Source organism: Arachis hypogaea, chromosome 14 (genome assembly GCF_003086295.3).
Source record: "Arachis hypogaea cultivar Tifrunner chromosome 14, arahy.Tifrunner.gnm2.J5K5, whole genome shotgun sequence".
NCBI classification, from domain to species: Eukaryota; Viridiplantae; Streptophyta; class Magnoliopsida; order Fabales; family Fabaceae; genus Arachis; species Arachis hypogaea.
This window is the reverse complement of record NC_092049.1, coordinates 79,780,800-79,852,888: the sequence shown is the minus strand read 5'-3', so window position 1 is coordinate 79,852,888 and position 72,089 is coordinate 79,780,800. Positions and strand designations below refer to the sequence as shown.

General features: G+C 36.1%; 2 protein-coding genes and 2 non-coding genes across 11 annotated transcripts; 3 read left to right on the top strand and 1 right to left on the bottom strand.

Annotated features, from left to right (window-relative positions):
• The first annotated feature begins 1,794 nt into the window (after positions 1 to 1,794).
• LOC112745574 (small nucleolar RNA R71) lies at positions 1,795 to 1,902 on the top strand. Its single transcript, XR_003173494.1, has one exon. It is a non-coding gene; the product is annotated as a small nucleolar RNA R71 (small nucleolar RNA).
• Positions 1,903 to 5,505: 3,603 nt separating this feature from the next.
• Positions 5,506 to 9,722, top strand: LOC112742553 (uncharacterized). 8 transcript variants are annotated; one of them, XR_011871812.1, is made up of 5 exons: positions 5,506 to 6,223; positions 6,921 to 7,021; positions 7,515 to 7,680; positions 8,517 to 9,152; positions 9,279 to 9,722. XR_011871812.1 is itself a non-coding variant. In XM_072216096.1 (5 exons), the coding sequence occupies exons 2-5, from the start codon at positions 6,960 to 6,962 to the stop codon at positions 9,331 to 9,333; spliced, it is 321 nt and encodes a 106-aa protein (XP_072072197.1). In that variant the 5' UTR covers positions 5,510 to 6,223; positions 6,921 to 6,959; the 3' UTR covers positions 9,334 to 9,722. The 8 variants fall into 8 exon arrangements, 1 of the variants encoding a protein (XP_072072197.1); XR_011871814.1 differs by having other exon boundaries at positions 5,510 to 6,223; positions 8,573 to 8,610; positions 8,956 to 9,722; XM_072216096.1 differs by having other exon boundaries at positions 5,510 to 6,223; positions 8,573 to 8,610.
• A 27,535-nt stretch (positions 9,723 to 37,257) lies between these two features.
• On the top strand, positions 37,258 to 37,361 carry LOC112746682 (small nucleolar RNA R71). The gene has a single exon (XR_003174552.1). It is a non-coding gene; the product is annotated as a small nucleolar RNA R71 (small nucleolar RNA).
• Positions 37,362 to 43,020: 5,659 nt separating this feature from the next.
• Positions 43,021 to 48,490, bottom strand: LOC112742552 (beta-amyrin 24-hydroxylase). The gene is made up of 2 exons (XM_025791792.2): positions 47,447 to 48,490; positions 43,021 to 43,726 (listed from the first exon to the last, which is right to left on the bottom strand). The coding sequence occupies exons 1-2, from the start codon at positions 48,338 to 48,340 to the stop codon at positions 43,088 to 43,090; spliced, it is 1,533 nt and encodes a 510-aa protein (XP_025647577.1). The 5' UTR covers positions 48,341 to 48,490; the 3' UTR covers positions 43,021 to 43,087.
• Between the last annotated feature and the right edge of the window lie 23,599 nt (positions 48,491 to 72,089).

Genomic DNA, 72,089 nt, shown 5'->3' with positions numbered 1-72,089 from the left:
AGGGTGTGTTGTTTTTTATGTTGTTTTTTATTCCACTTTAATTCTGCAGCTATTTTTATGACTCCACATGATCATCAACCTAAAGAAAACATAACATAGCAATGGAAAAAAATAGATATAATTAAATAACATTGGGTTGCCTCCCAATAAGCGCTTCTTTAATGTCAATAGCTTGACAGTGAGCTCTTAGAGAGCTTCACAGAGACTCAGAGCTTAATGATGGCCTCCCAACACCAAACTTAGAATTTGAGTGTGGGGGTTCTGTTTGACTCTGTATTAAGAGAAGCTTCCTTGAGCCTTAAACACAAGGTAGTCTTCATTCAATTGAAGGACTAACTCTCATCTTTCAACATCAATCACAGCTTTTGCTATGGCTAGGAAGGGTCTTCCAAGGATAATGGATTCATCCTCATCCTTCCCAGTGTCTAGGATTATGAAATTAGCAGGGATGTAAAGGCCTTCAACCTTCACTAAGACATCCTCTACAAGTCCATAAGCCTGTTTCCTAGATTTGTCTGCTAATTCTAGTGAAAATCTTGCAGCTTGTACCTCAAAGATCCCTAGTTTCTCCATTACAGAGTGTGGCATGAGGTTTATTCCTGACCCTAGGTCACACAAAACCTTCTCAAAGGTCATGGTGCCTATGGTAAAAGGTATTAAGAACTTTCCGGGATCCGGTTTCTTCTGAGGTAATTTCAGTTGAGCCCAAGCATTCAGTTCATTGATGAGCAATGGAGGTTCATCCTCCCAAGTCTCATTACCAAATAGCTTGGCATTTAGCTTCATGATTGCTCCTAGATACTGAGCAACTTGCTCTTCAACAACATCTTCAACCTCATCAGAGGAAGAATCTTCATTGGAGCTCATGAACTGCAGCATTAAATTCCATGGAATCTCTATGGTCTCTAAATGAGCCTCAGATTCCTTTGGTTCCTCACTAGAGAACTCCTTAGTGGTCAGTGGACGTCTATTGAGGTCTTCCTCACTGGAAATCACTTCCTTTTTACTCTCTCCAGGTTCAGCCACTTTGGATATAGTTATGGCCTTGCATTCTCTTTTGGGATTCTCTTTTGTATTGCTTGGAAGAGTATTAGGAGGAGTTTCAGTAACTCTTTTGCTCAAATGACCCACTTGTGCCTCCAGATTTCTAATGGAGGACCTTGTTTCAATCATGAAACTTTGAGTGGTCTTAGTTAGATCAGAGACTATGGTTGCTAAGTCAGAGAGGCTCTGCTTAGAATTCTCTATCTGTTACTGAGAAGATGATGGAAAAGACTTGCTATTGCTAAACTTATTTCTCCCACCATTATTATTATTAAAGCCTTGATTAGGCTTCTGCTGATCCCTCCATGAGAAATTAGGATGATTCCTCCATGAAGGATTGTAAGTATTTCCATAGGATTCTCCCATGTAATTCACTTCTTCCATTCCAGGATTCTCAGGGTCATAAGCTTCTCCTTCAGAGGAGGCTTCTTTAGTACTGCCGGATGCAGCTTGCAATCCAGTCAGATTCTGAGAAATCATATTGACTTGCTGAGTCAATATTTTATTCTGAGCCAATATGGCATTCAGAGTATCAATCTCAAAAACTCCTTTCTTCTGAGTCATCCCATTATTCACAGAATTTCTTTCAGAACTGTACATGAACTGATTATTTGTAACCATTTCAATGAGTTCCTGGGCTTCTGCAGGCGTTTTCTTCAGATGAAGAGATCCACCAGTAGAGTGGTCTAATGACATCTTGGACAATTCAAACAGACCATCATAGAATATACATAAGATGCTCCATTCTGAAAGCATGTCAGAAGGACACCTTCTGATCAATTGCTTGTATCTTTCCCAAGCTTCATAGAGGGATTCACTTTCCTTTTGTCTAAAGGTTTAGACTTCCACTCTAAGCTTACTCAACTTTTGAGGTGGAAAAAATTTGGCCAAGAAGGCATTGACCAACTTTTTCCAAGAGTTCAGGCTTTCTTTAGGTTGTGAGTCCAACCATGTCCTAGCTCTGTCTCTTACAGCAAAGGGGAAAAGCATAAGTCTGTAGACCTCAGGATTAACCCCATTGATCTTGACAATGTCACAGATTTGCAAGAATTCAGCTAAGAACTGATGAGGATCTTCCAATGGAAGTCCATGAAACTTGTAATTCTGCTGCATTAGACTCAAAGTTTTTTGCTCTAATTGCAGGAATTGAGATGCTTCTTCCATATAAGTCGGAGGTTGGTGCAGTAAAGTGACCAAGCATCTTCCTTGCATCTTCACCATTGTTGTTGGGTTCGGCTGCCATGTCTGCTTCTTTTTCAAAAATTTCTGTAAGGTCCTCTCCAGAGTGTTGTGCTTTAGCTTTTCTTAGCTTCCTCTTCAGAGTCCTTTCAGGTTCAGGATCAGCTTCAACAAGGATGTCTTTATCCCTGTTCCTGCTCATATGAAAAAGAAGAGAACAGAAAAGAGGAGAAATCCTCTATGTCACAGTATAGAGATTCCTTTATGTGAGTATAAGAATAGGAGAATAGAAGAATGAGGTAGAGAGAGAATAAGAAGAATTCAAACACAGAGAGAGGGAGAGGGTTCGAATTATGAGTAGAAGAGAAGTATTAGTAAATAAATAAATAAATAGAAAGAGATGAGAGAGAGAGTATTCAAATTTTAAGAAGATGGAGAAGAAAAATATTTTTATTTATATTTAATTAATTAAGTTAGAATTCGAAATTTAAGAAAAGAATTAAAAGCAAATTGAAAACTAAATAAATTAATTAATTAAAAAGATTTTTGAAAACTTTGTTAGTTAGTATTTGAAAAAGATAAGAAATAGTAAACTTTTTTTTTTAAATTAAAACAAACAAATCAAGTGGTTAATTGAAAAAGATTTGAAAATAAATTTTGAGAAGATAAGAGGTTAGAAAAAGATTTTGAAATTAAAATTTTAAAAAGATATGATTGACATTTATTTTAAAAAAGATTTTAAAAAATATTTGATTTTTAAAATTAAAGTTGATGACTTGACTAACAAGAAACTAAAAGATATGATTCTAGAATTTAAAGATTGAACTTTTCTTAACAGGAAAGTAACAAACTTGAAATTTTTGAATCAAAACATTAAATGTTAGCAATAATTTCGAAAATATGAAGTAAAAATAAGAAAAAGATTTTGAAAATTTGTTAAAGATTTTCGAAAACATTAAAAAAAAATGAAAAAGATTTTGAAAAATTTTAAGAAAGAATTCGAAAATATTAAAGAAAAATGAAAAAGATTTGATTTTGAAAAAATTTGAAAAGATAGAATTTTTAAATTAAAATTTTGACTTGACTAACAAGAAACAATTAAATTTAAAAAAATTTTGACTAAGTCAACCCAAAATTTCGAAATTTATGAGTAAAATAAGGGAAAGATATTACTTTTGATTTTTTGAATTAATGAAGAAAGAGAAAAACAACAAAATGACACATGACATAAAAATTTAAGATCAAAACAAATAATGCATGCAAGAACACTTTGAATGTCAAGATGAACACCAAGAATACTTTGAAGATCATGATGAACATCAAGAACATATTTTTGAAAATTTTTAAGAAAATAAAGACATGCAAGACACCAAACTTAGAAATTTTTAATGTTTAGACACTATGAATTCGAAAATGCATATAAAAAATAAGAAAGAACACAAAAACAAGAAAATTTAAAGATCAAACAAGGAAAATCATCAAGAACAACTTGAAGATCAATGAAGAACACAATGCATATATTTTCGAAAATTTAAGAACAATTTAAAACATGCAATTGACACCAAACTTAAAATTTGACACAAGACTTAAACAAGAAACATAAAATTTTTTTTTTGGTTTTTATGATTTTATTAAAAAAAATTTTGTGATTTTTTTTAAATTATTTTGGAAAAAGAAAATAAATAAATTCAAAATTTTTAATAAGAATTCCAGGATTCATGCAATGTTAGTCTAAAGCTTCCGTCCAAAGGATTAGACAGGGCCAATGGCCAGCCAAGCTTTAGCACAAAATTATAAATGATAATCCAAAGGCTGATGCAATGTTATTCTAAAGTTTCGGTCCAAAAGAATTAGACATGGCCAAATGGCCAGCCAAGCTTTAGCATAACAAATACATACAACAATCCAATGAATAAGAATTCAAAGGCTCCTTCAATAGCTGCAATGATAAGTTAAAGCTTCGGTCCAAAAGATTAGACATGGCTTAATAGCCAGCCAAGCTTTAACATATCATCATGAAGCTCGAAGGTGGAATTCATTCTTAAAAATTTTAAATCAAATTTTCAAAAACTTTTTTTTTTGAATGATTTTTCGAAAATAAAAATAAAAAGCTTAAACATAAAATAAAATTACCTAATCTAAGCAAAAAGATGAACCGTCAGTTGTTCAAACTTGAACAATCCCCGACAACGGCACCAAAAACTTGGTGCACGGAATTATGATCACACTTTTCACAACTCCGCACAACTAACCAGCAAGTGCACTGGGTCGTCCAAGTAATACCTTACGTGAGTAAGGATCGATCCGACGGAGATTGTCAGCTTGAAGCAAGCTATGGTCATCCTGTAAATCTTAGTCAGGTGGATTCAAATGGTTATGAGGTTTTGACAATTAAAAGATAAAGAAAACATAAAATAAGATAAAGATACTTATGTAATTCATTGGTGGGAATTTCAGATAATCGTTTGGAGATGCTTTGTTGCTTCTGAACCTCTGCTTTCCTATTGTCTTCTTCCAATCATGCGTGCTCCCTTCCATGGCAAGCTGTATGATCCTCTCGGATGAAAAATACCAGGTACAATCTCTGCACGGCTAATCAACTGTCGGATTTCTCGTCTCAGATCAAAAATACCAGGCACAGCTACCGCACGGCTAATTATCTGTCAGTTCTCACTAGCGTGGGAATAGGATCTCTCTATCCTTTTGCACACTGTCACTGCGCCCAACATTCGCAAATTTGAAGCTCGACATAGTCATCCCTTCCCAGATCCTACTCGGAATACCACAGACAAGGTTTAGACTTTCCGGATTTCAGGAATGCTCACTACAAGAAAAAAGGCCTGTCGGCACCCTTTTTTCTTGCCACGCTTTAAAAGCGTGCCCAAAAGTGGTCTATGGGCACGCTTTTGCGAGGGTGGCCACTTATTTGTGATTTGGCCACGCTTTTTTTTTGCCACGCTTTAAAAGCGTGGCCATAGAGGGAAATCGGCACGCTTTTACGAGGGTGCCCACTTACTTGAAATTTGGCCACACTTTTTTACTGCCACGCTTGAAAAGCGTGGCGATAGAGGGAAATTGCCACGCTTTTACGAGGGTGGCCACTTATTAAAAATTTGGCCACCCTTTTTTTGGCACGCTTGAAAAGCGTGCCCATAAAGAGAAACCGGCACGCTTAAAAAGCGTGCCCATATTCTATTTATTTTGGCACCCCCAAAAAAATGTACCCATAGTTTAGTTTCCCTCCCAACAAATTTAGTTTCCCTCCCACCCAATTTTTTTCAACACTTAACCTTTTTCCCCTTAGTTTTCAATTTTAATTAACCCTCAAACAACAGAACACTAGTTTTAGACCCAGCCACCAAAGAAAACCCTAAGTTGCCCGCGCCTCCATCTTCATTGTTCATCGTTCTTCGCAGCCATGCCTTTCCTCATGCCTTCATCGTCCGAGACCGTTCATCGCCTTCATCTAACCCTGATACCCATGAACGCAACCCTCTTCCCTCTTCTCGTCCACTACTACCACCGCAAACCCTAGCTCCGCTGCTTCTTCTCGTCCATTCTCTTTTTCATTCGCTTCTTCATCCTCCACCGCAGGAGGAAGCGGCGGCGCCACTACTACCTTCCTCCTCCGCAGCCTGTGCGCCGTCATTTGTCCTTTGGTTTTGGGTCCGCAACATCTGCTTGGCTCCTGCTCCAGCTCCATCTCTGTTCGGATCTGCTTCTTTGGCTTCCACTGCGGCAGCTTCGAGTTCGGGTTCTTCCATTTTCGGTGCCGCGAGTTCAGGCTCCTCCTTGTTCTCCACACCGTCTTTTGGTGGAACTTCATCTGCCACGACGCCGTTTGGGGCAAAACCCTCTGCTGCGATGACACCGTTTGGCAGAGCATCTTCTGCTTCACCCTCGCTATTTCGTGGAGCATCCTCTGCTTCACTCTATCTAACCCTCGTTGGCCCTCCTACTCCCTCAGCGCAGCGCGCGCTCTTTCTCGCAAACCCTCATTGTAAGTCTTTCTTCCCTCTGATTTTCTGTTTCTCTGTTCCTCTATTTTGGACCGCTGAGAATTTCAGGTTTATTACCTTATTAACGTTTTTCACTGCTTTGTGTTTGAAATTGTATTTTGTTTTATGGTATCAGAGTAACTTTGTTTCAATAGCCTGAATGACAATAGTGGATTGCCATAACTATTTGAACTGGTTGCAGTAGAACTTAAAGTATTCCATTTAATGTAAACTGAGCTCCTCCAATTCTGTTAGCAACCCTGCCAATGGTAACTCCAAAATATGTTATATTGTTCTACAAATTAAACATATAGTGTAGCAAATTAAACATAAAGTGCAAATTCCGTTAAAATTTAAACATAGGATTTTATTAAAAAGAGTGTTACAACTTGTAACTGATTTGTGTAGCGCACACACTTGATGGCAGGGATAAAAAGTAGTTTCTCTTTGAACTTCAGGTATTGATAGTGGCTACATATATGACTAAAAAGTATATGAACAAAGTTGAATCTGAGTTATTTCATATCCGCACTATATGATGACTATTATCGATGAACACCTTATTCCATCTTATTCTGGTGTTGAGCCTAGTGTCCTCTTTTATAAGATGTGAGGGGATTTTGTTCTCTCTTTTCAACCTCTCTGATGTTTTCTGGTTGAGGAATTTGAATTTCATTGTTTTTGCTTTGTTATTTGCAGAAAGGGTGACCGTAGCTGAAGAGGTCCTCAAGCTCTGCAATGGCAGCGTCATTTCTCCCATTGCCTGCATTGCTTGCCCTAACCTATATGCTTATCTCAAGGTAATTCATTATTCCTCTTGTTATCCTTTTTTTATTTTGAATTTTGGAATTTCAGTTAATTTTTTTTTCTCAATGTTCAATTGGGTTCAAATGTTACTGATTTGTGATAAAAGTGCAAGGCTAATGTTTTTAATCAAATGTTTAATACTTTTGGTGAATATAGATGTTTATTATTATTAGTTACTTTCATTGGGAAATAGTTTGGAAATATGCGATGTGTTAAGCTTCAAGTTCTGCATTGTTTTATCTTCAATATTAATATTAGTGTAAGTGTAGTGTAGAGGATTGATTCTCTTGGTGAAGAATTGAAGATGATAGTTACAACTTTAAACCCCTTTTGAGTGAAGAAATTAATGAGCAATGCCTCAGTTGTAATAATGATAAAATGTATGTTGATGTGGTTTGTTGAGTTGTTTTAATTTGTTTGATGCCATTTCTGAGTTCCTATTTTTGCTTTGTAAGATATTTAAATTTTCCTTTCTTGAATCTTCAGAACATGGATTCTAATGTTCCTGCACAACTTTTTGAGTATGACAAACGTTTTGAGCAGTACGGATGTGATTACACATTTTATAACAACAATCACCCTGAGGCCTGAGGAGTTGTCGCTGGAGTTGAAGCATTCCTTCAAAATAGTAGTGGCAGATCCTCCTTACTTGGTGAGAGTTAAATAGATTGCTGAAATTTTATTTGCTGAAAAATGAATGAGGATCCATTGTACTATATATATATATATATATATATAGTACAAGTTATTTCAGTTTTGAAAACCTTGAGCTGGTTGATGATCTTATTGAGCACATGGGGTTGATTTAATCTTTCTAACAAGTCACAATAGGTAAAATAAAGTTAGAATGCAAGGTTAGAGTGAGTGAAAAGCTAGGAATCAATTTTTGACCTCTCAAAACCCAAAGTTACATGTTGCAGAATTGTGCAGTTTCGGGCAGCACTTTGTGAACAAAACTGGGAACAATCTAGCCACTCAAAATGAGTAAAATTATTTTTCTATGAAACCTTGAGATGTCTAGATTGTTCTCCTAAAATTTCAGAATTTTCCGATGTGTGGTTTGGGAGATATGATTTTTAGAAAATGGTCATTTTCTGCAGAAAGAATGCTGTCTGAATTTTGGAACAGCAACTTCAAAACCACATATCTCAATACTCTAAAACTCTTTGGAGGTGAAACCAAAAAGAGGTGAAATATTAGGATGTCTAGTATTTTATGTCCAAATTTTAGGACAATTCAAATTTTGTAGAGAAAGTTGTGCCTTCTGGAAGCAGGGCTGTTCACTGCTGTGACAGCTCCCTTTTCTTAAAACAAAACCATATTTCGAGAGGCATAACTTTTTCTAGAGAAGTGAAAATGCTCTGGGATTTGAACTGGGTGAAATATGTGTAAGTCTAGTTCAACCACACCAAAATTTAGGAGAATCCAACCAAAGATGAATTTTATATGATTTTTCTAAATTTGTTACTGCTTGCTGTTTTTCTAAAGTGTACTAAATCAGTAGCCGAATGAAGAGAAGGCTGAATGGATTATATATGTCACAGATGTTGGGCAGCAGCAACACTTTGATATGGTATTCAAGGTATGTCACAATTAATGACGTTCATTGTATCTTGTAGTTACTTGATCTTATTGTTATTACCAGAACCCTTTCTACTTGATCTTATTGTTATTCAAGGGGAAAACTCTTAAATATATTGATATTTTTTTCCCACCTGCACGTTGGATATTCCATAAAGATTGTTGAACATTCCTGTGATTTCCTCTTAAATATATTGATTCTTGTGAATCTGCTACGTGTAATTAAGATTGTACTTTTGTTCTTCTGCTGAAGTATTGATTAATATAGAATAAGATTTGCTTTTGCTATTACTTTGTGTTGTGCATCTTATGTCGTTCGATTTATGCATTTATCTATATATTAAAGTGCTGATCAACTCTTGCCATTGCTGCTGAGAAAAGAAGGCCGCCAAGTCCAGAGACGCCAACTTCAAGGTGAAAGTTGCTTTCTAACCTGTCCTTTAGAAACATGATGGTAGGTGTTAATTTTCATGTCTTGGTGCCCTGGTGTTGTGTTTTTGTGCTGATATTCTTGCTGTTGCCGCTAGAGATTTTGTTGTTGCTGTAAGTATATATAACTTCAATTGATTTTTGCATTTATCTATATGTTGAAGTGCTGATCAACGTGCATTAAGTCACTGGTTACTTTGGCTTTCAATTCAGTTCACATACTTGCTTTTCTCTCTTCAGATTCTTGCCAAGTGCGAAGTTCCTTAGCCCTGGTGTCAGCGTCAAAGATTGCTGAAAAGGCTGGATGTTGTTTAGGAGTTAGATTAGATTTTTTTTTAGTATAAAGTTGTTAATTCTTTTAAATGTTTATTTTGAAAGTTGAATATATTTTTTCTTAATTGTTTCATTCATATCTTATTATGTACATAATTCATATAAATCAATGGAAGATTAATTTTTAGTATTTTATTTTATTTTAAAGATTAACTTATTAATATTTTTATTTTATTTTCTATTTTTTCTTTTTTTTTATTTGAATAGGATTAGGCCACGCTTTGAAAGTGTAACGATAAGTTTTCATATTTTGGCACGCTTTAAAAGCGTGGCTGTATATCTATTTTTTGGCACATTTTAAAAGCGTGCCTGTATGTCTACTTTTAGGCACGCTTTAAAAACGTGGTTGTATGTTTACTTTTAGGCACGCTTTAAAAGCGTGGCTACAGTGTTATACATATTGCCACGCTTTTAAGCGTGCCAATAGATCAAAGCGTGGCAAAAAACAAAGCGTGCCAGTAGATCGAAAAAAGCGTGGCGATAGAGCTATCGGCACGCTCGCAGATGTGACCCTTTTAAAAGCGTGCCGATAGCTCAAAAAGCGTGGCGAAAAGCTATCGGTACATTTTTTTGCCCTTTTCGGCACGTTTTAAAAGCGTGGCAAAAAGCTTATTTTCTTGTAGTGGCTGCCAATTGGTTCTAGCCTATACCACGAAGGTTCTAATCTCACGGATTCGGATGCTCTGTTGTTAGGAGAGGCGATGCAAATTGTGGATTAGAGACCCAAGAGAATATACTCCGGCAGTCATCCAATGACTACGTTGAACATCATGTAGACCGCTTGTGGTTGTCAGGCACGCGGATTATGGCTAAGCGAGTAACGAAGATAGTGGGTGATTGTCACGGGTCACCCCTTCATTCTGACTTAACTGAATTAAGTACAAGAGTATATCTTGGAGAATAAGTAGGCGTGAATTGAAAGAAAAATAATAGTACTTGCATTAATTCATGAAGAACAGCAGAGCTCCACAACATAATCTATGAGGTGTAGAAACTCCACCGTAGAAAATACATAAGAGAAAAGAGGTCTAGGCATGGCCAAATGGCCAGCCTCCAAACGTGAATGATGGCATAAGCTTGATCCAAAATATCGATAAAAAAATGCTAATACAATAGTAAAAAGTGCTATTTATACTAAACTAGTTACTAGGGTTTACAGAAATTAAGTAACTAAGTGCAGATAGTGCAGAAATCCACTTCCGGGGTCCACTTGGTGTGTGCTTGGACTGAGCATTGAGCTTTTCATGTGCATAGGCCATTTCTAGAGTTAAACGCCAGCTTGGATGCCAGTTTGGGTGTTTAACTCCAGTTTTGGTGCCAGTAAACGCCAGAAAAAGGGTTTCTGGCTGGCGTTTTACGCCAGTTTGGGCCATCAAATCTCGGTCAAAGTATGAACTATTACATATTGCTAGAAAGCCCAAGATGTCTACTTTCCAACGAAATTGAGAGCGCGCCAATTGAGCTTTTGTAGCTCCAAAAAATCCATTTCGAGTGCAGCAGGGTCAGAGTCCAACAGCATCTGCAGTCCTTTCTCAGCCTCTGAATCAGATTTTTGCTCAGGTCCCTCAATTTCAGCCAGAAAATACCTAAAATTATAGAAAAACACACAAACTCATAGTAAAGTCCATAAATATGATTTTTGCATAAAAACTAATAAAAATATAATAAAAAGTAACTAAAACATATTAAAAACTATATAAAAACAATGCCAAAAATGATATAAATTATCCGCCCATCATTTATCATAACTCGGAACAAGTGGGGTGAAACCACAACCCTTGCATCTACCTGGGGGGCCTCTATATACTAACCAATCTAGAGCAAGTGGGGCGAAACCACAACCCTTGCGTCTACCCAAGAGTTACGTTCTCATATGCCCAGGAAGAACAAAGGAGGGGATCCTAACCTCCCACTATCTCACTGGGGGAGATTTTACAATACCAGGAGGAGCAAGGAAGGGGATCCTCACCTTCCACCATCTCCTGGGGTCGCACTTTCAAGAAAGAGTGCTCAGATGCAACATTTTTTCCTTTCTTTAGCTAGTTTCATAATTTAAGAAATATGTATACATATATTTATGCCACTTATCTTCTCATACCTAATTTATCACTTTTCCAACCTTACTTCTTCCCCAAGATACTTCCTTTCCGCTAGTTTCCTCTCATTACTAAACCTATCACTAAGATCTAGGGTTAAAAGAGTGGAAATAGAGGTTTAGAGGCTTAAAATCATGTTAAAACACTAAAATTCCATTTGTTGAAAATAGGGGTCACACGTACGCAAGATTCTAAACCCGGAGAGTTTGGTTGCGTCCCATGCAGTGGTCGCGTATGCAAGCTATGCAGAACAGCAAAAATGTTGAATGCTACAGAATTTTCAGTTTTGCCCTCCAAACTTCCGATGAGTATAACCTTTACATTTTAAAATATTTTTCATCTGTTCTTTGAATGGTGTAAACTTCACGGACCCAATTTCCAAAAGAAATAGATTTGAAACAATTTGGGGGTCCAGAAGCTGAGTTATGGCTCACCGAAGTTCAACCAAAAATCAGATTTACACGAAAACCTCAAACCTCAATTTTCATCAAAAATCAAACTCAATCCACATTTTATGCTTAAAACTACCCATCAACACATAATATCACAGCAACACAGCCTTCACATCCTACCATAATCAACCATACCTCAATTTTACATAATTCTCATACATGGACTTCACAATTTTACCAACAAATCATCATCAATCTATCATCTATTCATATTCATCATTATCAACATGTTAAGCATCATTAATCCATCATTCATCTCCCTACTCTCATCATGAATAATAATCATCAACAAATATTCAATCCATATCAACAATCATCATCAAAGATGCTAGGCAATCATCATACTCATGTATTCACACTTATCCTATGGTCATCTAGCCTAAGTTTTCACAAGACATTATATATTAAATACCAAAAACCTAAACCATACCTTGGTCAATTTTCACGTATAACCTTAGACAACTCCACAAGGCAAGCTCACAAGCCTTCAACACCACAATTCAGCCTCCCAAGCTCCCAACCAAGCCTCTAATGTTTTTAATTTTGCTTTTTACCACATATATACATACACCTAACACAATTATCACATATACATACCCAAATTTAATTCCAACACACTAAATCAAATAATTGACTAGGGTTAATGATCCTTACGGTACCCAAGTGCTAAATAAGCAAGAGTGAATGTTTTTCTCAAGCTAATCGGATCCTATAACATAAAGGACCAAAATCTCAACACCCACTATATCCAACTTTTGAAATATTGGCAAAGGAATAACTGAAATCAAAATTGAAACTTCCTTACCAAATTAATCACCGGGCTTTGTAGAGCTCGACGCTACGGACGCGTGGCCGCAAACGGTGCGGCGATCGGAGCTTAGAGCGAGAAGTTATGGCAACTTGAATAGAGGACAAGGATTTTGCTTTTGTTTTCCCCTCTCCTTGACTTTGTTTCAGTCCGTTCCTACTGAATGAGGAGGAAGAAGGGGTCTTCCTTAAGTGTGGGTGATTTTGTGGGTTGGGCTATGGAGCGAATACGGGCCCGGTTCGACCGGTTTGGCCCGTTCGGCCCAATCTTGGGACAAATTCTTTAAAATTAGTGCCAAAATTATTATTTTAATTAGCTCTATCCCATTAAACTATAAAATTTGCATTTTTAATTTTTTTATTAAAAATTAATTTATTGATTAATTATTCGCTAATTTTGCGGGGTTTACAGTAAGAGGCCTTCCTTTGATAAATTTGACAAAGATATCACTTGTGATGAATATCAAATGGGAAAACAAATAAAAAGTTCATTTAAATAAAAGGAAGACATCTCTACTAAAAGACCACTTGAAATGCTACATATTGATCTATGTGGTCCAACAAGAACTCAAAGCTTAGGTGGTAAACATTATGATTTGGTGATTGTGGATGACTACACAAGATTTTGTTGGATTTTATTTTTTACTCATAAAAATGATTCATTTGTGGCTTTGGAAGTTTCCAGCAAAATAATTCAAAATGAAAAAGATTTAAAGATTGTTTCTATTAGAAGTTATCATGGCAAATAATTTGAAAATTAATCTTTTGAATCTTTTTGTGAAGAATTTGAAATATCACAAAATTTCTCTTCCCCAAGATCATCACCACAACAAATGGTGTTGTGGAAAGAAGAAATAGAAGCATACAAAAAATGGCAAGAGCTATGCTATGTGAAAGTGATGTTCCAAAATTCCTTTGGGCTGAAGCTATTAATACTGCTTGTTACATTTTAAATAGAACAATCATTAGAAAACTCCTTATGAACTTTGGAAAGGTCACCCACCAATTTTGAATTATCTACATATCTTTGGATGTAAATGTTTTATTTTGAATAACAAAGAAAATTTAGGAAAATTTGATCCAAAGGCTTATGAGTGCTTGTTTGTAGGATATTCCACAACTAGCAAAGTTTATAGAGTTTACCATCAAGATGCTAGAATCATTGAGGAGTCCATACACATTACTTTTTGTGACACTAACATGGTTCAAAGTGTCTTGGAAGATTGTGATGCAGGAACTCAAGTTGAAGGCAACAAAGAAGAAGCCCAAAATCAAGAAAAAGAAAATTCTGGGCTACTTGAATTTGAATTTGTTGCTGCAGGAGATCCTGTAGAAGACAATTCTGTTTTGTCTCCTGAAACAGGAAAAATCCCTGAAAATACCTGTTCCATGGATCCCACCTTAACCGAATCTATTCCTAAGTCCACCAGACCACGTGAATGGAGATTTTTGAAGAACTATCCTCAAGAATTTGTCATTGGGGATGTCTCTCAATGTGTCAAAATTCGATCCTCCACTAGAAAAGCAAATGAAGAATCAAACCTAACTTTTCTATCCTAAATTGAGCTAAAAAAAATTAAGAAAGTACTTGGTGACCCATCTTGGGTAAAGGTTATGGAGGAAGAGCTTCATGAATTTAAAAAGAATCAAGTTTGGACACTTGTTCTAAAGCCAAGTAGAAAGAAAGTGACTAGCACCAAGTGGATCTTCAGGAACAAGTTAGGTGAAGATGGAAGCATAACCAGAAACAAAGCAAGATTGGTGGCATAAGGATACGATCAAGAGGAAGGAATAGACCTTGATGAATTATTTGCCCCTGTTGCTCAAATGGAAGTCATAAGACTTCTTCTTGCTTATGCTGCTTATTGTGGTTTTAAATATTTCAAATAGATGTAAAATGTGCATTTTTCAATGGAGTAATTGTAAAATGTGCATTTTTCAATGGAGTAATTCATGTTTTCAAACTTTCAAAAGCTCTTTATGGTCTAAGACAAGCTCCTAGAGCGTGGTATGAAAGACTTAGTTCATTCCTTTTGAAAAATGGATTTCAATGAGGCACCATAGACACTACTCTATTTATTAAAAATTCTAATGATTCCTTCATCTTGGTCCAAATTTATGTTAATTGCATAATTTTTGGATTAGCTAATGAAACCCTTTGTGCTGAATTTGAAAAACTCATGACAAGTGAATTTGACATGAGTATGATGGGTGAACTTAATTTCTTCCTTGGGCTTCAAATAAAACAAACTGAAAATAGAATTTTTATTCATCAAGAGAAGTATGCTAAGGAATTAGTTAAAAAATTCGGGATGGAAAATGTCAAATCCATGGGAACACCCATACACCCTAACTCTAAGTTAGAAAAGGGTCAAACTGAGAAAGATGTAGATGAAACTAGGTATAGAGGAATGATTGGTTCTCTCATGTTCTTAACATCCTCTAGACCCAATATTGTACAAAGTGTTAGAATTTGCTCTAGATTCCAGACACAACCGAAAGAATCATATCTTTCTGCAGTTAAAAGGATCATTAGATATGTTTATGGCACATCTAATTTTTGTTTATGGTACCCCAAGACTAATGAGTTTTTTGCAACTGGTTATTACAATGCAGACTTTGCTGGAGACAGAGTAGATTGAAGAAGTACATCAGTCATATGCTATTTTCTTGGAAGGTCTTTGAATGTTTGGTCTAGTAAGAAGCAGTTTATAGTGGCATTATCCACTGTTGAGACTAAGTATATTTCAACCTCCTCGTGTTGTTCTCAACTTCTTTGGTTGAAAACTCTACTTGCTGATTACAAATTAAATGCTGAAAACATTCCCTTGTTGTGTGACAACACGAGTGATATAAATATTTCCAAAAATCTAGTTTTACACTCAAGAACTAAACATATTGAAGTGAGATTTCACTCAATAAGGGAACATATTCAAAAAAAAAATATTAGCATTCAATTTGTTAAATCAGATGATCAATTAGCTAATATCTTTACCAAACCTCTGGCTGAGGACAGATTTTGTAAGCTAAGAACTAATCTAGGCATTCTGAGTTATGATTCTTTATTTGAGCCTAGCTAATGTGTTTGTTAAAGTTTTGTCTCTCAGGTTGGAAGGAGATAATTCTGGACAAATGAAGAACCATGTTCCTAAATCTTAGTCTGTGGGTTCAATGATGAGCTCTGAATCATCTGGGCCAACCTTTTAGTTCTAAGTTTGTCTGGTCCATTTTGTTTCCTTAAACATTATCATCCATGGGCCTAATGGGTGTTACATCATACATATGTGTTTTTATGTTTTATCTTCTTGTGTGAAAAGTTTTGTTTTTTTAAATTTGCTTTATTTTATCTATTATGTTATTTTTAAATAAGTTTACTTTTTATTTTATTTTTTCCTTTTTAAATAAAAATAAAAATAAAAACTTTTCAATGTGATGTCAAGTCTTTTCAAGGTATAGTCATAGGTGTAGCAGTTGCATGTTTTCAAGAAACCTCTTTCTTGTAGCAATTACCAAACTTCTCTCTTCATAACTACCTCCAACATCTCTTCGGTTTCTTCCCCACTATCATCATTGTTTGCTTTTGCAAAACCCTTGATTCGCAAAAATGAGGAAGAAAACCGTACTTCAAAAGGGTCCTCCTGACAAAATCTACAAACTCCCAGATAAACCAAGGACTTCACCTCGTTCCAAAAGTCCAACCTTTACACCTTTTCCTTCTCTGCCAGTCTCTCCTCCTCGCACCAATCCAATGGCTCGTACCAAAACTACTCTAAGGTATCCTTCATCTTCCAAGCCAATGGTTTCACCCGGTGGTCAGTCTCGGCCAGGTACATCGAAGGGGAAGCGTTCTGCTACAGAGGAACCCACACCTAAACAGTCAAGACCTAAGCCTAGGTCAGTTCTTCAACGTCTTCAAAGAGGTAACCCTCGTATCCCTCTTAAATCTGTTAGGGAACTTTCCATTGATCCTTTTGAACACAAATCACAGTTTATCACCTCTCACTCTAACTATAACCCTCACCACTTTTGTTCGTCCATGAACCATGATTTTTATGAGGGTGTTGTCATTCATTGTCCTATTTGTCCAACTTTTCTGGCTGATTTTCCAACCATGAAAAAGAAAGGTTTTTTGTTTTTGCTGATAATCTTGAGTTTTTGGACTGGCACCATATTTTCAAAATCAAAAAGCCTATTTATCCTGTCTTAGTTTGAGAGTTCTATGCAAATATGACCTACCATGAGGGCAGCATTCATTCATACGTCAAAGGGCATGATCTTGTTTTGAATAATGAATTCATTAGTGACTCTCTTAAATATACTGATGTTGGTGCTTGTGCTTATACCTCTGGTAAGTGGGATGAGGGGTTGGGTGTTTCCTATAAGGATGTTCTGGTTCATGTATGTGAAAATATCTCTATGATTGATGGCCTCAAACCAACTCACAAAGCCCTTGGTCATCTTCGTGCTCAGTTGAATCGTATAGTGAACCACATTATTCTTTCTCAAAACGGTTCGTATCAAAGGGTGTCTTTTTGTGATACTTTGGTTTTATATGCTATCCTCACAAAATTTGAAATTTCTTTTGCATACTTAATGCTGAGGCATTGATGAAGAGATTTTTGATGGTATAGAATTTCACTAATGAAATCTCGTTGCAAGTATAGTTTCTAACCAACAAAGAATCTTCTCATGCAAAAAATATTTGTCACAAGTAACAAACCCCAATAAAAATAACCGAGTATTCAAACCTCGGGTCGTCTCTTGATGAATCCATATTTTACGATATATTTTGATTTGATTTGAGTAGATTCCATCACATAAACCCACATTTATTCGCCTAAATATGCATGCTTTTGGGATTTCTTCCTAAATTGTGTTTGAAAGTGAAAACATGCTCTTTTGTGCTTAATTTAGTCAATTTTATTCACTTTAATCCCATTTGGTGCCTTGATATATTTGTTAAGTGATTTTCAGGTTTCCAAGGCAAGTATGGGTTGAAGAAGTGAGGAAAAGAGCATGCAAAAGGGAAGAATTCAAGAAATGAAGGATTTGGAAAGCTGCCAGCCCTGACCTCTCTGTACTAAATTGGTCATAACTTAAGCTACAGAGGTCCAAATGAGGCGGTTTTAGTGGCATTGGAAAGCTAACATCCAGGGCTTCAAAATGATATGCAATTTGCTATAGTGGACATAAGTCTAAGTGTGCGTACGCATGGGTACTTGTACGTACGCACAAGTCAAGCTTCAACATGTGTGCGGACGCACACATCTGTGCGTCCGCACAGGTCCCTACACGTGACCTCATTAATTGCAACTCGCTGGCAGCAATTTCTGGGCCCCTAAAACCCAATCCAACTCATTTTTTGAAGTTATTTAAGGCCAAATTGAAGAAGGATGAAGGGGAGGCAATTAGGTTTAGTTTTTGTTATGTTTTCTCTTAGTTTCTAGAGAGAGAAGCTCCCCCCTCTCTCTAGAATTAGGGTTCTTTAGTTTAATTTCTTGTAATTTCTACTTTTAATTCTTGTTTTCATTTACGTTTCCTTGCCATTTCTTGTTATTGCATCTTTATCTTCTTTATTTCTCTTGTATTTCCCTTATTTTGCCATTTTTATGTTATGAGCACTCTTTGTTAATTTTAATTTCAATTAATGCAATTTATGTTTTCATGTCATTTATTGCTTTCTCTAGTTGTTATTGTTACTTTCTTGCTTTGGTAGCTTTAGAAGTTATTTTAATGTAGTTTAATATTATTTTATTCTCATACACACCGAGTGTTTGATAAAATGCTTGGCTTAGTTTTTTCATAGCTTTTCTTCACTCTTGGCTTGGAATTGTTGACTTTGGTGATCCTTGAGTTTTTGATGTCCATTCTTGCTTGATATATTAGAGTAGTTAGTTAATTTGGTTTCCCTTGACTCTATGTGACCCCCAGTGTTGACATAGGACTTAGGGATTGAAATTAACTATGCATATTTGACTTATCTTCGATGTAAGGTTGACTAAGTAGGATTAACTCTTTATAATCATCATATGTTTGTGGTCAATGGCTAGGATAGGTAGCCTTAGCTCTCAATTACTTGCCAAGATGTTTTCTTGCATTTGAAGTTTCCTTTCCTTGCATTTTAATTGCTTTTAACTTTTATTGCTTTGATGTTTAATTTCTTGCATGTTTAGTTTTCACACTCCTGGTTGAGAAATTGGATGTTTGGGTGGAATTGAGTTGTGGATGTCCATTCCGCATTGTGTGGGAATAGTTAATTGATTTGGTTTCCATTGACGCTAGTCTTTCACTAAGTAATTAGTGAGTTGACTAGGACTTATGGATTGAGATCAATTACACACTTTGACTAATTCTCAAGGAGGATTGATTGATTTAGATTGATTCCACACAATTTCCATGTTTGTGGTCCATAACTAGGATAGGAATCCCAGATTCTCCAATTCTTGCCAAGAGTTACCATTTACATTCCTTGCATGTTCATTTAATTCCTTGCTATTTACATTTTTTGCTCTCTTGCTTTCCCGATTCCCCATGCTCTCTCATAGCCAATAATTGTCTATTTCATTGCAACTCCTAGGGAAAATGACCCGAAGTTTAATTACTCTTGGTTATTTTGTATTGAGTTTATTATTTGATTGATGCTCAATTGTTGGGTTTGGACTATACTTACAACGGACAAATTTTACTTTTAGTGTGAAAATCCAAACCCGTGCATTTGGGCATCGTCAAATTTGGCGCCGTTGCCAGGGAGTTGCAATGGTATATATTTTTGGCTATTGTAAATATGTTAATATGTAAATAGCTTGCTTTTTGATTGTCTTTGTTGATGGTAGGGATTGGGATCCCGGAGGACATTGCAAATTCTAGCATTGGTGGGGAAGTCAAGCACAAGCCACCTTAGCAAAGGCTCTCCCAATTGTCTAACTTAAAGACATTAAATAAAAGTGCTTGGTGACATTGTTCTAACTCTCCTCTTTTTGTATATATTTTGGTTTATTGCATGTTTGTTTGGTTGGTTAGCTTAGAATTAGTTTAATTTTGAGATTTGTAAGTTAATTTTGGTTTGGATCAATGAATTTATGAGTTCTTGCATGTTTTGGTGTTTGGTTTTGTTTGAACTAAGGCTTGGTACCTTAGAATTTTGAAAAACAAATTTGGGAAAAACAGGGCATGTGCATGCGCACACCCTTGTGCGCATGCACACAACAACGAAAATTCACCTTCTGTGTGGACGCACCCAGCTGTGCGTACGCACAGAAGGCTTTATACCCCCTGTTTGTAGCGCCAGCACGTCTTGCGCGCGCGCATTCCCCTATTTTTTGCCACCTGTGCGTGCGCACCTTCTCGTGCGTACACACACATGCCCTTTTTCGAACCCTCTGTGCGGCCGCATAGACGTGTGCGTCCGCACGCCAACTTGCAATCACTCTGGTGGGAGCGTTGGCATAGCCTGTGTGTGTCAACCCCTGCCCCTTATGCTATTGAGCGCACGCGCGCACGAACCTGTGTGCGCACGCACACATGATCCCTCCTGAAAAAAAAAGTGTTCTGTGCATACGCACACGTCTTGATTCCTCTTCTGCCAGGAGCGCTCACATAGAGTGTGCGCTTGCACACCATCCCTTTTCCGCCTAGTGTGCATACACACACGTATCTGTGCGCACGCACGCCCCTGTTTTCTCACCACTACACTTCTTTTCTCCTATTCTCTCTACTTCTTCTCTTCTTCTTCCTTCTACCACTCTCTTCTCTTACTTTTACCCTCTTTTCTACTTGCTTTGCTTTGTTTTGTTTGCATTTCATTTTTTATTTTGGTAATTATATTAGTTTTTGTTTAGTTGTTTGTTGATTCAATAAGTTGCAAGTGTTTGATTTATGTTGATTGGGTTGCTTCTTGATTGAATTTCATCAATGCACTTGTACTTTACCTTCAATTACTATTACCTAATTAGATTTACACATTTACATTTTTGTTGCATATTAGGTGAAACTTTTATAAGTGCATATGAAATTTGGTGAATTGAATTGAATTGCGTATTCATCATGGTTTTTAAGTCAATATAATCACATCACGAGGTCCTTGTTTCTTGTTAATGCTTTGCATTTGTTTGAGTTGACTTGTCTTGATTCTATCAAGACTTGTCACTTTTTGTAACAAACACCTTAACCATGTGATTATTTGATTTTTCCTAAGGATGAATAAGTTTTTTTTCATTATTGTATCGGTTATTGTTTGTTGTGCTAATTTACATCACTTTTGCTATTTCACTTGCACACCTTCAATATTCAATATTTTCTACATTCAATTCACTCTTGTTGCAATTGCTTAAGCTTGCTTATGTTTAATCGATGCTCATTTATTGCTTGCATCTTAGGCCATTTAGTTGAGGAATTCATGCTTATCTTTTTCAGTGTGTGGATACCACGTTAGCCGGCCGTTGTGTGTATTCCATACCACTATGCAAACTTCCTCAATTAGATGCTTATTTACTCTCCCCTTTACCCTTTTGCGCTACTTGCCCTATGATGCCTAATAATACTTTATTCACTCTTTTGAGGATGAGACATGAAGGCAAGGAGCCGGGAGAGGAGGAGGACACCGAGGAGGGAGATGCCGAGCATGCATTGGACTTGGCGATTTTCATGCAACCCAAGCCCCCGCATCTGCCATACAAAGGCGGATCTCCTTAGAGAGATTCCCCCCCCCCCCCCCGGATCATGTTCATGCATGGAGGACCGTGCAACGCTTAAGTGTGGGGGAGAATTCTAGTATATATATATATATATATATATATATATATATATCTTAGTTCATCCATAGTTATTGCATGTTGCATTTTTTGTATCTTTTTTGTAGTATATATTTTATATAGATAGAAGTGTGATTGGATGATGTGAATAGTATAGCGCCTAGTTTAATTTTATCCTAATTCTTCATGTTAATTTTTGCTTGTTGAAAATTAGAAAAAGAACTAGGAAAATTTTGAAAATTGCATCCATCACAACATACATACATACATATAGGAAATAATTTTGGTGAAAAACAACAAGGATTTTCCAAGAATTTTGTTTTTGGGCATTCTATTGAATTGATTTGGAAAATTATTTTTACACTTGCTTGAATAATTTTTATGGAACATAGAAGAGGAAAGAACAAATACCTTGTGAGTCTTTGAGCTCTAACGAGTAGTTACACATTCTAACAACAATTTTGTTCATAGTGTGATTTTTCTCCTTCTATGATTGTGATCATGGTTTTGCTTGATTCTTTATTTCCGATGTTTGATGTCTTGAATGCAATTAACATGATTGAGCCCATCTTTGAATTAAGCTTACTCACCCATATAGCCTTACTCTTGCATCTACCTTTGTTAACCCCTTTTGAGCTTTTTAATCCCATTTGTTCTAATTCTTAGAACATCACAACCCTAAGCAAAAAACCATGAATTACCTTGAATTGCATCTTTGATTAGCTTAGGTTGAGGTGTGTGTGTCATTTAAGTGTGGGGGAAATTTTGGAAAATATTGGTAGAGAAAAATTTTGTTTTAGGTATTCATTAAAGAATTGGAAAAATGGGTGCACATTCATGTATCAATTTGCTTTAACCATGTGCATTTGTCATAGAAAAAGAAAAAGAAAAAAGAAATAGAAAAAAAATGAAATGAAAGAAAAATATAGTAATAAGATGGGATAAAAGTTATCCCAAAGAAAAAGAAAAAAAAAGTGAATAAGAAATGCATATATTTTTTTAATAGAACTAAGGCATGAATGTGTGTGGGTGAAAAGAAGTAATAGGTGGCTAGAATGCATTTTTGTGGGTTGATTGATATCGGTTGAGTTGGATACTTGAGCTAATCAAAGATTCAATCCTTTAGTCCACTTAGCCATATACTCATTCTACCCTTACCCCAACCCCATTACAACCTTATAAAGACCTCATGATACTTGCATTCATACATCACATATTTGTTGATTGTTAGATGAAAAGCAAATCCTTGAAAGCATGATTAGAGGAGACTTGAGTGAATTGATCCTAAACACCGAGCGTTGAGAGTGTATACACACCTAGTGAGGGTTCAATTACTCAATTCTATGTCTCCACCTTTCTTATCATGCACTCTTGCAAGTTGCTTCTTTTTGATGGATGAATCAATTCTTTAGATTTTGATTGCATTGAATTGCTTAGCCCTACATGTCTATATAATTGCTTGAAAATTTGATTGTTTATTTTCACCAATTCAATAGGATACTATAGTATATATAGGTATATATAGTATATACATACTTGTATGCATATAGATAGTTGCATTCAAAAAGAAGTTTACCCCTTCATTCATCTCCTTTGGTTGTGTTTAGCATGAGGACATACTATTGTTTAAGTGTGGGGGAATTGATAAATCCATATTTTACGATATATTTTGGTTTAATTTGAGTGGATTTCATCACATAAACCCACATTTATTCGCCTAAATATGCATGCTTTTGGGATTTCTTCCTAAATTGTGTTTGAAAGTGAAAACATGCTCTTTTGTGCTTAATTTAGTCAATTTTATTCACTTTAATCCCATTTGGTACCTTGATATATTTGTTAAATAATTTTCAGATTTCCAAGGCAAGTATGGGTTGAAGAAGTGAGGAAAAGAGCATGCAAAAGGGAAGAATTCAAGAAATGAAGGATTTGGAAAGCTGCCAGCCCTGACCTCTCTGTACTAAATTGGTCATAACTTGAGATAAAGAAGTCCAAATGAGGCGGTTCTAGCAGCATTGGAAAGCTAATGTCCGGGGCTTCAAAATGATATGTAATTTGCTATAGTGGACATAAGTCTAAGTATACGTACGCACAGGTACTTCTGCATACGCACAAGTCAGGATTTAGCATGTGTGCGGACGCACACATCTGTGTGTCCGCACAGGTCCCTGCACGTGACCTCATTTGGCTTAGTTTTTACATAGCTTTTCTTCACTCTTGGCTTGGAATTGTTGACTTTGGTGATCCTTGAGTCTTTGATGTCCATTCTTGCTTGATATATTAGAGTAGTTAGTTAATTTGGTTTCCCTTGACTCTATGTGACCCCCAGTGTTGACATAGGACTTAGGGATTGAAATTAACTATGCCTATTTGACTTATCTTCGATGTAAGATTGACTAAGTAGGATTAACTCTTCATAATCATCATATATTTGAATGGCTAGGATAGGTAGCCTTAGCTCTCAATTACTTGCCAAGATGTTTTCTTGCATTTGAAGTTTCCTTTCCTTGCATTTTAATTGCTTTTAACTTTTATTGCTTTGATGTTTAATTTCTTGCATGTTTAGTTTTCACACTCTTGGTTGAGAAATTGGATGTTGGGTGGAATTGAGTTGTAGATGTCTATTCCGCATTGTGTGGGAATAGTTAATTGATTTGGTTTCCATTGACGCTAGTCTTTCACTAAGTAATTAGTGAGTTTAACTAGGACTTATGGATTGAGATCAATTACACCCTTTGACTAATTCTCAAGGAGGATTGATTGATTTAGATTGATTCCACACAATTGCCATGTTCGTGGTCCATAACTAGGATAGGAATCCCAAATTTCCCAATTCTTGCCAAGAATTGCCATTTACATTCCTTGCATGTTCATTTAATTCCTTGCTATTTACATTTCTTGCTCTCTTGCTTTCATTTCCAATTTCCCATGCTCTCTCTCATAGCCAATAATTGTACATTTCATTGCAACTCCTAGGGAAGATGACCCGGGAGCTAAATACTCTTGGTTTATAGTTTATATTTGAATTTATTATTTGATCTTGAGAATTCATTATTGGTTTGGACTATGCTACCAACGAATCAATTCTTGTCTTGATTGATTCCGAACCATGCAAGAATTCTCTTGTCATCTCTCAAAGGAATTGTAGGGAAGTGTTCTTGTTATTGGTTATGGGACAAGTTTTTTGGGGTTTTGAATAAGGAACATGAAAGATAAATGGCAAGGAAGTAAATGAAACTCAAATGATAAAAAGGTTTTGGCAAGGAATGATGGTCAAGGATCTTTATCCTTGTCACTAACTACAACATGATAATTGCAAGGACCAATCCCATTAAGTCATTCTCTAACGAGTGGAGGAAAATCAAATGAGCTACATTAATCCTAATCCATAAGTCCTAACCTTCTCACTAATTAATTTAGGGAAAGATAGAGTCAATGGACACCAATTATCAACACTTGGACATTAGTAACTCAATTTCACCTAAGTTACCATCCCAAACCAAGAACACAAAACTCTACTCTAACATCCTTCCAAGCATTTTGTCAAACACTTGGAAGGCATAAAAGGAAAGCAAACTAAGATTACAAGAAAAGTAAATCTACAACTACTAATTGCAAGGAATTAACAACAACAACTCAAATCAACAATAAAGGAACATAAAACATAAATTACATTAAAGAAAAATAGAAGAAACAAGAGTGCATCAATAACAAAGTAAACAATTACAAGAATAAAATGCTAAAGTAGAGAAAGCAAAGGTAGAAGAACAAGGAATTGAAAAGGAAAAGTAAATCAAAGCATGAATTAAACCTAGATCTAAGAAATCCTAATCTACATCTAACCTAATTCTAGAGATAAGAGAGAGCTTCTCTCTCTAGAAACTATCCTAAAGAATGATGAAAACTAAACTATGTGCTCCCCCCTCCTTTGACTCCTCTTGATTTCTGCATGTAATAGGCTCAAAAACTGAGTTGGATTTGGCCTTGGGAAGCCCAAAAATTGCCCCCAGCATTTTCACTTTAATGAGGTCACGTGCGAGCATCAACGGGTACGCGTGGGTCACGCATGCGCGTTGCTTGGCTTTTTACTATCCACGTGTACGCGTCATGTCACGCGTACGCGTCGCCATGCGACCTCAGTTCCACGCGTACGCGTCTGCTACGCATGTGCATTGGTGAATGCATCCCAAATCCTTGATTTTCCATGAGTTCTCCATTTTGCATGCTTTTTTCTTCATTCCTTTGATACATTCCTAGCCTTTTCAACCTGAATTTACTGACAAACACATCAAGGCATCTAGTGGAATCAAAGATGAATTAAAATTAGCTATTTTAAGTCCTAAAAAGTATGTTTTTACACTTAAGCATAAATTAGGAGAAAGTTATGAAATCATGCTATTTCATTGAATAAATGTGAAATCACTCAATTAAGCATAAAATGTACCACGAAATAGTGGTGCATCAAGCATATGTTTGATTGCATAAAGAGTGACAAAAATGTAGCTCGTCCTTATGGCATATTCTTAACTTATATTTTTGAACAATTTGGTGTTGATCTGTCAAATGAGTCATATGAAAATAGACACTCATATCTAAAAGAAGGTGGTTCAGTGAAATAGCAGAAAAAGGGGCCTACTCAAACTGAGAAGGTGCTCCTTGATGATGATGATGATGACTATGATTCTGATGAATCTCATCCTCCCTCTGCCTCAAGGACTTCTGGTTCCACTGGTCATAAATCACTTCTACATGGAGTTATGAAGGATGTTGTCTAAGAGTTCATCTCTCAATCGAACCATCTGATTTCTCTGATAAAAGAATAGAGGAAACTTGCAGCCAAGCATGAAAACTTCCTCAGAAAGTCTAGAGACAGAGTGGCAGTTCTTATGAAATTCATTGACAACATCCATGAGGATGACACCATGGCCACTGATAAAGAAGAACCTGTTGATTCTGAGGAGGATGGTTCGGATGATTGAGAATGTCTCTTGTTGATCTATGCATTTGGATATTTTGTCTCTTTGAACATTTGTAGTTTGTTTAAGACTCTGTTTTATCCTTGGATGACTATAAACATTTAACTACTGTTTTACTTTGTTTTGGTGTTATCTAGTTTATAATGGAACTTGCACCCTAACAAACTCCATTTTGAGTCTGTGGTTGATTCTATTGTCTCCTTTGATGACAAAAGGGGGAGTAGTAGTATCATGTGAAATCATGTGATGATCTTATTCTGATGACTCTTGATTATCTTGGTTTGATGACTTTTGATTGAAAATTCCTGATCTGGATACATGTAAAATGATTAGGCATACTTTATTTTTTAGCTAAAATAATTTTTTGACATGCTCTATTTCAAGTACATACTCTGTTTTGGAACTCTTGAGGATTGCTAAATTCCAATCTATAATTTGTGCATACATATTGAAGGTGCTTGGTTTCATTGGTTAAAATTGTTATACAGGATTGTGTATGCTGTGAATAATCGTGCTATTTTTATGTGAATATGTGAATAGAAAACCAAAGAAGAGCACAAACTTAGGGGGAGCAACCCTTAGAAAAGATAGGGGAAACAAATCAAAATCAGTAAAATCATTAAAGGGAAGTGTTTTTAAATAATGTCTGTTTAAATATCTTTGATTATATTCCTTTTAAAAATATTTGTCATCAAGGTAGAGATTGTTGAGTTGAGAATTCAATTAATTTAATGATGATGACAAACATTAGTTTATTGGGTTAAACACCCAATTAGTTTTGATTACTTGAGTTAATGATGCATGCCCATAAATAAAGAAGTTGCAGCCCAATCAATTCGAACAAAGCAATAAAGGTTGATGGAGAATGCTTTGATCCACAAATAAAGCCCAAACGAAAGGAACAAGGAAATTAAATGGGCTAAACAGAATATCTAATCCTAAACGAGCCCAAATTGTTTCAAGCATCAGTAAATCAATCCTAGGTTAAGCTTTGCAAGCTCACCTCGGACAAACACAAGAGAGAGAGAGAGAGAGAGAGAGAGAGAGCTTCTTCTTCGAGCTCAATCATAAGAGAAGAAAAAAAGAGAAAGTCAATCAAGAAAAGCGATGTCCAATAACACAAATCAGAGGCATGTTAAGCTAAGTCAGAAATTAAAGGTGATTTATTTCCATTTGCATGCAAGTTGATTTCTTTACATCATCACCAACTCTTTGTAATTCCAATTTGGGATAAATGTAGAAAGTATCTTCTAATTATCCCTGTTGTGAATCAAAGACTCAAGTTGTTAATTGGGGCCAAAGCATATTTTCAAGGGTTTGGACTTGGGATTATCATGGAGGAACATCTTTTCTGCTGCTCTGTTGCCCTCGGTCATGCAAATAAATCAAATTTAAAATCCATAATTTAAGGGTTAATTGAAGAAAAAGAAGGGGTGACTAATAAAAGCTCAAAATCCAAGAAGTTGACTCAAGAGAAACTTTAACCGTGGCTCAAACTAAGGTACAAAAGAAAAAATAGAATCTGTTTCAAAAATCAAGGAGAGAGAACCTAAATTGAGAGCTGAGTGAAAATCTCACAACAGTGTTTTAAGTCTTGGAAGCGTTGCACCTACACTAAAAGGAGCACTCTGCCAGGATGAAGAATAAAGTTATGAGTTCATATGCTGGATTTAGTGCATAGATTTAAAGCAGTGATTCATCAATCTCCTTCATGTTTTACTGTTTTGTATTTCAGTTTCAATGTATATATTTCTTAGTTTTTTTTGTAAGGTAAAAGACTAAAAGGCAAGAAAGAGAGGCATTGAGAAAAAGCCATAGAGTGAAAAAGGCTGAGAGATACAATTGAGAGAAAAGCTAAGAGTGATTTCAGATTTTTATTGGTTGTATTTTCTGTCTTGTGTCATATACCTGAGAGGTATCCCTTGCTAAGTTGGGTAAGCACTTAGTGTGGTGAGTCTAGGTATTAGCATATCCATATCAGGTTTATGTTGAAGCTTGTGTGTCCAGATAGGATTGATTTGAGTCCTAAGGAATTGATGTATGTAATACTTGGATTATAGTAAAAATTTCACCAATGTTGTGGTGGAGACTGGATGTAGGTTGCATTGCAAAGCAACTGAACTAAGATATATGGCTGTGTCATCTTCTTTATCTTCTTCTCTGTTTTTGTTCTGTTTTCTAATTTTTATGAGACAAAACGAAATTGTCTCCTGATTTATCCACTGCACAGATGAATAGAAATCAAGTTTAAAGTTTTATCTTTAAGGCTTAATATTTAAATAGTTAAAAAAGGCCATAGATTAACCCCTCTCTTCTCTAAGCCTTCTGGAAACTTCAAATGATTAGGAAAAAAATGAATGGAGATGTTAAGATTTCAGAAATTATTTAATTTTTAGAAAAGAAAAGCTCATATTTATTTACTCTGATTCATGCAAGATAATTTCATGATAAATCATATGTTATCAAATCCCAATCCCTTGGCAATTAAATTTCTCTTTATCTTATTTAATTACCAATTCCTTAGTCAATTAATTAAGAAAAAGAGGTTAAGCACAATTCTGATTTAAAAGCACTCAACCTTTCAAAAGCTATCCTTAGTCAGTTTGAAAATTTATGAGAATGAGTTTCAATCTAATCATGATATTAAATTTTCCAAGATAATAAAGGAATCCAAGACAAAATTAGAATATTTTTAAATACTTCTAATCATTAATAAGAACAAAATTCAATTCTTAAAAAAGTATCAATGGATTAATCAAAATAAAAGAAACAATTAATCACCAATCCATAAAACTTAACAGAGCTCTTAACCCTAACGCGAAAGAATTAGTGACTCATGGAAAATAAAAAATAAACTAAAACTAATGAATGTGAGATCCTGGATGATCCTCAATGAACCATTGAAGCACGAAAAACTTGTCTCTCAACAAATCTCCCTTCGGCAAATGTACCGAAGTTGTCGTCAAGTAAAAACTCACAATAGAGTGAGGTCGAATCCCCCAGGGATTGATTGATCAAGCAACTTTAATTAGAAGAATGTTCTAGTTGAGCGAATCCAGAATTTGGGTTGAGAGTTGCAGAAAATAAAATGGCGGGAATGTAAATACCAGAAAAGTAAATGCTAGAATTAAAGGACTGAAAGTAAATGACTGAAAATAAATTGTAGAATTGTAAATGGGAATGGGGGATTTGCTCATAAAAGTAAATCGCAGAAATTAAAGAGAATGGGTGAGATTAGAGATGGGGAGTTCATTGGGCTTAGGAGATGTTGCAATTCTCCGGATCAAGTTCATTTTCATCTCTTCCTCAATCAATGCACTCATTGATCTCCTTGGCAATCTTAAGTGATTGAATTACAATTCCTTGCAATTCAATCTCTCAAATCTTGATCAATAGCCAATTCCTTGGTCAATTGCTCATGAGAAGAGATGAAGTATGGTCACTGATTATACCACATGCATTTCCCAAACCAAGTATTGAGAGGGTTACAGTCACATACCCATCCAAACCCAATTTGGTCCAGCATGAGAAAGCATTTCTAGCTTGATCTCTTCATTCCTCTTCCAAGGTTCAAAAGAGATCCAAGTTTGAATAGCTTCTCTTCCAAGATAACTACTCAATTGGATGAAGATCGAAAGCTTTCAAGTAAAATCAAGAGGAAAGATAGAAGACGAACAATGAAAATTAGTATTGATCCATCAAATTACAACAGAGCTCCCTAACCCAATGAAAGGGGTTTAGTTGTTCATAGCTCTTGAAAATGAAAACAAAGATGGAGAATACATCATAAAACTAGAAATTGCAAAGAAAGTAAATACAGAGAGTGGTTCTTCAGCCTCCAGAACTATTTTACAATTCAAAGCTACTCCTATATATACTACTCTTCTCAGCTTCTAGTTCACTCTTCAAGTCTTGGGCCTTTGGATCTTGAGTTTGAAGCAGTTCCTTTCTTTATTTGGGCTTGGCTTTACTTGCAGAGAGAAAGTGCGGAGTGGGCAGAGACTTAAGCTCAGGGCGTAAGGAGTGTTAATCATTTAATGAAAGTCCAAGTTCGGGAACGTTAGTGACACTTAACATTGTCACTAACGTTCCAATGCACCCCTTTTGCCTTTCGTTAAAACCCACGTTAACTAAGTTAACGTGGCTTTTAACGTTGCCTTGTCAACCTTCGAGAACGTTAGTGACACTCAACATTGTCACTAACGTTCCAGTGTGCCCTTCTTGATTCACGTTAAAGCTCACGTTAACTAGGTTAACGTGGCTTCTAACGTGGCCTTTGCCATCCTTCGAGAAAGTTAGTGACATTCAACATTGTCACTAACGTTCCAATGTGCCCCTAGGTCTCACGTTAGAGTCCACGTTAACTAGGTTAACGTGGCTTCTAACGTGGCCATCTTTTAGCCATCCCAACGTTAGTGACAATGTTGAGTGTCACTAACATTGGCTCATCTTTCATTTCTCATCGTTAGCTTCCACGTTAACCAAGTTAACGTGGAAGTTAACGTGACTCTTGGGGGTTGTGTGGTTGCTTCAACGTTAGTGACAATGTTGAGTGTAACTAACGTTGTCGACAACTCTTCATTCTCTACGTTAGTTCCCACGTTAACCAAGTTAACGTGGGAGTTAACGTGGTACTTAGCACCATAGGCCAACGTTAATGACAATGTTGAGTGTCACTAACGTTGGCTTCTCTCCCTCCCCCTTAACGTTAGAGGCCACGTTAACTAGGTTAACGTGGCCACTTATGAGTAAGTGCCAACGTTAGTGACAATGTTGAGTGTCACTAACGTTGGCTCAACTTCTTTTCTCCACATTAGCGTTCACGTTAACTTGGTTAACGTGACTCTCTAACGTGGGTATTGATGGCTTTTTGAGAGTGTTATTGGCAATCACTTTTCTCATTAATCTTTGCAAGTTACCTCTCCTTTTCTTGCTTCTTTTTGGTCCTGAAATCAAGCAACAAAGTGCATCAAAACTCTAGTCCAAGTCATGAGTAATGCAACATAATATTTGTCACTAAACTTATGCAAAATCCTCATGAAATCATGTAAAATGCACAATGTATGCTTGAGTCAAGGCATAAGTGAATATTTACCCAAAACTAGCTTATTTCCTAAAGAAATGCATGAAACTATCCTAAAAACAGTAAAGAAAAGGTCAGTGAAACTGGCCAAAATGCCTTGGCATCACAACACCAAACTTAAAGCTTGCTTGTCCCTAAGCAAGTACTGGAACAAGAGAATGATGAAATGAATATCCAGAGGAATGAGTCATCCTTGTAGAAGTCATATTACTGATTTTATGGTAGTTTCATGCATAGCAACTTAGGTTCATTCCATTACTGGCTTTCAGACCTTTATCCTGTCCCAAAACACCCACTTTGTTCATATCCCATGAGACTTTTATTCATTGATCCTTTTATTGTTATTACAAGGGTTGTTTGTGTTATTTAAGCTAAGTGTTCTGTAAGGGGGCAACTCTTTAAGATAAGCTTTCAGCCAACACTCCCGAACCAGTTGGTTCAAGGTACTAGGTGTTGAGACACCCCTAAGGACTTACTCCCTCAAGCCTATCCCCCATACATACACACTACAGGCATTTAGTTTATTTATTTTCTTTTCTTGAGACCTTGGTGTCCAGCACCTCTTTGGGTTACTAAGTGTTCTGTAGTGAAGGTTACTCTTGATAGTGGACTTTTAGCTGATAATCCCGAGTTAGTTAACCCAAGTTACCAAGTGATAAGGCACCCCTAAGAGCTTATTCATCCAAGTAGATCCCTCACACAGGAGCACCACAGACACTTGCCTCAAGCTTAAAACCATTGATGCCTAGCCTTGTTGCTTACTCTTTTTCTTTTGTTTTTCACTTCCATTGTTCTTTCCCTTTTCTCTTATTAGGATCTTGTTATTAACTTAGTCTCATGAATGTATCCAAAGCAAAGTATTCAGGATAGATAGTTGTCCTCCTAGCCTTGTGGTTGAACCAACTTAGCTAACTTATGACTACCCCAAAGATTCATGAATGCACTTCCACAATATGAACTCTACCCTGGTCTTTTTAAAAACATAAACATTCTCTTCTTCATTTGATAAAAAGGGACAAGCTTACAAGTAAATAAGGGAATGATGCAGTGACATAAAGACCAGTGCACATAGACTCTCTTCAATACCAAAAACTAAAAATAACATGATTTGAAAAAGGTTTAAACATAACATGGAAGCAAGTTCTATTTCATACAAGATCTTCCTTATTTAAAACACAGAGAAAGATGGAACAAAGAAGGAACTCCACCACCTTTTACTGTTGTGGGTGTCCACGCTCTTTTCCTTGCTTGTCCTCCTTGTTTCCTCTTGCATTTCCTTGCATTCGTGCCAATCTTGCTTGCTTCCAATCCTCGAGTGCCTTCCTCACTGACTCATGACTCTCTTCCACCCTTTGTCTTTCCTTTCGTGCTAATTCATCCTTCATTTCATCATACTTGGCTATTCCTGGATGCAATATTGGCAGCTGTCCTACTAAGTAGCCGAGCCTGGCTTGAGTATTTATCTGATGTCCTGTTTGACTCATGTAAACTCCTTCTGCGAATGCCCTTTGCTCGTCCAATAATTCTGCTTGTTCTATTTGTCTTCGATGCATCTCATGTATGTGTGCCCCTTGATGTGCTTGGATGTTGATTAGCCTCTGGGTGGATTCTTGTTGCTGGTTTTGCCTTTGTTCCATCCTGTTGAATGCTTCTCCCCATTGTTGTCCTTGGCTTAGTTGTTGTTCCATCATTTGCCTTTGCCACTCATCTTGCTGCCCCATCATCTGTAGTTGAAGCTCTTTCTGTGCTCCTTGGCTTTCCAAATATTGTCTAGATAAGCCATCAATGGCTTCCTGTAATTGGTGCATGTCCAAGGTCTGTGGTACTTGTCCCTCTAAGACCTGTCCTTCAACTACTGGAGGGGCTGTCCTCTTTCTTTGCTTCCGTTGAGGCAGGGGAAGTGCTATAGCATTCATCCTTCGGACCATTATTGGAATGCCTTCCTTTATCCAAACGGGGTCCTCATCTTCAAAAATCACCCTAGCTTTCTTGCATATTCGGTAAATAGTGCTGGGGTAACCTAATGTTCCTCTTAAGTCGCTTTTCTCTGCCATCTTTCTAATTCCTTGAGCTATGATCTCATGAACTTTGATTTCTCCTCCCTTGAGTATACAATGCAACATTGTTTCTCTCTCGAGATTCACCTCCGAGTTGTTTGCAGCTGGGAGAATAGACCTCCTCACTAGCTCGAACCACCCCTTAGCTTCAGGAGTGAGATCTGTTCTCTTAATGAACTTTGGTTTATTTCCTGCACCCCTTTCCCAATCAGCTCCTGGTACACAAAGGTCTAGTAAAAGCTGGTCATAATTGGGGTTGTTGTCCAATCTTGAGTGGTAACTTTCTTCTTCAAATGGTATAGACCGTAGCTTCAATGCCCTCATTACACTCATGGGACCAAAATCCACCATTGTTCCTCTCACAAAGCTTGTATATGACTCATCTTTTTTATCATACCTGACTGTATTTGCATAAAATTCTCTTATGAGATTTGCATTCACCTTAGTGACCGGGTCAGTGAGGAGCTCCCATCTTCTCCTTTCTACCTTCTCTGTGATTTCGGGGCATTCAGTCTTCTTAACTTGAAATCCCAGCTCATAAATGATTTCCTTATCAACCATCCACCCGTATTGCAATGCATGATGCAAGCTTCTAAATCTCTTCTCATCATATGGGTGTTCTTCCATGGGTTCCTTCCCTTCCCTTCTCTTAGAACTTGAAGATGCCATGAATGATGATTTAATATGTGAAGGTGGTAAGGTTGTGGAGACTTTTGGTTGTTTAGGGTTTTATGGCAATGAGGAGAGTGAGGGGAGGAATGTTTATAATTGGATAGGGGGTGTATTGTACCGAAATGAAGAGTGGTGAAGGTGTGTGATGACAATGAAGGGTGGTATGGACAAGGGTTGTTTATATAGAGAAATTGTGAGAGAATGGAGGGTGTAGATTGATGAAGAGGTCACTTGATGGACGGTTGGGGTTATGCATGGCTAGAAGACAAAGATCATCACTTTATGATGGGGATTGCTCGGTCTTCTAGGGGTCCCTTTTTTTCAATGTTGCATGGCAACATTTTCCAACGTATTCCCTCTTTAGAACAAGTGTGTAGCCCCTCTTCTTTAAGTGGCGAAATTTCCCCCATTTAAGTGTCCAATCAATCCCTTTTCATGCTTCTTTTCCTTTCCTATAAAGATTTGAAATAAGGGAATTAATATATAAGAAAATTAAAACTCTACGGCTAGAATAAATTGAAAGAAAGGATTTGATTGTTTGTTTATGAATTTCAACTAACTAACTAACTATTGGTGGTTCCTTATATGCATTTTGGTGGCACCATGGGGTGACACCAAACTTAGTTTGAAGCACTGTGATGAAAGTTTTGTGTTCAAAGCTCCCAAGACTAGCATGCAACTTGGTTTGCTTTGAACACCAAACTTGTTCCTCACTATACTCTGCATAAGAAGATTTTCACCAATTGTTTGTTAAGTTTGGATTGAATCTCATAAAGATTGACTTATTCATTATCATCTGAAAGCATATAAAACATGGGTTGCCTCCCATAAAGCGCTTCTTTAGCGTCACTAGCTTGACATTTTTCTTTCATCACGGTGGTTGGTAGTGCTTAAAGTCCTCCCCTCTTGCTGTGGAGTTGTATCCATTGGTTGGATCAATGATTTCCACATGTTCCAGAGAAAGAACTCTGTTGATAGTGAAGACCTTGGGTAATTGAGATGGCACAGTAGGGAGATTAGGGGGAATATCTGAGAAGTAGGCTGAGACAACTCTATCCCCTGGAGAGAAGTCTTCCGTAGGGATCTTCTTGTTCCTCCATCTCCTTGGTACCTTCTTCTTTGTTTCTTTTGAGGTTGCCTTCCCCTTGGTGGCCTCTTTTCTCCGAGTTGTGATGCTGTCTTCACCTGCCTCTAGAGGTTTGGGTTCCTCCAATTTTTTCTTGAGCTGTGGCAGTTGCTGTTTTCCTTGTTTATCAATTGAGGGGGTTTCAGAATGAACTAGCTGTGCTTCAGTGCTTGTCTCCTCCTTCAGTGTCTCCTTATCGTTTGTGCTTAGTTCCTTGTTCTCTTGATCTGTCTCTTGTGAGAAGTTGAAAACATTGAAGCTGAGTTGTTCATCATGGATTCTCAATATTAGCTCCCCTTTCTCTACATCGATAAGTGCTCTGGCCGTAGCTAGAAATGGTCTTCCCAATATGATTGGGTGAGTGTGACTTTCTTCCATGTCTAGAATGACAAAGTCTGTTGGGAGAAAGTACTTCCCAACCTTTAGCAACACATTTTTCACCACTCCTATTGCTTGCTTTTGAGTTTTGTCAGCCAGTCTGATAATGACATCTGTGGGCATTATCTCATTGATCTGCAGCCTCTTCACCAGGGATAAGGGCAGTAAGTTGATGCTGGCTCCTAAATCACATAGTGCTCTGTCGAACATGTTTTCTCCTATGGCACAAGGTATATGAAAACTTCCTGGGTCTCTTCTTTTTGTAGATAACTCAGGTTGAATAAGGGCACTACATTCCTTGTTCATCACTATAGTCTGCCCTCCCTTGAGTGAGCTTTTCCTGGGAAGAAGTTCCTTCATATATTTGATGAATGCAGGCATTTGTTGAATTGCCTTGATGAATGGTATGTTCACATGCAGAGATACAAACAAGTCTAGGAACCTTGAGTATATTCTTTTTCCCACAGCACCATTGAGCAGTTGAGGGAATGGTGCATAGAGCTTCAGCAGCTCTTGTTGTGAGATTTCTGGTTCTTTGTGATCTCTATCCTCCTCCTTAGTTGAGTTGTCTTCAGGTTGTTTGCACATTCTGCCTTGCTTGTCTTCAATCTCTTGATCACTTGTAGTGACCATTTTGCAATCTTCCCATCTTACTTTCTTTGCTTCTCCCTTGGGGTTTTTCTCAGTGTCACTTGGGAAGCTATCAGTAGGTTTGGGAATCTTCTCAGCTAAATATCCCACCTGGAATTCCAGCTTCCTAATGGTCTCTCCCTGGTTCTTGATATTGGCTCGCACCTCCTCCTTGAACACCTTATTTTCTTGAATCTCTTGGCTTATTCCTTCCAGTAAGGCTTCAATCTTAGAGAGCCTATCATCAATTGATGAGTGGTTCGGAGCAGATGTGCTGTTTTGGTTTTGATAAGTATGTGGAGAAGTGTTGTTGTGGGGGTGTTGAGATGTCCTCTAGGTGAATTGTTGGTGAGCTGCATTGTTGTTGGAGTTGTAACGTCTCTGGTCTTGGTTTTGATCTTGCTCACTTCCCCACCCAAAGTTCGGGTGATTTCTCCATCCAGGGTTGTAAGTCTTGGAGTATGGATCATAGTTTTTCCTTGGTGAATTCCCAATGTAGTTGGCTTGCTCCTGACTCCCTTCTGCTTCTTGGTTTATTCCTTCTTGTGTTGTTGATGAAGTGGAGATTGCTGCTACTTGGTTCATCTCCATCTTCTTGGTGAGGTCAGCCAGCTGCTGGGTAATGAGCTTGTTTTGGGCCAACAGAGCATCTACATTGTTTAGCTCCATCACTCCTCTTGTGTTCCCTTTTTCGGAAGCATAGAAGTAGTCATTTTCTGCTACTGTTTCAATAACATCTATGGCTTCCTCAATGGTCTTCTTCTTGTTCAAGGACCCTCCAGATGAATGGTCTACTGCCTTCTTTGACTCATAAGAGAGCCCTTCATAGAAAATGTGCAGCTGGACCCATTCGTTGAACATGTCAGGTGGACACCTCCTTGTTAAGTCTTTGAACCTCTCCCATGCTTCATACAGAGACTCACCATCCTGTTGCCTGAAGGTTTGAACCTCAGCTCTCAGCCTATTGATTCGTTGAGGAGGGTAGAATCTTGCTAAGAATTTGTTCACCACATCCTCCCAAGTTGTCAAGCTCTCCCTTGGGAAGGATTCCACCCACTTGGCTGCCTTGTCTCTGAGTGAGAAGGGAAATAAGAGCAATCTATAGGCGTCAGGATGAACGCCATTAGATTTCACTGTGTCACATATTCTCAGGAAGGTGGTCAAATGTTGGTTGGGATCTTCTTGAACACCTCCTCCAAACGAACAGTTGTTCTGAACAAGGGTGATGAGCTCTGGTTTAAGTTCAAAGTTGTTGGCATGGATTGTTGGTTTTTGGATGCTACTTCCACAATTGCCTGGGTTTGGATTAATGTAAGAGCCCAAAACTCTTCTATCCTCCCCAGCATGATTTGCTCCACCTCCTCTGCCATGGTTGTGAATCTCTTTTTCATGATGATTTTCCATGTTTTCTTCCATGTTTGGTTCAAAGTATTCCTCAAACTGTTCCTCTTCTTCTTCAACACCAACTACTCGTTTTCCTTTTGCCTCCCTCCTTAGTCTAAGGAAGGTTCTCTCTGGTTCAGAATCAAAGGAAGTTGAAGCCCCGCTTCTTCTCCCTGTCATACAACCAACAAGTACAAGCAGAGAATATAGGTGCAGACAGTATTTGTGTCAGAATTGATGTTAGTTGTGGGTGATGCAATATATCAAACAGTTAGTGGGTTAGCAAACAGAATTGAAAATAACAAAGAAAAACAAAAGAGTAGAGGTAGAAGAGAAGAAGTTTAACTAAAACAAAAAGTAAATCACTCAAACAGAAAATGAAATACACAAAATAAAATGCTCAATCTAGTGATCTTCCAATCTAATCATTGTTGATGCACAATCAATCCCCGGCAACGGCGCCATAAACTTGATGCACGAAAAACTTGTCTCTCAACAAATCTCCCTTCGGCAAGTGTACCGAAGTTGTCGTCAAGTAAAAACTCACAATAGAGTGAGGTCGAATCCCACAGGGATTGATTGATCAAGCAACTTTAATTAGAAGAATGTTCTAGTTGAGCGAATCCAGAATTTGGGTTGAGAGTTGCAGAAAATAAAATGGCGGGAATGTAAATAACAGAAAAGTAAATGCTAGAATTAAAGGACTGGAAGTAAATGACTGAAAATAAATTGCAGAATTGTAAATGGGAATGGGGGATTTTCTCATAAAAGTAAATCGCAGAAATTAAAGAGAATGGGTGAGATTAGAGATGGGGAGTTCATTGGGCTTATGAGATTTTGCAATTCTCCGGATCAAGTTCATTTTCATCTCTTCCTCAATCAATGCACTCATTGATCTCCTTGGCAATATTAAGTGATTGAATTACAATTCCTTGCAATTCAATCTCTCAAATCTTGATCAATAGCCAATTCCTTGGTCAATTGCTCATGAGAAGAGATGAAGTATGGTCACTGATTATACCACATGCATTTCCCAAACCAAGTATTGAGAGGGTTACAGTCACATACCCATCCAAACCCAATTTGGTCCAGCATGAGAAAGCATTTCTAGCTTGATCTCTTCATTCCTCTTCCAAGGTTCAAAAGAGATCTAAGTTTGAATAGCTTCTCTTCCAAGATAACTACTCAATTGGATGAAGATCGAAAGCTTTCAAGTAAAATCAAGAGGAAAGATAGAAGAAGAACAATGAAAATTAGTATTGATCCATCAAATTACAACAGAGCTCCCTAACCCAATGAAAGGGGTTTAGTTGTTCATAGCTCTTGAAAATGAAAACAAAGATGGAGAATACATCATAAAACTAGAAATTGCAAAGAAAGTAAATACAAAGAGTGGTTCTTCAGCCTCCCCAGCTATTTTACAATTCAAAGCTACTCCTATATATACTACTCTTCTCAGCTTCTAGTTCACTCTTCAAGTCTTGGGCCTTTGGATCTTGAGTTTGAAGCAGTTCCTTTCTTTATTTGGGCTTGGCTTTACTTGCAGAGAGTGCAGAGTGGGCAGAGACTTAAGCTCAGGGCGTAAGGAGTGTTAATCATTTAATGAAAGTCCAAGTTCGGGAACGTTAGTGACACTTAACATTGTCACTAACGTTCCAATGCACCCCTTTTGCCTTTCGTTAAAACCCACGTTAACTAAGTTAACGTGGCTTTTAACGTTGCCTTGTCAACCTTCGAGAACGTTAGTGACACTCAACATTGTCACTAATGTTCCAGTGTGCCCCTTCTTGATTCACGTTAAAGCTCACGTTAACTAGGTTAACGTGGCTTCTAACGTGGCCTTTGCCATCCTTCGAGAACGTTAGTGACATTCAACATTGTCACTAACGTTCCAATGTGCCCCTAGGTCTCACGTTAGAGTCCACGTTAACTAGGTTAACGTGGCTTCTAACGTGGCCATCTTTTAGCCATCCCAATGTTAGTGACAATGTTGAGTGTCACTAACGTTGGCTCATCTTTCATTTCTCATCGTTAGCTTCCACGTTAACCAAGTTAACGTGGAAGTTAACGTGACTCTTGGGGGTTGTGTGGTTGCTTCAACGTTAGTGACAATGTTGAGTGTCACTAACGTTGTCGACAACTCTTCATTCTCTATGTTAGTTCCCACGTTAACCAAGTTAACGTGGGAGTTAACTTGGTTAACGTGGAAGCTAACGATGAGGAATGAAGGATGAGCCAATGTTAGTGACACTCAACATTGTCACTAACGTTGGGATGGCTAAGGATGGCCACGTTAGAAGCCACGTTAACCTAGTTAACGTGGACTCTAACGTGAGACCTAGGGGCACATAGGAACGTTAGTGACAATGTTGAATGTCACTAACGTTCTCGAAGGATGGCAAAGGCCATGTTAGAAGCCACGTTAACCTAGTTAACGTGGGCTTTAACGTGAAGCAAGAAGGGGCACACTAGAACGTTAGTGATAATGTTGAGTGTCACTAACGTTCTCGAAGGTTGACAAGGCAACGTTAAAAGCCACGTTAACCTAGTTAACGTGGGTTTTAACGTGAGGCAAAGGGGTGCATTGGAACGTTAGTGACAATGTTAAGTGTCACTAACGTTCTCAAACTTATATTCTCACTAAATATTAACACCCCTAACGTCCTAAACTAAAGTCTCCGCCCACTTCGCACTTTCTCTCTGTAAGTAAAGCCAAGCCCAAATAAAGAAAGGAACTACTTCAAACTCAAGATCCAAAGGCCCAAGACTTGAAGAATCACACTAGAAGCTGAGAAGAGTAGTATATATAGGAGTAGCTTTGAATTGAGAAGGAGTTCTGGAGGCTGGGAAAAAGAGAACTACTCTCTGTATTTTACTTTCTTTGCAATTTCTAGTTTTATGATGTATTCTCCATCTTTGTTTTCATTTTCAAGAGCTATGAACAACTAAACCCCTTTCATTGGGTTAGGGAGCTCTGTTGTAATTTGATGGATCAATACTAATTTTCATTATTCTTCTTCTATCTTTCCTATTGATTTCACTTGAAAGCTTTCGATCTTCATCCAATTGAGTAGTTATCTTGGAAGAGAAGCTATTCAAACTTGGATCTCTTTTGAACCTTGAAAGAGGAATAAAGAGATCAAGCTAGAAATACTTTCTCATGCTGGACCAAATTGGGTTTGGATGGGTATGTGACTATAACCCTCTCAACACTTGATTTGGGAAATGCATGTGGTATAATCAGTGACCATACTTCATCTCTTCTCATGAGCAATTGACCAAGGAATTGGCTATTGATCAAGATTTGAGAGATTGAATTGCAAGAAATTGTAATTCAATCACTTAAGATTGCCAAGGAGATCAATGAGTGCATTGATTGAGAAAGAGATGAAAATGAACTTGATCCGGAGAATTGCAACATCTCCTAAGCCCAATGAATTCCCCATCTCTTATCTTACCCATTCTCTTTAATTTCTGCCATTTACTTTTATGAGCAAATCCCTCATTCCCATTTACAATTCTGCAATTTATTTTCAGTCATTTACTTCCAGTCCTTTAATTCTAGCATTTACTTTTCTGTTATTTACATTCCCACCATTTTTATTTTCTGCAACTCTCAACCCAAATTCTGGATTCACTCAACTAGAACATTCTTCTAATTAAAGTTGCTTGATCAATCAATCCCTGTGGGATTCGACCTCACTCTATTGTGAGTTTTTACTTGACGACAAATTCGGTACACTTGCCGAAGGGAGATTTGTTGAGAGACAAGTTTTCCCCGCATCAATAGTTACTATTTATAGATACATAAATTATGAATCAGATGAACAATGACTTAGATCTATAATTGTATAAAAATTTTGATGTAGAAAGTTTCATTGAGAAGGAAACTTTTGATGTTGTAGTGTTTATATACATATAAATTATTATTTATAATAGAAATAAATCTTGTAATAATTAATAAAAGAAAGCTTTGATGTTGGAAAGATTATGAAGGTTTAAAACAGTCACTAAATTCAGAAAAAAACTATCACAGAAATTAGTAACTTAGTGACAGTTTCAAATCGAGAAACCATCACTAATATTTTAACAAAAACAGTCACTATATTTAAAAACTATCATAGAAACTAGTAACTTAGTGACGGTTTTAAATTGTCGCTAAAAATTTTATGACAGTTTAAAACAGTCACGAAATATAAGAAAAACTATCACATGATTTAGTAATTTAATGACAGTTTCAAAATGTCGTGAAATAATACATAAAAAGCAAACTGACAAGTGTTATAAATAAGCGATGGTTTTATACTTCAAAAACCGTCACAAACAGTTTAGCGACACTTCTTATCACTGGTGGTCCAAAATCATCACTATGTCAACTGACGACTCTTAAATCCATGACGGGTTTTTAACCATTGCGAAAACATTTAGTGATGGTTAAAACTGTCGCCAAACAATAAAAAAACATCGCAAAAAGTTATTTTGTTGTAGCATACATAAATGTATAATAACTGATTTCGGTGATTGATTTTAGGGTATAAATAACATTTTGAAATTTAATTACAAAATTTAAAATAGTATAAGAATCGAGTTAAAAATTTTTAAACTATAGATGAATTTGGTAAAAATATAGTTAGCAGAGTAATTTAATCAAAGAATAGTGTTTGAATATTTTTTTCATATGGAATTATCTTCTAATTATAGATATAATGTTATTTTAAACTTTTAAATGGTTAGAATTATTAATATTTTACTTTTTCATAGTAGTAAAAGTGATAAGTCTATTCAATTATTAATATTATAATAAAAAGTCAAAAAGTCACAAAAAAAAAAAGTAAAAAATACTTGCACACAAAAGAGTATACACAAGACAAAAGTATATCCGAAAAATGAAAATATAGTTTAGTAGTGCATTTCAAAGATTGTTTTTACATGTCAAAATTTACTTTTTTAGTTGTATATGCAACTTTGGATCGAGAGATAAAAACAAACTGAAAATTATTTTTTGAGTTGTTATATAGCAGTTTTAGAGATTACAAATTGCATGATTGTAATTTTATGTTAGATCAACAAAATATTAAATAATAAAAAAACAATTTTAACTTATAAAAATAATCTTTGAAATATATGATATTATTTTATAATAATTTAAATATATTTATTTTTTATTTATATTTTTTGATGTGTACTTTTGTCTATTATTCATTAATATTAATATATAAACGGCAGGGTAAACATAAAATTAAGGCAAGAAATGAATTGGATTCTTCACTGCTGCAACCATGAAACACATACATGTTCCTTTAATTTCACGCCGATGAGAATGGAGCAAAGCGAGCAACAGGCTTGCACTTTAACGGCTTTGCCAAAAACACAGTTACCCTTCCTTCCTCGGACATATCAACCCCATTATTTTTTCCATCGTTAACAACCCAATCAAAGCACTGAATCAAACTCGCCAGTGTTCCTTGTATAACAAGCAATGCAAGTGAGGTGCCAGGGCAGCTTCTTCTTCCACTCCCAAAAGGCAGTAACTGATAGTATTGGCCCCTGACATCGATTTTACTCTTTCCAGGTTCTTCCGTTTGCAAGAACCTCTCAGGAAGGTACTCGAGCGCGTTGTCCCAGTGGTTTGGGTCCCTTCCAATGGCCCAAGCATTGACAAAGATCTTGGAATACTGAGGAATGTCATAGCCTTCGACTTGGCAGCTTCTTAAGGCTTCTCTTGCGAAGATCGGTGTTGGTGGGTGAAGCCTCAGAGTTTCTTTGACTACTGCTTGGAGATAATGCAGATTTGGTATATCTGATTCTTTCACCAGTCTGTCCTTCCCAACTACAGAATCGATTTCTTCTCTTGCCTTCTTTAATGCGTGTGGGTTCCTTATCAGCTCTGCCAGTGACCACTCTAACACACTTGCTGGCCCATTAGTCCCCGCAATGAACATGTCCTGTGGAATCACATTGTGTACCAATGTCTAACTAATTAAGGAGAAACATAAAACAACTAATATTTTTTATTAACATTACTTAATATTTTATTTTTATATTATTAAAATTTAAAATTTAAAATTTATAATTTATAATTTAATATAAAAATATATTTGTTGATTAAATATTAAAAAAAATTATATTTTATTAACAATTTAGCGCTGTTAATTAATTAAGGTGTTTTACTAAACAGAAATGGGATTTAAACAACCCCATACAGTAGTTGTGACACGTGCTTTATGATTTTGTGTATGTCATGTGATATTAAGATTTTTTTCTCTTTTTCCGGTTCTAATAATTTCTCTCGACATGGTTCCCCTGTGTAGTTTCACACGCAACGTGTGAACTGCAATCCGATCCAAAAGAAATTTAAAGGTTACACGCACGAGGCACGACCTGTTAGCATCACATGCGTGTACGATGAATATTCCAATTAAAAATTCTAAGAGACTATAAAAATCGGTTTAAAGTAATTTAATTTTTTTATTTTTTATATTAATTAATTATTATAAAAATAAATATATAATTATAAGTATTATACATATAAAATTATAAAATATAAAATTAAATATAAATTTGTGTTATTACCTCTTTAACATTATTCTGATTCTATAATTATTTGTGAAATTAGTTAAATGTAATTTAAAAAAATGTAAAAATAAATAATTGTTATGTTTAAATATTTAAAAAAAGTTAGTGGAATATATGTAAATATATTGGTTTATTTTAAACGTTTATACCACCAATAATATTTATGAGCAAAAGACAAAAGGAGAGTAATATCATACATCAGTCTTTATGAAAACTTTTGTAGGTACTGATATGATGATTTTAAAATTTTTAGTTTTATATTTTTTTTTTCAACTAATCATTAAGATTTACTTATCCAACAAAGTAGAAAGTTAGAAATCAATTTGATCATTAAAATTTATTAAAAATTAAAGTATTTAATTAATTTTTTTTAAAAATTGATTTAAAGTATTGTTTAAAAAAATTAGTGGGACCCATTATAACTAAATAAACTGATTGAGTAGTAATGTCTAAGTGTGTGTTTAGATTACAGTGTATAAACGGGAGTTTGCATAAAATTCATTTTGCAAACTTGATTTTGATAAAAAGTAAGTTTGTGTTAAAGTGATTTATATTTGGCAATCTTTATATCAAAATAGATTATAGTAAAATAAATATTGTTTGGATTACACTACTCAAAATTACTTTCAGATAAAAAATTACTAAAATAGACATCAACTTAAATAATCTTTGTATATTATCTTATCATTTTAATTTAAATATTTGAATATATTTTATTAATTAATTTTATAATAAAATTAATATATATATATATATACTAAAATAAAAATAACATATAAAAATTGACAAAATATATTTTTAATTAAAACTAACAAAATATAAATTTTAGAGAGTACTAAGAATAATAAACAAAATTAAATATTTACTTTGGTAGTAATTGAAATAAATCAAAAAAATTTTTGATGATATTTTTTATATAGTATATTTTTAATACTCTTAGTACTCTTTTTTAATATGTTATAATTTTTTATTATTATTATTTACGATTAATTTTTTGTTTAATTTACTTTACCTAATAGGATCAATAAATTATATTATAAAAAGATAATAAAAAAATAATACAAAAAAATCACAATTATAAAAATGTATAATGTCAAACAAATAATTAACAAAAAATAAAAATAATAAATAATAGAAAAAAAGAGTTCATATAAATAGAAATAATAAAAATTTCATAAATAATACAATAACATGCATAAAAGATAAAGTTAGTAAAATATAAATAAAGATTGAATGTTGATGACTAAAAAATTTGCCAAACCAAAAATTAAAACTTTGAAAAAATTTAAACTTGTTTCTTCTCTTCCAACATTTTTCCCAAACACAGCCTAACTAATTAAAGTACATTTGAGAATAATTATTGTATAGGCACAAAACTTACTATGGCATGTTATATTTTATTACCATTCTATACGAAAATATTTAGTAATAAAAAAGAATTAATAAAAAATAAATAAAATTTATTTTATTTAATATTTATTAATTATTATAATAATTAATAAATATTAAATAATTTTTTCCCTTCTTAACATTACCAATTATATAAAACTTGGTGGGATCTATTAAAAAGATGTGAATGTATGTCAAATGAAGTGACACATGCCAATTTTTTTTTTAACATACTTAATGACAAGTGTATCTTAAAACAAAAATTCTTGTCTAAACATAGTAGCCATTCATATATACTTAATTACAGATCTAAAATGTTAATAAGAATCCTCGATCAAGTAAAACCTGTTTTTGACATTTTTTGGTTGGCATATTAACAAACAAATGTTTACTGAAATATATTTTAAATCTAAATAGGGAGAAAGTGGATCATTAAAGAGATCCACCATTCAATTCAATAATAGACTAATAGTAGATGTAGGAGGTATATACGTGTGTGTATGTAGGATGTATTAATATATATATATATATATATATATATATATATATATATATATATATATATATATATATATATATATATATATGTAACTGTAAGGCATTTGGTGTACAAACTTTTATTATTAAAATGCCTTATGTATATCTAAAATTTTGTTTTTGAAATTTTTAAATTTTGAACTCAAGTCTTCAATTATATATCAGGTCTTTACCGTCTTAACTAGTCATATATATATATATATATATATATTTGTTAATTTTGGTGCACATTTAATAAAAAAAATAAATTAATAAGCTTATTCATACATATTAATCTTATAATGAGATCAGAATATAAAAAAAAGTTTGATTCATAACTTTCTTCTTGAAAATATTTTTCATTATATATAATTTATAAAAAAATATTTTATTTATACTTTTAAGATTTGAATCAAAGACCTCTTAATTAAAGAGTAAGACACTTAATATTTCTACTAATCTCATATTTATTATTATTACACATATTTGATGGACCTCTTAATTAAAGAGTAAGACACTTAATAATTTTACTAATCTCATATTTATTATCATTACACATATTTGATGGATAAAAATATAGATTAATACGCACTATTAATACGTTAGCAGATGAGAGGAATTTGATAAACAAATTTTTACTTTTATAATATCATATATATATATATATATATATATATATATATATATATATATATATATATCTTCAGAAAGAAAATATTTTGTGATTTCTAAAATTTTAACACAGGAGTTTTTGGTTATAGTGTAAGGTGTTTACCATTTTCACTAATCACACATTTTGTTAAGTATAAAACACATTCAATAAACAAAAAGGTGAATTCATAGTACCTAATAATATACTAGTATATATAATGAAAATTGGAAAAGAATTTAATGTATAAATTTGCTCTCAAAATACTCTTTATTATGTATATCTATGAAATTAAAAATTTAAATCCAAAACCTCACATAGCTAAAATATAAAGACGTTATTATTTAAACTAATTTTTTATTTATAAACATAGTTAATAAATAAAATTATATATTAATAGAGACTGAATATATTGGTATATATAATAGAAAAATCATAAGTAACTAATATTTTTCGCATATATGTGGCCCTTACCCTTACCCTTACTGATTCGTACAAGAGAAAAGACAGAAGAAATTAAAGAAATAGTACTTACCAAGGCGAAGGCTTTGGCACTTTCTCTAGTGAGTTTATTATCACCATCTGCTTCAATGAGGTCCAAGAGAATGTCAAAGAGATCCTTCTTCCTGTCACTATCAGACTTTGACCTTGCCTCTTCGTGCTCCTTCAAAACCTGCTCCATCATTACATCCAATTGGTGATGTGTTTCCCAGTTCTTCTTCCCAAACCCTTGAAGATCAAAAGGCCTCATGAAACCAACTATATCCCCCAAATTAAACGCTCCAAGAAGCTCCCCAACTTCCCTAATCACCTTCCTCAACCTGGCAACCTCGTCGTCGCTCTTGATGCTCTTCTTTCCCATTGTCATCCTCGAAATTATGTTATTTGTGTGCCTTATCAACTCGTGCCTCATCTCGATCGCCTTACCGGTTTTAGATATTTCTAGAATGTTCCTCACAAACGCCTCCACTTCGTCTTGGCGAGTGTCAACGAAATGTTCTAGGGTTCTCCCACTGAGGAGCTCGTTCATGCAGAGCTTCTTCAGGAACCTCCAGTATGTTCCGTACGGAATGAAGAAGTAGTCGGCGGCACCATACGTCAAGCTCTCACTCGCGATCATGATTGGCCGGTTGCAAAAGGATTCCTCATTGGTCTTAAGGATTTGCTTGGCCATTTCTGCTGACGAAGCAACCACGACGTGCTTGGAACCAATGAGAACATGAATAAGGGGTCCATAGCGAAGTGATAGTTTGTATAGCGCTTGGTGAAGGAGGGATCGGAGGTAAGGAGCGTGTCCAAGAAGCGGCAAGGAAATTGGGGGACCTGGGGGTAGCCTAAGACTTTGGGGTTTTGTGAATAAAGATTTAATTAAAATGGTGGAGATGAACCATAGAAGGAACAACACAAGGTAGACTTGAATATCGAGCATGGTTAGTTGAACTGATGGAGAAGAAGAGTGCTAATTAAACAACTCAAGGTATGCTAAGATTAGTGCTGGTTTTATTTAAAGCTTCATGCAATTGAGATCATATAAATAGAAGAATCATGTTGTTCATTGTTCACTGTCACTCCCACCGTCTTCAATCAGAAATAATTAGGGAACACGCAGTGGAAGCTAAGGCTGCATGAGGACCTCGTGGGTCAATATTTTATATTTGAGTTCCTTAGATGCATAATGCAATTCTTCAATATTTTATATTTGAGTTCCTTAGATGCATAATGCAATTCTTTTTTATTTTCTTTTTCTTTCGGTTTTTATCTGATGGTAGATAAAAGATGGTAAGAAAAAAAATAAATCTGTCAACACTCTTATTTGTAAAAGGATAGAAAATTTGCTAATATTAATTTAACCTTAATTTAAATATACGACAAAAAAAAATGAGTTATTTGACACTAAAAACAATTATTTCATGGAATAGAACCGTAATTATTTTTTAATATGATGTATAAATGGGTATATTAATGTAGCACCTGACAATATCACAATACTACAAATGGGCTTGAAATCAGTGGCAATAATTATCTTTGGACTTTGGCTACGTGTGTATAATGATTTGTAAAAGTCGCATCAACCAGTTTTTATTATTTAATTTTTGTAAGGAACAAAATCAGAAATTACATAGAGAGATTTCTATTATTTAATTTTTTATTTTAAAAACAAATATCAGATCTAGTGATTTTTTTAGTTTCGAACAATTTTTCTTTTGGCATTCTTTTCCGAATTCTACTAAAACACCAAAAATATAATGTTTTTTTAATTTAAATAAAAATTATATATAAATAAAAAGTGATAAATACAGTTATTTATATGTAAAATTAATAATTAAAATTTATTAGATAATAATTTAGTCAAATTTATTAAATGATCGAATATATATTTTATTATAAAAAAATTTGTCGAAATAGAAAAAATAATATAATAATAATAATCATGAGAGGACGCGTGCAGTTTGCACGAATTTTTTAAATAAATAAAATAAATATTTTATTTATTAAAATACACAATTTATAACATTTTTATTAAAATACATCGTATCTCTTATTTTGTTTATAGTATAAATAAAATAATACTATACGAATCTCGTTTATACTGTAAACGAGATAAGGCACGCAATGGTAAACATATGTATTATTTCGTTTATACTGTAAACAAGATACCTTATGACAAATTTTCAACAACTATAAAAGGATGTGCAACTTTTTGTATTCTCCACAAATATTTTACTATCTTCTCTATCTTTTTCTTTCAAAAATAAGCCAAAATGTCTAGTAGTAGTGAATATTTCGTTGTAAGTATGTATCCTAATTGCCATATAAAAAATAGTGACAATAGGGTGATATTTGAGTGCGAGAATCCCATTTTGTTGTGTACCCGGCAAGCAAGTTTTTTGTTCGAGTTGAAGAGTCTGATATTGAGTGGTGTCGGTGGTAGAGGGAGAAAAGAGATCAGAAGGGGGGTATATGTTTCTAGCATTGATGGAAAATAGAATTTTTCGGTTTTGTCTGTTTTGGTTCCATGGCGACGAGCATGTGCGCCTGATATTTGACATCCATTAGAGAATCATGGCAGAACAAGTGATGGAGTTTTTTTGCGGAGGTTGGTGATGTTGATAGCGGTGGATCTAGAAACTCGAACTTTGTGCAGGATGACCCACCTCTCGCACCCAAATCGATACACGTTGCTAGTTCAGTGGAAGACATAGACGTTGACGGTGAGGACTCAAACGAGGAGTATATTGCGGATAGCAACGAGAGTGATTCTTATGAAGATGATGATGAGGACGAGTTTGTATTGGAGATCCCTGTCGACCCATCACGTCGGTATCTTCTGCCTGTCCCGCACCTAATTCCGGCACTATCATCTGTACCCAGTCACTATCATACATTGGATCTGGACACGATGCAAGAGAAAAATTCATTTTCCAACTCGGATGAAGACAATTACAACTTGGACGGTGGTGTGGAGTTTCGAGTTGGCCTCAGATTCAAAAGCAGAGATGCAGTAACACAGGCTGTGAAGAATTACAGCATTCGCAGAAATGCTAAGTATCGAGTTGTGGAGTCGGATCAATTAAAATATCATGTGTATTACCGATAATATGAAGCAGGCTACCCTTGGAGTCTTCATGTTTCTCTCCGACATAATCCCGAATATTAGTAAGTTCCAGTTTAGTTATTTTCTATATTCTCAATTATCATTGTTATGCTTGTTGTATATGTCAATCACAGTTGTTCTATTTCGTTAGGGAGGTATGTAGGGTGGGAGGAGCGCACACGTGTTTAGCACCGACCATGTCTCAGGACCACTGACAGTTGGACAAAAGTCTTATCTACCATGTCATCCTCTTGTTGATACAATTTAGTCCATCCATCAGCATTTCTGTCCTACAAAGTGCAGTTAAGCAAAGCTATCCCTTCAAACCTTCGTATAGAAAGGTCTGGATGGCAAAATAAAAGGCAATTACATAGATATACGATAATTGGGAAGAGTCATATAATAAGGTGTCGAGCTTGCTACAAGCACTGCAGAGTTGTTGTCCCGGAAGGATATGTGACACCATTGCATATCATACTATGATGGGCACCTTACGATTCGTGATTGTAGCATGTTTGATAAGGTATTTTGGGCCTTCCCTACCTGTGTGGAGGCTTTCAAGTATTGTAAGCCATTCATCTTCGTCGATGGCATGCATTTGTATGAAAAATATGGTGGTGTTTTTCTTATTGCAATAGCACAAGATGGTAACAGTAATATCCTTCCTGTAGCCTTTACAATTGTTAAGTCTGAGACGACGGATTCATGGTCTTTCTTCCTTACCAACCTGAGGTGACACGTCACCCACAGGAAGGCCTATTGATTATTTTTGATAGATCTCAGGCGATCAAAGATGCACTAGGAGCTGACGATAGTGGTTGGCATCCTCCTAGAGCGTTTCATGCTTACTGTATCTGGCACATGGCGGCAAACTTTATGCCTTGTTTCAAGTCCACCGAGGAAAAGCTATTTCTCATAAATGTTGCTTATCGTCCAAGCAAGGCTGGATACGAGTGGTACATGGATGCATTAAGGGGTTTGTAGTGGAGATGGCAGACTGGGCTAGTAGGTTCAACAAAGAGATCTGGGTATAACAGTGCGATAGCGGTCGCCGGTTTGGGCACATGACGATAAACCTCTCTGAGTGCATCAATGTTGTGCTTAAGGATACACGCTACTTCTGATTTCAGCCATCGCGCGATGCACCTATGAGAGGGTGCAACAGTTGTTTGTCAGGAAGGGATGAGAGGCACATGCAACAACTAGTGGCGGGTAATCGATTTTCACAGTGGCTGATGGCTACTATTGAGAAGAATAGAGAGGGAATATCGAAGATGCGCGTCACTCACTATGACAGATGGGCTTCAACGTTCCTGGTTGAGGAGTTAGAGCCTTTCGAGGTTTGGTCACAAGGGTTGTTCTATGTTTGCTTGACGGCTGGGATGTGTAACTGTAGCCTTTTTGAGTCACTCCATTTTCCATGTCGTCATGTGCTTGCCGCCTGTGTACTGCCGCAAGTGTTGAATGGGGTCCATACATCCATCCGATGTACCTGGAGCAGGATTTAGTCAAGGTGTATGAGGTAGGGTTTTTCCCGATACCAGATGAGAAGCTTTGGCCGGAGTGGTATGGGACATGGCTTTGTCTTAACCCGATTATGCTCAGGAAGTCTACTGGAAGACCTATTTTCACCAGATTTAATAATGAGATGGAAGAGGGTGAGCTCCAAGAGAAATGATGTAGTCTCTACAAGAAAATATGTCATACCCGAAAAGGTTGTCCAAACCAACTAACGGGGGACGTTTAGCTTACTCTCGCTACTTTGTAGGTGTTTGTTAATGTTGTTGTTTGCATTTTTTTATGTTTTTGTGTGGTTCATATCATGGTTCACTTTGTTATATTTTCAGTAAGCATATTTTGTACTTGAATTTTATGCGATTTAAGTTATTCATGACCACGACATTTATGTTGGACCTAAATTCTAAAGCTTAAACTACAACACAATACCAGAATATAACATAAATAGTGTTCTAAAATACAACACAGATAGTGTATCAAGATACATCAGCGGTAATATATAGAATAAGAAAATACAAAAATAATAATGATGTCATTGGTGGTGATCACCCAGAAAATGCAGCCGATGTCTGATGTCACATAGCGGAGGTTGTGCCTGTCGTTGAGGTTTGCTAGGACGTGTGTCCGCAGGAGGCTATGGTTGATATTGAGGCTGGTATGGTAGGGCAACAGGTGGTGCAGGCATCGGCTGGGATGCCGTCATCAATAGGTTGTAATCCACTAAAGGCGACATCTCATACTGAGCACTGGGTCGGATGTGTGTGCCGTATGAAGTGCCAAAGCCCAGAGAATAGTATGGAATCCAAACAGTGGTGGACATAGGGGCAGACGAATACTGCTGTGGCTGACCCATACTCTGCTCCCTATCTGTGTAGAACTACTCTGCAATGTGCTGCATGGTGGGCTGGTCAGTGGCATGAATATGGAAAGCCTTCTCGAAATCTATCTCGTCCACCATCGATGCCTGCTGCCGACTACTGGATGCACCAAGGTCATGCCAACTAGGGGGAACATCCGAATTATCCTGAACTGCCTGTGAGCCTAACCCTGAAGGCGAATGTGGTGGTGGAAGTGGAGGAGGGGGTGGTGGTGGTAGTGGAGGATAGGGTGAGACACCCTGGTCATCTGGGATATCGCCGTGCTCTTTTTGTCAGTGATACTCCGCCTCCTCCTCGGACTCCACATCCAGGTGCTCCCTGCGACGCCTAACCCTATGCCTCTAGCATCCTGCAACTCTTCCGCGCTCTTTGATACTACTTTCTCTCTTGGTAGGCCTCCGAATATCCAGCTGAACCTCCCTGGCCCGCCAACGACGGTTATGGACATCCTGGGAAAGGTCTAGGACGTCCCTCGGCTAGCTGGCAAAAGGTTACATATCTCCCAGTAACTCGAACAACCTAGTGTCATCAAGCACATCCTGCCCTGACAAGTGTCTAACATAGCATGCCAGCTAATACCACTTCCCGTACTCCTGCGTCGGCCGATAGTCTAAGCACGGCCAAATGGATATCCGGTATCCCTCCTGAAAATGAGCCATTCACTGACCGTACCACTCATAAAGCTTGGTAGGCTACCAGACGTCCTTTCCCCATCATGTGGTACTCAGGAACTTGTCAATGTTGACAGGGTCCCGTAGCACTGGTTGCTCGCCATTGAACTGGCACTTCACCGAGTCGGCATGGTAGAATTCAACTATGTTGAAGCAGACTAGGGGGGACAACAGACATCGATACCCCCCACTCTACCTCTTCCTTCATCCATGGCGAACAGATATCCGATAGTGCAGGGTCGTCGTACGGCGTCCGCAGGAACTACAATGAACGTAGTGAAATAATGATGAGTAGCAAGTGCTAAAAAAGATTGAGTTATCTATGCAAGTTAAACCACAGAAAAAGGTAACAAGCTTACCTCATCCCACAGTAATTGATCCAACTCCCGACGCCATCGCAGGACTCTCTGCTTGTGCTGGTCCCTGCTCTGCTGTGTCATGCCGATCAACTTGTGGACATTTGTAAGAAGTACCACGATTCAGTTAATTGGACATCATATTGAATTGCGAAAATGAAGAATAGTAAAACCAAACTGAACAGTTACCTCACAGCTATAGGGTACATGTAAATCTGTCGCTCATGTGGATACCATTTAGGGAATCTCTGGTATATCCAAGATACCAGCAAAGGAGTAATGTCTGTGGTAGAGTGATGTGCTGCGGAGCATAGGAAATAGTATGTCCATGCTAGTACCGCAGATCCTCAAGACACAGAACAACACCTCTGAAAGTCATCTAGTAGTGGGAGCCACCGGAGATGGACCTGATTATTAGACTTATCAATCATCAGGTAACCTCCGATCATCAACAGTATACAGCACCTCGCGTACTGTCGGAGGGTGGCTAGATCGTTAGTATTGGGCATCTGTCGGACACGCTCCCAAAGCCATGTCAACTTCAAGGAGAAAGACTCCTTCCTCTGTGTTTTCTACTGCTGGACTGGAGGAGGTTTGGCACCGAATAGCCGCTCAACTAACTCCCAAACCTTAGTCCCGTACCATGTATAGAAGTCATGAAAGTAACCACCCACAGGCATTCCATTAACGCATAGCCCGAGGTGGTATGCGACATCCTACAGGGTGATAGTGCACTCACCCCACGATGGGTGGAAAGTGTGGGTCTCTAGACGTCACCGCTCCACAAATACCGTGATCAGGGAGTTGTCGAATACGAAATCCCTGATAGTCAAAGCGTTGCCGAAGCCAACTTCCCTACCTTGGGGACAATGGCGTCCGATGGTGGGAGTGTGTGACTCACTTTTCTGAAAAGAAGTAAGCGAAGTCTCTGGTAAATAATAAAAAATCCGAATTAGGAATCTGTAAACTTCTAAAGCTATAAAATTTCAAAGTAAAAATTTCTACCAATAGACATCTACATAACAAACTAATTTAAATTATAAATAAATTTTTTATAAATAACTACAAACATTTACATTATAAATATATTTAAATAAAAATATTTATTTAAATAATTAATAATTAAATTAATAAACGTCTAGAAAATAAAAATATTTAGTCAAATAATTGATAACTAATTTAATAAATGTCTATATAATTTAATTTAAATAAAATTATTTAGTTAAATAATGAATAACAACATTCATTTCCTATCTCCTTCATAAGTTAGATTAAGTAAAAATATTTACTTAAATAATTAACAAGTATAACATCAACTTAAAAAATTAATTTAAGTAATAAAAAAATTAAAAATAGAACCATTTATTTAAATATTTAGTAAATGAAAACATAAGCATCTTTTTAGTTACTTAACTTTACTAAAAAATTTTAAGAATTCTAATTAATAACTAAAGTAAAAACCATATGCTTAATAACTTAGATTAAAGAGAAAAAAGCTAATTAAATATTTAATTAACAAATCAATTTTAAATTATGTCTAAAATTATATTCTATCATTTAAATCATTCCTAACAATATATTTATTCGTCTAACATATACTGCATACTAATTGTATAAAAGTATCTTGAGTATAGCAATACATCTATACTTTAACATAAACATAAAGCGAAAAGTAACACTAATCTTAAAGTTGGTTGTCCAAGCAATGTGCCAAGTCACGTTCAGTCAGTTGATGTCCACATCGTAATTATCAGCGTGTGCTATAATTTTAACGTAATTCCAAAATTTGATTAGAAAATAATAAAAGTAGGAGAAAAGTTAAAGAATGGATGTGACAAGCTGTAAACGGCCGCTGTAGACAAAATGTATATATATAAGCTACTTTCATTTTTATCTAGTTTATACTGTAAACGAAATAATACTATACGTATCTCATTTTATATTATAAACAAAATAAGAGCATTACACACGTATATAAACGTGATACAGAAATACAATGCATTTTGATAAAAAAAACTATAAATTATATATTTTAATAAATAAATATTTTATTTATTGAAAAAAAAATTCCCAGTCCGCATGGAGTGAATTTTTCAAATAAATATATAGTTTGGAGGCTTTCCGGTTAGGCTACTTTTATATATTTATAAACAAAGATGCTCTCTGTCAAAAAAAAAAAACATAAACAAAGATGCTCGCGACTCTCGTGCGTGAACCTCATTCTTATTCACTATTCAGCGACGGTGGAAAAATTCAAAGGGTGACAGCGATGGAGTAGGAACCGGGTTGGGAATGGGTCTCTGATGGGGATGGGTAGAACTGTTGGGTCGGATCTGTTCAGTGGACCTTGAACCCTGGTCAAAAGAAAAAGAAGCAAATATACAGGGTTTAATTTATTACTTAAATATGTAAAAAAGAAATAACTAGAAATTATTCCAAATAAGATTTGGTTCAATTACAGCATGATGAGTATAAGCATTTATTCATCGATCAAATTCAACAGGAGGGGCAACCATTTATAAATTGAAAAATGCAGGTGGTCAATATTTTTCTTTTGCATTTCTATTTTGTATTTGATTGAATATTAATTAATTTTTTATTTTTTTATACTACAAATATTGGCTATCTAATATTTTTCTTATAAATATAATAAAAACATATTATTCATATTATTTACACACTGTTGGATATTAACATTTACTTACAATTAATTTTTTCTTTAGATAATAAAAAAAATTATCTAAAAGCATATAGTCGAATTAGATGTACATAAGATAACTAATAATTAACAACAAATATACCTTTCATAACTATTAATTTTAAAAGTATTGTTGTATAGTAATTTTACATTATTAATAATAATATTTTTTTGATAAATTATTCATAATTCATATATAGTAATATGTTAGATAGGAAGCACTGATACTACACGCGATACGGACACGACACGACACGGATACGCCGACACATTTTTTTATAAAAAATTGGATACGAAACGTTTAGGATACGTTGTGAATTAAAATTTAAATAATATATTAAATTAATAAATATCTTATTATAAATATAAGAGTAAATATAGTTGCATAAAAAAATTTTAAAATTATGCAATTATTAAAAAAAAAACTTTAATCTATTTTTGTCATCTCGCTAACAGAAAATGTATCATTTTTTTCTCCTCCAAATCCATCATCTGCAAACACCAGAGCTTCAAGTCCATCATCTACTGTATCTTCTATTCTTCTTCTTCTTCTTCTTCAATATAACGCAGAGAACCAAGAACGGCTAAGCTAGTGAGTAAGTAAGCCACCAAAAACAAACGGTAAGTAGATTTAGATTTTAATTTATTAATTATTTTATTTTTAAATTTAAATTTTGATTTGTTTTTATTTTAAAATATTTTAAAATTAAAAAGGAAAAATCGGTTAATCAGACATAAAATCACAAAATCAATAGTAGATTTGCAGTCCAGCAAAAAGATTCGTCTCGTGACCGCTTCACCAAAATTCTGCATCGCAAGAAGACACGCCGCCGATACGCTCATTTGACGTATCCACCGCGTGTCGGCGTCGGATTCACGTCCGACACGGATACGTCGGCACCATGAGCGAATCCGTGCTTCATAGTATGTTAGACGGAACTATGTAATAGGAAAGGGGGCAATGGTTCCTAATTTTAATTTTTTACATGTAAATTATATGTAAATTCAGTTTAGTTTCCTTTAAAATTTCATGAAAAATTATTATAAAAGACTGTGAGGAAGATTTAATTATTAAAAAGGACCTTTAATATTAAAATTATTTAGAAGGATTAATTTTATAAATAAAAAAATAATCTAAGGATATATTTGTCTCTTCATAAAAAAGATTTAGTTCTTTTTTTAAATATTATAAAATTAGTCCTTCTAAATAATTTTAATATTAAAGGTCCTTTTTAATAATTAAATCTTTCTAACGGTCCTTTGTAATAATTTTTCCAAAATTTTATTTAAGTCTTATTTTATTGTGTAAATATTTTTAACCCTCTTCTAATATTTCATTTAGCTCCGCCCCTAAATATGTAGAACTATTGCATTATTCATAATTCATCGTTACATGCAAGGTTAATATGGACAACCATAAGAGATCAAATTTAATACGTTAGTTTTTGAATAGATCAACAAGATTAGGGTTTGATAAATCCCAATTTTATGGTTTATCTTGTGTTGAATTTAGTGGGTTTTATCAACTTTTCTCACATTTATTCAATGAAATAGCATACTTTTGTAATTCTCCTTAAATTTGTGCTTAAGAGTGAAATCATGCTTTTTAGGCCTTAAAATTGCCAATTTTAACTCACCTTAATTCCATTCGATGCCTTGATATGTTTGTTGAGTGATTTTAAATTCATAAGGCAAGTATTGGATGGAAGAAGTAAAGAGAAAAGCATGCAAAGTGGAGAATTCATGAAGAAATGAGCATTTGGAGAATCCACGGCCACGCGTACGTGTGAGGAGGAATTTTGCAAGTGACGTGCACGCGTCGTCCACGCGCACGCGTGACGAGCGGCACGTGACTCACTTAAATTGAATTTGCTGGGGGCGATTTCTGAGCTTTCCAGGCCCAAATCCAACTCATTCCTGAACCTATTTGATGCAGAATTCAAGATGGATCGGAGGGAGCAATTAGTTAGCTAGGATGATGCTTTAGGTAGTTTTCTAGAGAGAGAAGCTCCCTCTTCTCTCTAGAATTAGGTTAGGATTAGGTTAATTTCTCTTAGATCTAGGTTAATTTCTTATTTTCATCTTGTTTTCCTTTCAATTTCTTGTTATTATATTTTTGCTCTCTTAGTTCTTTTATAAATTTTCCTTTTATGTCATTTTGTGTTGATGAACTCTTGTTAGATTTAGATTTTCTTTTAATGCAATTCATGTTTTATGTTTCTTTATTGTTTAATTGAGTTGTTGTTATTGTTTTCTTGTAATTGGGTAGTTGTAGAATTTATATTTTTTGTAATTTAATATGCTTTCCTTTTATGCCTTCCAAGTGTTTGACAAAATGCTTGGTTGGATGTTAGAGTAGTTTTTGAGCATTCTTGGCTTGCAAAGAGAAATTAGGTAATCTTGAGTCATTAATACCCAATTTAGATTGGTGATCTGGAGTTGTTAGTTAATATTGTTTCCATTGACTCTAATCTCTTGCTAATTCAATTAGTGAGTTGATTAGGACTTTTGGATTGAGATTAACTAGTCTTATTTGACTTTCTCTCATGTGAAGATAACATTATACCTTCTTCCATTGTTGGAGATGACTACATAGGATTAGCTCTTGTTAATTATTGTATTATAATTAATGACTAGGATAGAAAGCCTAGATTCTTAACCCTTTCCATGAATGCCTCTTTTTAGTAGTTGTTATCCTTAGTTGCTTGGTGTATTTTCTTGCCCCTTTTTACCAACCCAACCCCTTGGATACCATAACCAATAATATGCATACCTCACTGAAATTCCTTTGAGAGACGACTCGAGGTTTAAATACTTCGGTTTATTTTGGGATTTGTACTTGTGACAAACAAATTAAACTTTGATTTGAGGATTGATTATCGGCTTGGGCTATGCTCACAACGAAATTATTTTGTTAAATTCCGAACCGGTATAAATCTTTCACATCAAGTTTTTAGCGCCGTTGCCGGGGAATTGCAATATGTGCTTGTTATTGGTTATTGTATATATGTGAATATCGTGAATAGTTTGCTTTTTGTTTGTTTGCTAGTCTTGGTTTAGGAGTTTGTTTTCTTTGTTTCTTATTAGATTTTGTTTTTGATTTTTCCTTTTCACTATAAATTTTTATCACTTTGGCTATGAGTTTGGTTCAAATTATGTCGTAGGAAATGGGAACTACAATGACAATATACATCAAGGGTGGAACAATCAAAGATGGGAGGAGCCTCAAGGAATTGATCACTCTTTTTGGAAATAACCTCCTCCGGTTTCTTATAGATATAATCCAACTCTTAATGCATATCAGCCTAATGGATGTGGTGACCCTAATTGTGGTTGTCAACCGCAATCACCATATGCCTATGAACCACTTCCTCAACATAGTTTTGAACCACTATACTCACAAGCCCCCTACCACCAAACACCTCCATATGACCCTAATCCTTATCTACCATACCAACCACCTTATGAGCCATATGAACCATACATAGAACCACCACAATTTCAACACAATTACTCCCGAGAACCACCTCAATATACACCATCTCCATATCCTTACCAAGATGAACCACCTTCCAATTATGAACCTGGTGCACAAAATCGTGACTGTTCATTCCTTGGTAACGGCGCCAAAAACTTAATACGCACGTTCATAATCTTAGTTCTTTTTCACAACTTCGCACAACTAACCAGCAAGTGCACTGGGTCGTCCAAGTAGTAAACCTTACATGAGTAAGGGTCGATCCCACGGAGATTGTCGGCTTGAAGCAAGCTATGGTCATCTTGCAAATCTCAGTCAGGCAGATTCAAATGGTTATAGAGTTTTAATAATTAAAAGATAAATAAAACGTAAAATAAAGATAGAGATACTTATGTAATTTATTGGTAAGAATTTCAGATAAGCGTATGGAGATGTGTTGTTCCTTCTGAATCTCTGTTTTCTTACTGCTTTCATCCAATCCTTCATACTCCTTTCTATGGCAAGCTGTATGTTGGGTGTCACCGTTGTCAATGGCTACTTCCCGTCCTCTCAGTGAAAATGGTCCTCTACGGTTTCCCGCATGGCTAATCAGCTGTTGGTTCTTGATCGTGTAGGAATAGGATTTACTATCCTTTTGCGTCTGTCACTACGCCCTACAGTCGTGAGTTTGAAGCTCGTCACAGTTATCCCATCCCAGATCCTACTCGGAATACCACAGACAAGGTTTAGACTTTTCGGATCTCAAGAATGCTACTAATTGATTCTAGCTTATACCACGAAGACTTTGATCTCACGAAATGGAAGGCTTTGTTGTCAGGAGAGGCAACCATGCGTCGTGGACCAGGAATTCAAGAGATACATACTCTAGCTTGTTTTCATGTAGAACGGAAGTGGTTGTCAATCACGCATTCATAAGTGAGAATGGTGATGAGTGTCACATAATAATCACATTCATCATGTTCTTGTGTACGAATGAATATCTTAGAATAAGAATAAGCATGAATTGAATAGAAGAACAATAGTACTTTGCATTAATACTCGAGGAACAGCAGAGCTCCACACCTTAATCTATGGTGTGTAGAAACTCTACCATTGAAAATACATAAGTGATGGAGGTCAATGCATGGCCGAATGGCCAGCCCCCTAAACGTGATCTCTGAACATAAAATTAGTCAAATACCAACCAGAGATATGAAATAAATCACTAAAAGTAGTTTTTATACTAAACTAGTAGCTAGGGTTACATAAGATAAGTAAATGATGTAGAAATCCACTTCCGGACCCACTTGGTGTGTGCTTGGGCTGAGCATTAAACTTTTGTGTGTAGAGACTCTTTTTGGAGTTAAACGCCAGGTTGTAACCTGTTTCTGGCATTTAACTTTGATTTGCAACCTGTTTCTGGCGTTTAACTCCAGAATAGGGCAGGGAGTTGGCGTTTGAACGCCAGTTTGCATCGTCAAAACTCGTGCAAAGTATGGACTATTATATATTGCTGGAAATCCCTGGATGTCTATTTTCCAACGCAATTGAGAGGACGCCAATTGGGTTTTTGTAGCTCCAGAAAAGCTACTTCGAGTGCAGGGAGATCAGAATCCAACAGCATCTGCAGTCCTTTTTCAGCCTCTGAATCAAATTTTTGCTCAAGTCCCTCAATTTCAGCCAGAAATTACCTGAAATCACAGAAAAACACACAAACTCATAGTAAAGTCCAGAAATGTGATTTTTATTTAAAAACTAATAAAAATATATTAAAAACTAACTAAATCATACTGAAAACTATGTAAAAACAATGCCAAAAAGCGTATAAATTATCCGCTCATCACAACACCAAACTTAAATTGTTGCTTGTCCCCAAGCAACTGAAAATCAAATAGAATAAAAAGAAGAGAATATACTATAAACTCCAAAATATCAATGAAACTTAGCTCCAATTAAATGAGTGGGACTAGTGGCTTTTTGCCTTTGAACAGGTTTGGCATCTCACTTTATCCCTTGAAGTTCAGAATGATTGGCATCTATAGGAACTCAGAATTCAGATAGTGTTATTGATTCTCCTAGTTCAGTATGTTGATTCTTGAACACAGCTGCTTTATGAGTCTTGGCCGTGGGTCTAAGCACTTTGTTTTCCAGTATTACCACCGGATACATAAATGCCACAGACACATAACTGGGTGAACCTTTTTAGATTGTGACTCAGCTTTGCTAGAGTCCCCAATTAGAGGTGTCCAGGGTTCTTAAGCACAATCTTTTTTTTTTGCTTTGGATCACGACTTTAACTGCTCAGTCTCAAGCTTTTAACTTGACACCTTCACGCCACAAGCACATGGTTAGGGACAACTTGGTTTACCTGCTTAGGCCGGGATTTTATTCCTTTTGGGCCCTCCTATCCACTGATGCTCAAAGCCTTGGATCCTTTTTATTAACCTTGCCTTTTGGTTTTAAGGGCTATTGGCTTTTTCTGCTTGCTTTTTCTTTTTCTTTATTATAATTTTTTCGCCAAATTTTTTTCTGCAAGCTTTGTTCTTCACTGCTTTTTCTTGCTTCAAGAATAATTTTATGATTTTTCAGATTATCAAATAACATTTCTCCTTTTTCATTATTCTTCAAGAGCCAACAATTTTAACATTCATAAACAACAAATTCAAAAGACATATGCATTGTTCAAGCATTCATTCAGAAAGCAAAAAGTATTGTTACCACATCAAAATAATTAAACTAATTTCAAGGATGAATTCAAAATTCATGTACTTCTTGTTCTTTTGTAATTAAAACATTTTTTATTTAAGAAAGGTGATGGATTCATAGGACATTCATAGCTTTAAGACATAGACACTTAAACACTAATGATCATGTAATAAAGACATAAACATAAATAAACATAGAGCATAGTAAACGAAAAATAGAAAAATAAGAACAAGGAGATTAAGGGACGGGTCCACCTTAGTGAGGGTGGCGTCTTCTTCCTCTTGAAGAACCAATGGTGTTCTTGAGCTCCTCTATGTCTCTTCCTTGTTTTTGTTGCTCCTCCCTCATAGCTCTTTAATCTTCTCTAATCTCATGGAGAATGATGGAGTGCTCTTGGTGTTCCATCCTTAGTTGTCCCATGTTGGAACTTAATTTTCCTAGGGAGGTGTTGATTTGCTCCCAATAGTTTTGTGGAGGAAAGTGCATCCCTTGAGGCATCTCAGGGATTTCATGGTGGGGAATTTCCTCATGCTCTTGTTGAGGTCCATGATCTCTTGTTTGCTCCATCCTTTTCTTAGTGATGGGCTTGTCCTCATCAATGAGGATATCTCCCTCTATGTCAATCCCAGCCGAATTGCAGAGGTGGCAAATGAGGTGAGGAAAGGCTAACCTTGCCAAAGTGGAGGACTTGTCAGCCATTTTGTAGAGTTCTTGAGGTATAGTCTCATGAACTTCCACTTCCTCCCCAATCATGATACTATGGATCATGATGGCCCGATCCACAGTTACTTCGGATCGGTTGCTAGTAGGAATGATAGAGCGTTGGATGAACTCCAACCATCTTCTAGCTACAGGCTTAAGGTCCGGTCTTCTCAATTGATCCGGATTGCCTCTTGAGTCAACTTTCCATTGAGCTCCTTCCACACATATGTCCATGAGGACTTGGTCCAACCTTTGATCAAAGTTGACCCTTCTAGTGTAGGGGCGTGCATTTTCTTGCATCATTGGCAAGTTGAACGCCAACCTTACATTTTCCGGACTGAAATCTAAGTATTTCCCCCGAATCATTGTAAGCCAATTCTTTGGATTCGGGTTCATACTTTGATCATGGTTCTTAGTGATCCATGCATTTGTATAGAACTCTTGAACCATTAAGATCCCGACTTGTTGAATAGGATTAGAGAGAACTTCCCATCCTCTTCTTCTAATCTCTTGTCGGATCTCCGGATATTCGCCCTTTTTGAGCTTAAAAGGGACCTCAGGGATCACCTTTTTCTTGGCCACAACTTCATAGAAGTGGTCTTGATGGACCTTTGGGATGAATCTCTCCATCTCCCATGACTCGGAGGTGGAAGCAATTGCCTTCCCTTTCCTCTTTCTTGAGGTTTCTCTGGCCTTAGGTGCCATTAATGGTTATGGAAAAACAAAAAGCAACGCTTTTACCACACCAAACTTAAAATGTTTGCTCGTCCTCGAGCAAAAGAAGAAAGAAAGTAGTAGAAGAAGAAAAAAATGGAGGAGATGGAGGGAGAAGGCTTATTCGGCCAAGGGGGAGAAGTGGTGGTTGTAATGTGTGAAAATGGAGTAGTGTTGAGGGGTTTATATAGGGGTGGGGGGAAGGGTAGGTTTCGGCCATTAGGGTTGGGTTTGGGAGGGAAATGAATTTGAATTTTGGAGGTAGGTGGGGTTTATGGGGAAGAATGGATGGATGTGAGTGGTTAAGGGTATTTGGGGAGAGGTATGAAGGTGATTGGTGAAGGGTATTTGGGGGAGAGTGTTATGAAAAGATGTAAAGAGGAGAGAAGAAGAGGTGGGATAGGTGGAGATCCTGTGGGGCCCACAGTTCCAGAGGGGTCAAGGACTTAGCATCCCTGCTCCATTTAGGCGTGCAAAACGCTCTTAGAATGCATGTCTAGCGTTAAACGCCAGCTTGCTGCTTGTTTCTGGCGTTTAACGCCAGCTTTTCTCCCATTCTTGGCGTTAAACGTGAATTCCATGCTCTGTTCTGGCGTTAAACGCCAGTCTGGTGCTTGTTTCTGGCGTTTAACACCAGCTTGATGCTTCTTTCTGGCGTTAAACGCCAGTTTGATGCTTCTTACTGGCGTTTAAACGCCAGTAAGCTCTTCCTCCAGGGTGAGCTATTTTTAATGCTGTTTTTTTATTCTGTTTTTGATTTTTCAGTTGTTTTTGTGACTTTACATGATCATCAACCTAAAGAAAACATAAAATAGCAATGGAAAATAAATAGATATAATTAAATAACATTGGGTTGCCTCCCAACAAGTACTTCTTTAATGTCAATAGCTTGACAGTGAGCTCTCATGGAGCCTCACAAAAAATCAGAGCAATGTTGGGGCCTCTCAACACCAAATTTAGAATTTGGTTATGGCCTATCAACACCAAACTTAGAGTTTGGTTGTGGCCTCCCAACACCAAACTTAAAGTTTGAATGTGGGGGTTTTGTTTGACTCTGTATTGAGAAAAGCTTTTCATGCTTTCTCTCCATGGTTACAGAAGGAGAACCTTGAGTTCTGAATACAAGGTAGTCCTCATTCAACTGAAGGACCAACTCTCCTCTATCAACATCAATCACTACTTTTGCTGTGGCCAGGAAAGGTCTACCAAGGATGATGGATTCATCCTCATCCTTCCCAGTGTCTAGGATTATGAAATCAGTAGGGATGTAAAGGCTTTCAACCTTCACTAGCACGTCCTCTTCTAGTCCATAAGCCTGTTTCATGGATTTGTCAGCCATCTCTAGTGAGATTCTTGCAGCTTGTACCTCAAAGATTCCCAGTTTCTTCATTACAGATAGGGGCATGAGGTTTATCCCTGACCCCAGGTCACATAGAGCCTTCTCAAAGGTCATGGTGCCTATGGTACAAGGTATGAAGAATTTTTCGGGATCCGATTTCTTCTGAGGTAATGTCTGCCTCATTAATGCATTCAGTTCATTGGTTAACAAGGGGGGTTCATCCTCCCAAGTCTTAGTACCAAATAACTTGGCATTCAGCTTCATGATTGCTCCTAGATATTTAACAACTTGCTCTTCAGTGATGTCTTCATCCTCTTCAGAGGAAGAATATTCATAGAGCTCATGAATGGTAGAAGGAGGTTCAATGAAATCTCTAGAGTCTCTGTATGAGATTCATATTCCTTTGGTTCCTCAAAGGGAAACTCCTTTCTATCCAGAGGACGTCCCATGAGGTCTTTCTCACTGGGATTCACGTCCTCCTCCTCCTCTGGGCATTCAGTCACACCAAGTAAGGTTATGGCCTTGCACTCTCTCTTGGGATTTTCTTCTGTATTGCTTGGGAGAGTACTAGGAGGAGTTTCAGTAATCTTCTTACTCAGCTGACCCAACTGTGCCTCCAAATTTCAAATGGAGGACCTTGTTTCATTCATGAAACTTAGTGTGGTCTTGGATAGATCAGAGACTATGGTTGCCAGGCTAGAATAGCTCTGTTCAGAATTCTCTGTCTGTTGCTGAGAAGATGATGGAAAAGGCTTGCTATTGCTAAACCTATTCCTTCCACCATTATTATTGAAGCCTTGTTGAGGCTTCTGTTGGTCCTTCTATGAGAAATTTGGATGATTTCTCCATGAAGGATTATAGGTGTTTCCATAGGGTTCTCCCATGTAATTCACCTCTTCTATTGCAGGGTTCTCAGGATCATAAGCTTCTTCTTCATAAGATGCTTCTTTAGTACTGTTGGATGCAGCTTGCAATCCATTCAGACTTTGAGAAATTATATTGACTTGCTGAGTCAATATTTTGTTTTGAGCCAATATGGCATTCAGGGTATCAATTTCAAGAACTCCCTTCTTTTGAGGCGTCCCATTGTTCACAGGATTCCTCTCAGAGGTGTACATGAACTGGTTATTTGCAACCATTTCAATGAGTTCCTGAGCTTCTGTAGGAGTTTTCATGTGAAGAGATCCTCCTGCGGAATGGTCCAATGACATTTTTGACAACTCAGATAGACCATCATAGAATATACTTATGATGCTCCATTCTGGAAGCATGTTAGTAGGACACCTTTTGATCAGTTGCTTGTATCTTTCCCAAGCTTCATAGAGGGATTCTTCTTCCTTATATCTGAAAGTTTGGATTTACACTCTTAAGCTTGCTCATCTTTTGAGGTGGAAAGAATTTGGCCAGGAAAGCACTGAACAACTTATCCCAAGAGTTCAAGCTATCCTTAGGTTGTGAATCCAACCATGTTCTAGCTCTGTCTCTTACAGCAAAAGGAAAAAGTATAAGCCTGTAGACCTCGGGATCAACTCCATTGGTCTTGACAATGTCACAGATTTGCAAGAATTCAGCTAAAAACTGATGAGGATCTTCCATTGGAAGTCCATGAAACTTGAAGTTCTGTTGCATTAGAGAAACTAATTGAGGCTTAAGCTCAAAGTTGTTTGCTCCAATTGCAGGAAGTGAGATGCTTCTTCCATAGAAGTTAGAAGAGGGTGCAATAAAGTCACCAAGCATCTTCCTTGCATCTCCACCATTGTTATTAGGTTCGGCCATGTCTCCTTCTTTTTCAAAAATTTTTGTCAGGTCCTCTCCAGAGAGTTGTGCCTTAGGTTCCCTTAGATTTCTCTTCAGAGTCCTTTCAGGTTCAGGGTCAGCTTCAGCAAGAATGTTCTTATCCTTGTTCCTGCTCATATAAAAAAGAAGAGAATAGAAAATACTAGGAATCCTCTATGTCACAGTATAGAGATTCTCTTTTGTGAGTAGAAGAAGAGAAGAGAAAAATTCGAACACAGAAGAGAAGAGGGGGTTCGAATTATGAGTAGAAGAGAAGTGTTAGTAGATAAATAAATAAATAGAAAGATATGAGAGGGGGAAGAATTCGAAAATTAAATAAAATGAAATAAAAATATTTTTGTTTTTATTTTGACTATTAGTTATAATTCAAAACTTAAAAAGAAAAATAAAATTAAATCAAATTAAAATTAAAAACAAATAGTTAATTAAAAAGGAATTTTGAAAAAGAGGGGGAGGATTTTCGAAAATTGGTGAAAGAAAAGTAGTTAGATGGTTTTGAAAAAGATAGAAATTTTAAAAAAAATCAATCAAAAAGTTAAGTAGTTAATTGAAATTTTTTTTAAAATTAATTTTGAAAAAATAAGAAGTTAAAAAAGATTTTAAAATTAAATTTTGAAAAAGATATGATTGAAAGATATAATTAAAAATTTAATTTGAAAAAGATTTGATTTTTAAAATTAAAATTAATTACTTGACTAACAAGAAACAAAAAGATATGATTCTAAAATTTAAAGATTGAACCTTTCTTAATAGGCAAGTAACAAACTATTTTTGAATCAATCACATTAATTGTTAGTAAAGAATTTGAAATTATGAAATGAAATAAGAAAAGATTTTTAAAAATCAATTTGAAATTTTCGAAAATATGAAAGAAAAAAATGAAAAAGATTTGATTTTTGAAAAAGATTTGAAAAAGATAGAGTTTTTAAATTGAAAATTTGATTTGACTCATAAGAAACAACTAAATTTTGAAAATTTTTTGAAAAAGTCAACTCAAATATTCGAAATTTATGAGAAGAATAAGGGAAAGATATATTTTTTTATTTTTGAAATTTTAATGAAGAAAGAGAAAAATAACAAAAAGACTCAAAACATGAAAATTATGAATCAAAACACACAATGCATGCAAGAACACTTTGAATGTCAAGATGAACACCAAGAACACTTTGAATGTCAAGATGAACACCAAGAACTTTATTTTTGAAAAAAAAAAATTAAGAAAAGAGAAACATGCAAGACACCAAACTTAGAAATTTTTAATGTTGAGACACTAACAAATTGAAAATGCATATGAGAAACAAGAAAAGATGCACAACAAGAAAATGCAAAGATCAAACGAGAAAAATCATCAAGAACAACTTGAAGATTATGATGAACACATGCATGAATTTTTCGAAAATTTAAGGGAAATTAAAACACATGCAATTGACACCAAACTTAAAAATTGATACTAGACTCAAACAAGAAACACAAATTTATTTTTGGTTTTATGATTTTATTAACTTTTTTTTTTGGATTTTTCAAAAATTAATTTTGAAAAAGAAAATAAGGATTCCAAATTTTTTAATAAGAATTCCAGGAATCATGCAATGCTAGTCTAAAGCTCCAGTCCAGGAATTAGACATGGCTTACTAGCCAGCCAAGCTTTTAGTAAAAGCTTCGGTCCAAAACACTAGACATGGCCAATGGCCAGCCAAGCTTTAGCATATAGATCAGGCATACAACAGCTGAATTGATGAGAATAAAAAAGCTCTTGTGATGATGAGTTGAAACCTCGGTCCAAAAGATTAGACATGGCTTCACAGCCAGCTAGACTTCAACAGATCATCATGAAACTCTAGAATTCATTCTTAAAAATTCTGAAGCCATATAATAATTTATTTTTTTTGAAAATTTTTTTCGAAAATAAGAATAATAAAAACAAAAAGCTGAAAATTAAAATAAAATTACCTAATCTGAGCAACAAGATGAACCGTCAGTTGTCCAAACTCGAACAATCCCCGGCAACGGCGCCAAAAACTTGGTGCACGAAATCGTGACTGTTCATTCCTTGGTAACGGTGCCAAAAACTTAATACGCACGTTCATAATCTTAGTTCTTTTTCACAACTTCGCACAACTAACCAGCAAGTGCATTGGGTCGTCCAAGTAATAAATCTTACGTGAGTAAGGATCGATCCCACGGAGATTGTCGGCTTGAAGTAAGCTATGGTCATCTTGCAAATCTCAGTCAGGTGGATTCAAATGGTTATAGAGTTTTAATAATTAAAAGATAAATAAAACGTAAAATAAAGATAGAGATACTTATGTAATTTATTGGTAAGAATTTCAGATAAGCGTATGGAGATGCGTTGTTCCTCTGAATCTCTGCTTTCCTACTGCTTTCATCCAATCCTTCATACTCCTTTCTATGGCAAGCTGTATATTGGGTGTCACCGTTGTCAATGGCTACTTCCCGTCCTCTTAGTGAAAATGGTCCTCTACGGTTTCCCGCATGGCTAATCAGCTGTTGGTTCTCGATCGTGTAGGAATAGGTTTACTATCCTTTTGCGTCTGTCACTAGGCCCTACAGTCGCGAGTTTGAAGCTCGTCACAGTCATCCCATCCCAGATCCTACTCGGAATACCACAGACAAGGTTTAGACTTTCCGGATCTCAAGAATGCTGCCAGTTGCTTCTAGCTTATACCACGAAGACTCTGATCTCACGGAATGGAAGGCTCTGTTGTCAGGAGAGGCAACCATGCGTCGTGGACCAAAAATCCAAGAGATACACACTCTAGTTTGTTTTCATGTAGAACAGAAGTGGTTGTCAATCACGCGTTCATAAGTGAGAATGGTGATGAGTGTCACATAATCATCACATTCATCATGTTCTTGTGTGCGAATGAATATCTTAGAATAAGAATAAGCATGAATTGAATAGAAGAACAATATTACTTTGCATTAATACTCGAGGAACAGTAGAGCTCCACACCTTAATCTATGGTGTGTAGAAACTCTACCGTTGAAAATACATAAGTGATGGAGGTCAAGGCATGGCCGAATGGCCAGCCCCCTAAACGTGATCTCTGAACATAAAATTAGTCAAATACCAACCAGAGATATGAAATAAATTACTAAAAGTAGTTTTTATACTAAACTAGTAGCTAGGGTTACATAAGATAAGTAAATGATGTAGAAATCGACTTCCGGGCCCACTTGGTGTGTGCTTGGGATGAGCATTGAGCTTTCGTGTGTATAGACTCTTTTTGGAGTTAAACGCCAGGTTGTAGCCTGTTTCTGGCGTTTAACTCTGATTTGCAACCTGTTTCTGGCGTTTAACTCCAGAATAGGGCAGGGAGTTGGCGTTTGAACGCCAGTTTGCGTCATCAAAACTCGTGCAAAATATGGACTATTATATATTTCTAGAAAGCCCTAGATGTCTACTTTCTAACGCAATTGAGAGCGCGCCAATTGGATTTCTGTAGCTCCAAAAAATCCACTTAGAGTGCAGGGAGGTCAGAATCCAACAACATCTGCAGTCTTTTTTTAGCCTCTGAATCAGATTTTTGCTCATGTCCCTCAATTTCAGCCAAAAATTACCTGAAATCACAGAAAAACATACAAACTCATAGTAAAGTCCAGAAATGTGATTTTTATTTAAAAACTAATAAAAATATATTAAAAACTAACTAAATCATACTGAAAACTATGTAAAAACAATGCCAAAAAGCGTATAAATTATCCCCTCATCAGAATCCTTTTCCCCAAACAATGAACCCTCTCTACCACCCACACCTTCATTGGACCAATCTCTCTGACCCCTAATGTAAGAACAACAAGAACTTCTAACTCATTGCCAAAAGCAAGGGGAAGCTGTGGCTAGCTTAACTGAAGTGATGAGCCGATTGGCATCATTGTGCTCAACTATCCAAGATATCCTTATTGGTAAATATGGAGGATTAGTTGAGGAGCACAATGGGAAGGATAATTTGGAGCTTCAAGGTGGAGAAGAGGAGTTGAAGCAAGAAGTGCAACAAGAGGAGAAGGTAGAGATGATTGAAACGAAAGGAGTGATTGAAGATTTAGGAGATGTTGAAAGTCCATGGGAATGTAGAATTATAGAGCGCTTGATGAGCGGATAATTTATACGCTTTTTGGAATTATTTTTAGTATGTTTTTAGTATATTTTAGTTAGTTTTTATTATGTTTTTATTATTTTTTAAATAAAAATCACATTTCTGGACTTTACTATGAATTTGTGTGTTTTTCTGTGATTTTCGGTATTTTCTGGCTGAAATTGAGGGACCTGAGCAAAAATCTGATTCAGAGGCTGAAAAAGGACTGCAGATGCTGTTGGATTCTGACCTCCCTGCACTCGAAGTAGATTTTCTGAGGCTACAAAAGCCCAATTGGCGCGCTCTTAATTGCGTTGGAAAGTAGATATCCTGGGCTTTCCAGCAATATAGTCCATATTTTGCCCGATATTTGATGGCCCAAACCGGCGTTCCAAGTCAGCATAGAAATTCTGGTGTCAAAATGCCAAAACTGGCATAAAAGCTGGAGTTAAACGCCCAAACTGGCACAAAAGCTGGCGTTTAACTCCAAGAAAAGCCTCTACACGTGAAAGCTTCAATGCTCAGCCCAAGCACACACCAAGTGGGCCCGGAAGTGGATTCTGCATCATTTACTCATTTCTGTAAACCCTAGGTTACTAGTTTTTCTACAAATAGGACCTTTGCTATTATATTTTGATACTTTTTACACA

Excerpts from the sequence above, each read along its gene's own strand:
- LOC112742553 (XM_072216096.1), top strand. The coding sequence starts at position 6,960 with ATGGCAGCGTCATTTCTCCCATTGCCTGCATTGCTTGCCCTAACCTAT. Across the intron at positions 7,681-8,572 it reads TGGCAGATCCTCCTTACTTG|ATGTTGGGCAGCAGCAACAC; the intron begins GTGAGAGTTAAA and ends TATATGTCACAG. Across the intron at positions 8,611-9,278 it reads ACTTTGATATGGTATTCAAG|ATTCTTGCCAAGTGCGAAGT; the intron begins GTATGTCACAAT and ends TTCTCTCTTCAG.
- LOC112742552 (XM_025791792.2), bottom strand. The coding sequence starts at position 48,340 with ATGCTCGATATTCAAGTCTACCTTGTGTTGTTCCTTCTATGGTTCATC. Across the intron at positions 43,727-47,446 it reads GTGCCAAAGCCTTCGCCTTG|GACATGTTCATTGCGGGGAC; the intron begins GTAAGTACTATT and ends GTGATTCCACAG.